The sequence below is a fragment of the Hippopotamus amphibius genome, chromosome 1, assembly GCF_030028045.1.
Source record: "Hippopotamus amphibius kiboko isolate mHipAmp2 chromosome 1, mHipAmp2.hap2, whole genome shotgun sequence".
In the NCBI taxonomy this organism is placed as follows: domain Eukaryota; kingdom Metazoa; phylum Chordata; class Mammalia; order Artiodactyla; family Hippopotamidae; genus Hippopotamus; species Hippopotamus amphibius.
The window spans coordinates 127,291,930-127,362,261 of record NC_080186.1 but is presented as its reverse complement, the minus strand read 5'-3'; the positions used below and the strand labels follow the sequence as shown (position 1 = coordinate 127,362,261).

The following is a 70,332-nucleotide window of genomic DNA, read 5'->3' as shown; positions in this document are numbered from 1 at the left end:
ACTGTTTTGAATAGTGACTGTACCAGTTTACATTTCTACCAACATTGCATAAGTTTCCTTTTTCTCCACATCCTCTTCAACACTTGTTATGTCTTATCTTTTTAATTATACTCATTCTAGCAGGTGTGCAGTAATATCTCATCACGGTTTTGATTTGCATTTCCATGATGATTAGTGACATTGAGCATCTTTCATGTACCTGTTGGTTATTTGTATGTCTTCTTTGGGAAAACGTCTTTTCAGGTCCTCTGCCCATATTTTAATCCATTTTTTTTCTATTGCATGATTTGAGTTCCTTATATAGTTTGAATGTTAACTCCTTATCAGATACATGGCTTACAAATACTTTCTCCCATTCCACAAGTTGCCTTTTCATTTTGTTGATTGGTTCTTTTGCTATGCAGGAGATTTTTAGTTTTGTGTACTCCCACTTATTTATTTTTGTTTTTGTTGCATGTGCTGTTGGTGTCAATGTTTAAAAAACTTGTTATTAAGACCATTGTCAAAAAGTTTTTCCCTATGTTTTCTTCTGGGGGTTTTACAGTTTCAGGTCTTGTGTTTAAATCTTTAATCCACATCAAATTAATTTTTGTGAGTGGTGTAAGACAGTGTTGCAATTTCATTCTTCTGCTTGTGACTGTCCAGTTTTTCTGTCACTATTTATTGAAAAGACTATCCTTTTCCCATTGAGTATTCTTGGCCCGCTTGTCAAATGTAGATGAATGTATATGTGAGGGTTTATTTCTGAGCTCTTGATTATGTTTCATTAGTCTATGTCAGTGCCATACTGTTTTGATTACTATAGCTTTGTAGTATAGTTTTAAACTCAGGCAGTGTGATGCCTCTAGCTTTGTTCTTCTTTCTCAGGATAGCTTGGATTATTCAGGGTCTTTTGTGGTTCAATATGGATTTTAGGATTTGTTTTTCCACTTCTGCAATTTCTTTGGAATTTTGATAGATGTTGTATTGAATCTATAGATAGCTTTGGGCAGTATGGAAATTTTAACAAAATTAGTTTTTCTGATCCATAAACTTGGGACATTTTCCCATTTATTTGTGTCTTCTTCAGTTTCTTTCATCAAAGTCTTATAGTTTTCAGTGTATAGATATTTAACTCCTTGCTTAAATTTATTCCTAAATATTTTATTTTCTTCATTTCTATTTAGATGGTTCATTGTTAGTGTATAGAAATGCAACTGAGGGCTTCCCTGGTGGCACAGTGGTTTAGAATCCGCCTGCCAATGCAGGGGACACAGGTTTGATCCCTGGGCTAGGAAGATCCCACATACTGTGGAGCAACTAAGCCCATGAGTCACAACTACTGAGCCTGTGCTCTAGAACCTGTGAGCCACAACAACTGAGCCCACGTGCCACAACTACTGAAGCCCGTGCACCTAGAGCCCGTGCTCTGCAACAGGAGAAGGCACACACCACAATGAAGAGTAGCCCTCACTCACCGAAACTAGAGAAAGCCCATGTGCAGCCACAAAGACCCAATGCAGTCAATAAATAAATAAATAAATAAATAAATTTATTAAAAAAAAGAAAAGAAATGCAACTGATTTCTGCATGTGGACTTTGTATCCTGCAACTGTACTGAAATCATTGATTACTTCTGTGTGTGTGTGTGTGTGTGTGTGTGTGTGTGAAATCTTTAGCATTTTCTATATGTAGGATCATATTATCTGCAAAGACAATTTTACTTCTTCCTTTTCAATTTGGATGCCTTTTATTTCTTTTTCTTGCCTAATTTCTCTGTCTAAGACTTCCAGTACTATGCTGAATAAGAGTAGTGAGGGGGGTACCCTTGTATTATTCCTGATCTTAGAGGAAAAGTTTTCAACCTTTTACCACTGAGTGTGATGTTGGCCATTGGCTTGTCCTATATGGCCTTTATTATGTTGACATATGTTCGTTCTACACCCAATTTATTGAGGGTTTTTATAATGAAAGAATGTTGTATTTTGTCAATTTTTCTGCATCTATTGAGGTAATCATACGATTTTTGTCACTCATTCTATTAATGTGGTGTATCATATTTATTGATTTGCATATGATGAACCATCCTTGCATCCCAGGGATAAATCCCACTGAACTTGATGCATGATCCTTTTAATGAGCTGTTGAATTTGATTTTTTAATATTTTTGTTGGGAATTTTTGCATCTATATTCACCAGGGATATTGGTCTGTACTTTTCTTGTAATGTCCTTATCTGGCTTTGGTATGAGGGTAATGCTGACCTCATAAAATGAGTTTGGGAGTGTTCTCTCCTCTTCAATTTTTTTGGAAGAGTTTGAGAAGAATTGGTGTCAATTCTTCCCTAAATGTTTGGTAGAATCCACCAGGGAAACCATCTGCACCTGAGATTTTCTTCGTTGGAAGGTTTTTGATTGCTGACTCAGTCTCCTTACCTGTTACTGGTCTGTCCAGATTTTCTATTTTTCCATGACATGATTCAATCTTGGTAAGTTGTATGTTTCTAGGTGTTTATCCATTTCTTTTAGATTGTCCAATTTTTTTGGCATATAATTATTCATAGTAGTCTCTTTGATCCTCTGTATTTCTGTGGTATCATTGGTAATGTCTTCTCTTTAATTACTGATTATTTATTTTTATTTTCTCTGTTTTTCTTAGTCTAGCTAAAAAGGTTCGTTAATTTTGTTCATCTTTTAAAAAACCAGCTCTTAGTTTTGTTGATCTTTTTTATTGTTGTTATGATCTCTATTTCATTTATTTCTGCTCTGATCTCTGCGATTTTCTAACTTCTGCTAACTTTGGGTTTAGCATTTTCTTTTTCTAGATCCTTGAGGTGTAAAGTTAGGTGGTTTATTTGAGATTTTTCTTTTTGAAAATATAGGTGTCTATCACTATAGACATCCTTCTTAGAATTGTTTTTGCTGCATCCCATAAGTTTCTGTATATTATTTTTCCATTTTTGTTTATTTCAAGATTTTTTAAAACTTTCCTTTTGATTTCTTCTTTGGTCCATTCATTATTCAGGAGTGTATTGTTTCCTTTTCACATATTTGTGTATTTTCCAGTTTTTCCCCTGTTATTGATTTCTAGTTTCTTGCCATTGTAGTAGGAAAAGATACTTGGTATAATTTCAATCTTTTTTACATTGCTAAGACTTGTTTTGTGATCTATCCTGATCTATCTTGAAAAAGGTTCTGTGTGCACTTGAGAAAATGTGTATTCCATTCTGTTGGATGGAATGTTCTGTATATGTCTGTTACTTTCATATGATCTAAAATGTAGTTCAAGTCCAATTTTTCTGTATTGATTTTCTGTCTGGATGATATATTCATTGTTGAAAGTGGGGTACTGAAGTAGCCTACTATAATTGTATTGTTGTCTATCTCTCCCTTCAGATCTGTTAGTGTTTGCTTAATATATTTAGGTGTTTCAGTGGTGGATGTTTATGTATTGATGATTGTCATATGTTCTTGATGAATTGACCCCTTTATCATTATATAACAACCTTCTTCATCTTTTGTTACAGTTTTCATTTTAAAGTGTATTTTGTCTGAAATAAGTATAGCTGGTTCTGTTCTCTTTTCTTTTCCACTTGCATGGAGTATCTTTTTCCATTCCTTGACTTTAAGCCTATGTATGTCCTTAAAGCTGACATGAGTCTCCTGTAGGCAGCATGTATTTGAATCTTGGGGTTTGTTTGTTTGTTTGTTTGTTTGTTTTAATCCACCCAGCCACTCCATGCCTTCTGATTGGAGAATTTAATCCATTTACACTTAGAGTAATTATTGATAGGTAAGGACATACTAATGTCATCTTATTGTTTTCTAGATGTTTTGTTGTTCCTTTATTCCTCTCTTGCTGCCTTCCTTTGTGAATTAAATTTCTGTACTGGTATGCTTTGATCCCTCCTGCTTATCTTTTTATATTTATTTATTTATTATTTAATTTTTAAATTTTTTAAATTTTTTGGCTGCATTGGGTCTTCATTGCTGTGCACAGGCTTTCTCTAGTTGTGGTGAATGGGGGCTACTCTTTGTTGCAGTGAGTGGGCTTCTCATTGCAGTGGCTTCTCTTGTTGTGGAGTACAGGTTCTAGGCACATGGGCCTCAGCAGCTGTAGCACGTGGGCTCAGTAGTTGTGGCTCATGGGCTCAGTAGTTGTGGCTCATGGGCTCCAGAGCACAGGCTCAGCAGTTGTAGTGCACAGACTTAGTTGCTCTGAGGCATGTGGGATCTTCCCAGATCAGGGCTTGAACCCATGTCCCCTTCATTGGCAGGCAGATTCTTAACCACTACACCACCAGGGAAGCCCTCTGCTTATCTTTCATATATCTGCTATAGGTTTTGCTTTGTGGTTACCATTAGCCTTACATAAAACATCTTACAGATATAATAGTCCATTTTATGTTGATAACAACTTAAGTCACATACAAAAATTCTACTCTTTTTTTCTCCCCTCCTTTTGTTTTTGATGTCATAATTTACCTGTTTTTATATTGTATATTCATCATCAATTATTATAGCTACAGTTATTTTAATACTTTTGTCCTTTAACCTATATAGTAAAGTGGTTAATATATCACATTATAGTATTAGAGTATTCTGAGTTTGACTATATACTTACCTTTATCAGTATGCTGTATATTTTCATGTTGCTAATTAGCATCCTTTCATTTTAGCTTGAAGAACTCCTGTCAGCATTCCTTTCAAGACAGGTCTATTGGTGATAAACTCCATTAGCTTTGTTTGTCTGGGAAAGTCTTTACCTCTCCTTCACCTCCAAAGGACAACTTTGCCATATAGCATATTCTCCCTTGACAGTTTCATCATTTCAGAACTTTGAAAATATCATCTCCCTCTCTCCTGACTGTTAGGTTTCTACTGAGAAATCCTCTGATAGTCTTTTTTTTTTTTTTTTGGAGGGTCCCTTTATAAGTTATAAACTTCTTTTTTCTTGTTCCTTATGAGATTTTCTCTTTGACAGTTTTACTATAATATGTCCTAGAGAAAATCTCTTTAAATTGTTTGGTGATCTATGAGATTCATGAACTTGAATAGCCAAACCCCTCCCCAGATTTGGGTAGTTCTCAGCCATTATTTCTCTAAGTAAGTTTTCTACTTCTCCCCCCTTCTCCTTCTGAGATTCCAACAATTTGCAGATTGTTTCTTTTGATATTATCCCAATGGATCACATAGGCTTTCTTCACTCTTCTTCATTATTTTTTTCCTTGTTCTCCCTGACTGGATGATTTCAAAGGTCCTGTCTTCTAATTCCAGATTCTTTCTTCTGCTTGATCCATTTTGATGTTGATGCTTTCTATCGCACTTTTCATTTCACTCACTGTATTCCTCAGCTCCAGAATTTTGATTTGGTTCTTTTATATGATTTCTCTTTGTTAAAGTTCTCATTTTGTTTGTATATCATTTTCCTGATTTTGTTCAATTGTCTTTCTATGTTTTCTTGCAGCTCATTGAGCTTCCTTAAGACAGCTATTTTGACTTCTTATCAGGTAAGTTATAGATCTTCATGTCTTTAGTATCAGTGACCAAAAGATTATTGTGATCCTTTGGTGGTGTGATAGTTCCTTGATTTTTCATGTTCCTTGAAGTCTTGTGATGCTTTCTTCATATTTGAAGTAGCAGTCACCTCCTCCAGTCTTTACTCATTGACTTCAGGAGAGAAATACCTTCTGTCAGCCCTGCTAGGGATTCTGAGGTTTCCAAGGGCCTAATATGGATATGTCTACTCTACATTCTTTGTTCCCTCTTGTGGAAGAATTCTTAAGCTAATATGCCTTCTCTCCATCCTGCAATGCACCAGACCAAGGCTGGCAGACTCCCTTTTGCTTTTGCAAGAGTAGAGCTAAAGCTTGAGTTTGTGGTCTCCCCCTGTTCAGCAGATTTAGGCCAGCTTTCTACACATGCTCACTACTGCCTGCCAGAGCTTGCTCTCTCCACCAGCAGGAGTGCATGCCACAGGGTGGAGGTGTGTAGATGAGGCACGTGGAGCATTGGCAGTGCCTGCAGGCCATTTAGGGGGATTCAAAGGTAAAGTGTCCCCAGCAGCTCATGGGCTGGCTTCTAAATGGACTTCGTGACAGTTAGTAGGATCCATGTCCCTTTAATGTCCTCTGAGAGTCCTCTCTGCTCTCTCCCAGTCTCTTCCCACCCTCCACCCCCAGTCATGTAGCTCACAACTCAGTACTCTGGATGGAGCAAGAGAGAAATGGCCTCTTTGACAGGATCCCACAATGCTGGAGAAGGTGGGTACTCACTCCCACACTCTCACTTTACCCTGCAGAGAAATCACTAGCCAAGAAAATGATTTCTTACCACTGAGCTGTTCCAGTTTGCAGGACAGGTGTTGCAGGTAAAGTCAAACTATTTCTCTTACCCTCTCCAATGTGTCCAAATGTGTATCTTTCTGTTTCAACTATGTGCTGGAATTTCTCTTCTGGAAACCTGGACTTCTGCAGTGGCCCTCTCATCTGTGAGTGATTGTCTAAGACAGTGTTCTCCAGAGAGAGAGGCTCACTCCTTCCTCATAATCTTTATCATGCCTCCAGGATATGCACAACTGTCATTTTCTCATATTTATGTCAAGTCAAATGTTGCATAACAGCTCCAAGCTCCTTTATCCAACCAGTTTGCCTATCCAATACATCCCCAAATTTATACTACAGAAACTGTAGCACTGTAACTGTTGTCAAATAATTAAAAAAAAAATTAAAAACCACACAAAAAGGGCAAACAACATACTTGCAGGTCACCAGTCTGCAGCCTCTGATAACAGCCTACCTTCCAGTTGTCCAACTTGCAATAAGTATATTCACATCTATCCATTGTTTGATCTAACTTTCCTCCTGTCTTCATCCTACTCATGCTACACTTATTTTCCTGATTCCTTTCTTTTCCAAAGTCTCTGTCTTAGTGTTATAAATTCATGGGTATTGGATTATATTTTGTGTTTTTTGTTGTTGTTTTCTGTTTTTTAATTAATCAATCTATTTTTGGCTGCATCAGGTCTTAGCTGCAGAATGTGGGATCTTCATTGAAGCATGTGAGATCTTTTATTGCAGCATGCGACGTCTCTCTAGTTGTGGTGTGCAGGTTCTTCTCTAGTTGTGGCGCATAGTCTCCAGGGTGCATGGGCTCTGTAGTTGCAGTGCATGGGTTCCAGAGTGCATGGACTCTGTAGTTTGCAGCATGCAGGCTCTCTAGTTGAGGTGCAAGAGCTCAGCAGTTGTGGCATGCAGGCTTAGTTGTGCCGCAGCATGTGTGATCTTAGTTCCCTGATCAGGGATCGAACCCATGTCCCCTGCATTGCAAGGTGGATTCTTTACCGCTGGACCACCAGGGAAGTCCCTGGATTATATTTTGAATTATATTGAAATCCTTTGTACAGTTGCATCTCTACAGGCTCCATTTCCCCAAACTGGAATTCCTTCCCTATTCTTCATATTCAAACCATTTCATCTTTCAATGTTCTACTCAGGTACTGTCTCCCTTATAAAGACCTCCTTGGCATCCCTTTTCCCATTCATCCACCCACCCACCCACCCACCCAGGTCTCACCCCATCCTGAATTCTGAGAGCTCTGAGTACCCACTTGTTAGATCACTTGGGACCTTATCATGTGTACACTTTTTTGTTCTCTGTCATGGGTTGAATGGTGGCTCCCCAGAAGATATGCCTATGTTCTAACCCCTGGACCCTGTGAATATGAGCTTATATGGAAAAAAGATCTTTGCCAATATAGTTAATTTAAGGACCTTGAGATGAGATCATCCTGGATTACCTGGGTAGGTCCTAAATCCAAACAACAAGTGTCCTTATAAGACACAGAAGAGGGGACACAAGAGGAGAAAATGGAGGCAGAGAAAATGGAGTGTTGTAGACACAAGCCAGGGAATACCTGGAGCTACCAGCGGCTAGAAGAGGATGAGGGGTTCTCTTCAAGAACCTTTGGAAGGAGTGTAGCCCTGCTGACACTTTGATTTTGTACTTCTAGCCCCCAGAACTGTGAGAGAACACACTTCTGTTGTTTTAATTTACCAAGTTTTATGATAATTTGTTATGGCAGCCACAAGAAACTAGAAATTCAAATGGCTAGCTCTTTAAAAATAGAGGCAGTGTGTCTTACTTCTTTGTATGAGGTCTTTCCTCTACCTGGAGAAAAGTAGCCAGAAAAGAGAAAAGAACACTAAGAGCTGAGTTGAATTGAATTGGCCAGGTTTCAGAATGGCCCGTCCCTTACTAGCTGGCTCTCTTCTCTAAATCAGGGACACATGGCATTTCCTCCACAGAGTGACTGTGAAGGTTTCGTGTGGAAACAGATGGGCAGGTTGACACAAAGGAACTCACTTCTACTGTGTGTGCAGCTCTCCCACGTACTCACTATTGCCCTTTCATGACTTGTTTCCCTATTGAAGGGTCAGGATAAGTCTCACCTCTGGGTAGAGGACAGGGTTCCTCTGAAAAGAGTGACCATTCTGGGGTTAATCATTGGGGAAGAGGCAAGTCCTAGACATGAAATCATAATCAAAATTCCAGCCTCTCTGGAGTTGGGATTTTGATATAGTGGCCTTCTTTCAGCTTCCCCAAATAGCCATGTTCTTTTTTTGTTTTAGGGACTCTGTATGTGCTATTTCCTCTAGCCAGAACATTCTTCCCCCAGCTAACTCCTATCCAGAGTCTCAGTTCTAGAAAGCAGCTTTCTATTACTACCTAGATTAGGCCAGGACCCCTGACATGTTGCCCTTAGGCCACGCCCTTCTCCTCAGAAGTGTGCATCACCCTTACGTCTTGTTCAACATTCTGCCTCATTTGGTGTCACACCACAGGTTCCGTGGGCAAGACTGTGCCCATCTGGGTCACTCTGCTTCCCCTGCAGCAGAGAGCAGAGCACTCTCCCCACCCCCACCGCCAGCTTCAGATGAGGGAAGTGACCCTAAGGTCACATTCTCTGGTCAGACGTTAGTCTGCAGTGGTCCCCGCCCCCAGCCTCCAGTTAGGTCTCACTCACACTTTCTGAGGCCAGCTGTGGCCAGACACACAAGTGAGCAGCACCGCCGAGGCTTGCAGTCATCCCTCAGGAGTATCCTGGGGCAGGGTGAGTCTATCTCAGGGGCCACGGCTATCACAGCTGCCCCTTCCCATGGGGAGTCCCCCTCACTGATATTCCTGGCCTTCACAATTCGGACTTGATTTTATTGAGGGTGCCAACCAGCGAATTCCCTTGTAACAGAAGATGTCAAATTCACATAAGAGATGGCCATAATCCAACAGGGCAACCGACAGCATAGGGCTTGGCAAAATGTGGACTAGATCAGGCAGAAGCAATGGGGGGGGGGGGGGGCAGGGATCTACACCCGTGTGCACTTGTGAAGGTTGAGTTACAGGAGATGCTGAATTTCATAATGGAAACATTGACTTGGAATCTTCAGGCATGTCCTGAAAAGATTAGCCAATGGCATCATAAAAAGAGACAAGGGTCAACTGAAAAATAGCAGGACGATGGAGGTGCCCATCAGACTCCTTGAAGAACCCAGCAGTCCAGGAATAACACATGAGCCTGACCAGAGCCCAGAGAGAGAGAGGGTGGGATGGGCACAGGATCACCACCAGCACTCAAGTTACCCAAAAGATGAGCCCAAACTGGACTTTTCTGGAAAAGGTTCCAAATGTTGCTAAGGCTTCTGGGATAAAAGCATTCTTCACCTCATCCATTTTGGGATCAGCCCCCCACCAATGCATGCAGGGACTCGAACATTAACATCTGATTGGACACACAGAATGAACTGCGGAGTAGGAGGTAATAAATGTTTAGGTCAGAGAATGTGACACCTATTATTTACATCTGCTCTTATTTCTCCATCTTGGGATAGTTCACCCATCCTGTTTAACATGGAGGTTGGGGTAACACTCACCCCCCCATCCTGCTCAGCATCACAGAGCAACAAAGGAGCCTATAGCTCCTCCCACCCTCGTGTCTCCAGCTGGAAACCCATCCTCTCCCAAGTCCTGGCTGAGAAACCAGTTTAAAGAGGTCTTCTGTTCCCCTGCCAGTAACAAGGAAGTCCCTCAGGGTTGGGAGGGATGGGAGAAGCCAGGAGACAGACCAGGCCAGGCCACTTCCCATTGTTCAGTGGAAAGGGAGCGAGTAGGGGCTAGGCCTCTGGTCTCTGGGGCTGATCTACACCAACTTCTTGGCTTTAAAGAAGCTCTTGAGGTGCTGCATCTGCCAGATGCCAGTGACCACAAGGATGAAGGTCTGCAGAATGGACCACCACAGCACCCGCTGGTTGGTGCTCTCACTGGTCTGCCGGAAGCGCTCCTCTCGCCACTGTGGGAGGGGAGAATGGGGAAGGGGTGGCTAGAACTGAACTGACCCCCAGGGAAAGAGCTGAAAAAGCCACTTCCTATGGGGTTACACATCCACTGTCCCAACTGGGCCATCCCAGCCCCTCACCCTCTGGTACTCCTGTTCCTTCTGGATCTTCTGCACCTGCTCCACCAGCTGCTGTATGCGCAGATGCAGCAGGGTCAGCTTGTCATTGGCCGCAAGTTCCGTATAATCATTGGTGTGTTCACCCAACTGCATGTCCAAGTGAATGGCCTGGGAGGCAGAGGAGCCAAGGGTGGTGGTCAGTGAGCTCAGTTCCATGCACCTGCCAGAAATCCAGCTTCTACACACCAGTATGGGCCTGACTGAACTGAGCACACTCAGTTTCTCACACTCACTGATGTGGGGACTAGCCCTGCTCCAGGTGCCAAAACACCAGATCAAGGCCCTGCTTGTGTGGAGTTCCATGTGCAAAAGACAGAAGGGACAGAACAAAATGTGCAGAGAAACAAAGGTATGACTCAGTGCTTGAGACAGGCAGCATCTAGGAGTTCTGTCTCGGTGGGAGGTGGCAATGAAGAGCCTGGGAGCATTCAGCTCCTAGACAGCTCTGCATTTCACATTCCGAAGCCTAGTCTTTATTCTAGGGATGGCAGGGAGCCAAAGGATGATTTTAAGTCAGAGTGACTCCCTCCTGGGTCCCCTCTCATTCTTCAGGACCTGTCCTCTGTACGCTTACTTCATGGAAAGCCCAGCCCTCCTCAAGAGGCACCACTACTGATCCCTTCTCACCCCGGGGACTGAGATGTTAGGGGTTGGTGATGCTCCCTTCCATACTCACCAACTTGCCATCATAGAAGAGGGCGAACCGCACGGACTGGAGGTGGAGGCAGATTTGGTGCTCTCCAGGAGACTGGGAGGTGAAGGTGAAGCTGCCCTGAGGGCCATACTGACGAGCAAGCAGATTCTGGAGGACACAGCCTCTGGTGAGCACAGAGAAGCTGACCACAAACTTGCTTCTAAGAGAGGAACTCGGGGGGTTTCCCAGGTTCTGAACCCCACAGGCCAGACCAGCAGGGAGGGTGTGAAAGAAATGGCATCAGTTTGGCTTGAAAATCTCAGATCCCAGCACTGCCAATACACAATACTCTACAGTCTGCAAAGAGCGTGAGGCCTTCCTTGAGGCCTCCTGCCTGTGAGGAGAGGGGCCCTCCTCTGAGAGATGGAGGACTACGAAGGACTAGGCATTGACGCTGGAGGCGTGGCGGGGGATGGGGCGGGAGGAGGAATGCTGCAGGGACTCAAGGCCTGCCTCACCTTGTTCTCGGGGTCCTTCACAAACACGAACAGATTGATCCACTGCGGGGAGGGCTGGTACTTCTCCATAGCAGGGTCGTATAGCTCCGTCTTGTAGTTACCTAACGAAGAGGCAGCCTGGGTGCATCCCCATCCACGCCCACGCCCAAGGGCCCGCCCGGGACCCCCGGGAGTCATGGGGGGAGGGGGATGGGAGTGGGAGGGAAGGGGAGGGGCGGGGGGAACAGGAAGATTCCATTGTCTGATTGCGGGGCTTGACCACAGCCCTCCGCCTCTCTCCTCCCCTCTCCAGCGCCGCTTTTCTGCTACCATCCGGATCTGGATCAGACGCCTCCTCGGCGGCCCCAACCCCGCCACGGGCAATGGAGAGGATGCTTTGGCCACAGTGCTGTCCACCCATTTCCCACCCATGCCCATCCCCGGCAGCAGAGGGGAGATGTGGGCCCGAGCTGATCCCGCGGAGCCCCATCTCCCATTCCCCCTCAGGACTCTGGGTGAGGGGAGGGCAAGGCCAGGACTGGTCGCGCGCGCACCTACGACCACGGTGCCATCGGGGATCTCCTGGATGAAGCACTTCTCCTCCAGCTCACGGACCTCGAGATAGAACGCGCCGCCGCCGCCCGGCAGCGCCAGCAGCTGCCCCAGTAGCAGCGGCAGGGCCAGTCCGGCCGCCCTCGCTCGGCCCCATCCCCACCAAGGGCCGGCCCCGGGCCCAGCGCCTCGCGTGTCGCAGGCCCCCGCCACCTTCCCAGGAGAGTCCGAGGGCTCCTGCGCGGGGGCTGCGGAGCCTGCGAACTCGGGCACGGACTACAAATCCCAGGAGCACCCGCGCGGGCCCGCCCCAGGCGCGTTCCCGCGAACCCGAGATGCGGAGGGGCCACGCGAGCCCCCACCCCACCCGCGAGGCGCTCTAGAGCGCTTTCCTTGCCCTGCAGCGCTTCACGCGCGCAGAAACCCCACGAGGCAGGTACCCTTAGCCCCATGTTGCTGATGTGGTAACTGAGCCTCAGAGAGAGAAGAAGGAAGGTGCTTGCCCTCTGAAACTTGCAGAGCGGTTGCCCGAGGTGGGCGTAGAAAATGGGGGGAGGTCCAGGCGTGACCTGGACGTGAACCTCGAGGAGCTTAAAAGCGATGGTAGACAGAATGGTGACACAGAATGAGAACAGCAGAGAAGCCCTGTGGGGTTCAGAGGCTGATGTAGGGGTTTAGGAAAGGGAGGGAGACGTGTCCCTTTTATGGAAGAGTTAAGTTTGACTCAAGCTCTGAAGGATGGGTAAAATCTCCGTGATCAGCGAGGGAGCAAGAACGATTTCTGTGCAGAGACCTAGAATTGCCTAGCAGCAGTAGGCCAGTGAAGGGACTAGGGGAAGAAGTTTATGGGCACATAGACGGAGGAGGTAAGTTGGGCCGACTCATTGAGGAGGCAGGAGCTGCCAGGCCCACTGCACAGGTGGGACGCTTCATCCAGTGGGACCAAAAGAAGAGGCTGTGGGTGAGCCTGGAGGGTGAAAGAAGGTGGCAGGAATGCAACTGGAAAAAGAAAGGGAATACATAACTGAAAGGCTTGGAAGGGTGAGGCTGACATGACAAGATGGGTACCCAGGCATAGCAAATCTCAGGAACTCCAAAACTCATGGTGCCCTGGGTAGGGCAGTGCAGACTCAAACGTCAATATAAAGCATTAGCCCTACCCAGGTGGTGGGATGAAGTCTTCCGCCGTCTAGTGCCTGGTGATGTTAGATGCTCATTGGTTTATTCAGCAATATAAAATAATGAAGATGAAAATAAAAATACTTTTTATTCATCTGTGCCTGCCACTGTTCTAAGCACTTTTGAATGTATTAACTAAATTAATATTTTTAAAACTCTATAAGGTAGACTCTAATGGGATTCCAATTTAACAGCTGGGGAAAAGCAGTGGCAAAGAGAAGCTGAGTAAATAACTTGCCCTAGGTCGTGCAGCTAAGTGGCAGGCATTTGCTCACTCAAACTCTGGGCAAGACCTTATGATACATATTGGACACGAAAATGAATAAAACCTGTCTCTTGCCCTCTAAGAACACACTGAAAAGCAAAGGAGAACGTCAATACAGTGTTTTAAGATTAATAATGTGTTTTAACTACCAGAAATTGTCCCCTCATTTTAGCAGTGTGGCTTGTTGATAATTCTAGGGGAACGCTTTTATTCCTTCTTTGGGGATGATCTTTAAACAAAAATGACAGATGCAGGTGTTACCAAAGGCAGACACTTTAGAAAGGTCAATTAAGACAACAGCTGAAAAGCATCTATTGGATTTGGGAACTAGCTGTTCACCGAGGGCGTTGACCAGGAAGTGGGGGCAGGGGCTGATGATTCAGAGTTTGGGCGGCAGAGTGAGGCGCTGTCCACGGTCCTGAATAGTGATTGCCAGTACCGCTGCTTGCCGTAAAGGGCTGGTTTTAGGGTTTTGTTGTTCTTGTTGTTATTTTATGTATAAATTTTCCAGTCCCTCATGGACCAATACTTTTGTAAAACAAAATAAAAAATGAAACTGATTATGTTCTTGGATGTCACATCAATGTTAAATTTCTATAAAGTTTCTAAACACTCAATTTCTGTACCTATTTCATTGCGGACCTACCAGCACTGGCCCACAGTGAGGAGCACTGTTTCATAGCCAGTGGTCAGACTGCCCACAGAAATCCCCTAAAGGGACAAAAGTGGAAAATCATTAGGGCCTGCAGTGACATGCATGTAAGCAGATAGTGCACCAATAACTTTACGCAAGAGTTCAGAGCCAAGAACCCAGATGTTGGGAAAGGTGCCATGGTTCCCAAGTAGCAAAACTATTGTGTTGATGATACAACCTGTTTCTGAGTGATGGCAGGGCTGAGAATATAAGAAGCAGTGAGCCCACCATTCTGGGATTCTCCCACTTGACAGTAATCTCATTCCACACTGCCAAGACCACTGAATCTGGGTGCCATTTGTGAGATTCAAAGGAGACATTGGGGAACTACATCTACTTGCCCTACCTGTGGTTCCCACAAGATCTAAGACTCTGGCAGGCCTCTACTATGTGCTGTGCCCTTTCTAAGGTGTCTCCTGAGCCCCCATTGCCACCCTCTTTTCCACTTGCCTAATTCCTATTCATTGTTTCAAGATTCAAGTGCAGCAGCACTCTCTTAGGTGTTTCCTGCCCTGGGCTCCTTGGGGCCTTGTATTACACATGTTGAATTATAATTGTCCGTTCACATGCAAGTCCCTAGGGGCTGATAGCTGGAAGAGATAAAGACAGGTTTCTGACACATATTTATCTCTGTGCTCCCCAAAGCCTAGCAAAAATCTAGGAATGGCATGATTGTGCAGTGAATGTTTGGTTAGAGAAATGGGAGAGAAAGGAAGGAGAGAAAGGAGAAGGGAAGTATGGAGGGAAAGGAGGAGCTAGAGAGAGAGGATAAAGAAAGAGAAGTTGGGGGAAGAAAGAGAGAGAAGAGGGAAAGGATGAAGGGGAAAGAAGAAAGCCAGGATGAAGGAGGTTGGAGAGAAAGAAGAGTAATGGTGTGTCATAAGCACTGGAAAAGCTAAAATCTCCATATCTTATGCCTGGCCTTTCTTGTGATGTCCCCTCCTCATATTTCTGTTAGGCATCTTGTGCTGGGGGTGGTAGGGGTGGAGGCAGGTCAGGGTTAAAATGTTCTGCACATAAAATCAGAGCTTCCATGTGCAATTCTGCTCTGGTGCTGGGTGGATTCTGTTGGTTTGCTGGTGACCTCCATACCATCCCCAGGACACCACCATGCCACTATCCCTTCCTCTGGTCCACTGGCCTCTGTATTCTTCTTCCTCCCTGACCTGTAGAAAAATATTTCCTGTGACCATCTCCACAAATGAATTTCCTATGAAAGTTCTTTTCCCTGTGCTGTCTGTCCCAGAACACCTAGGCATTGAAGGGTGTGTATGTGCTGAATCCAGGGACATCAAGAACAGTATCACACTGGACCTGGAACCAACCACTGTTCCTGCTTCATGCACCCCACCCCACCCCCTCAGGCTCACATTGATCCCTCTGACAGAATTCTTCCACGCCTGGTGAGTTTTCTCAGAGTTTTATCACTCTCTCCCTTTCCAGTCCATCTCTCCTCAGGGCTTCGGGCAGTCCACCTCACGGGTCTGTGCCTGGCTTTGTCGTCCCCCTCTCTTGCACTGCAGCGGTTCCCATAAGTAGAGCAAATCAAAGGGAGTGGCTGGGCTGTGCCTCAGTCCCTAAGAATCAGGAAGCCATTGATCCCAGGACTCAGAGGACTTCTAGGGTTAGTGTGGCCAAATGCAGCAAATCAGTGCACTTAAGTCTCAGCTCTACTCCAGCCAAAATACCATTACATTTTCCCACAGTAAAATATTTGCAGCATCCTCAAATGTCTCCACTGTCTTCCAAACATTTTTTCTCGACAAGTAAAGAAATGCACAGACTTGGCTGGGGCACCAGAACTCCTCTCTGGGCTCAGTTTTCACTAAGGGCAAATCCTCTCCCCTCATGCCTGAGGTTTTATAGATGAACCTGGACAAGGGATGAAGCTTTCTCAGATGTCTGTTTGACAAAAAATTACAAAATCCCGATGAAAGAAATAAAAGAAGACCCAAATAAACGTAGAGACATACTGTCTTTGTGTATTGGAACACTCAGCATAGTAAAGATGGCAATTCTTTCCAAATTAATATTCAGTTTTAACACAATTCCAATCTATAGCCCAGCAAGAATTTTTATAAATATAGGCAAGATGATTCTCAAACTTATATGGAGAGGCAAAGGAACTAGCATAACTAAAACATTTTTGAAGAATAAAGTGGCAGAAATCTGTCTACCCAGTTTCAAGACATTAGACATTGTACTCAAGTAATCAAGATTGTAGTAATCAAGGCCGCGTGGTATTGGTAGAAGGACAGACAAATAGCTCAATGGGGCAGAATAGAGAGCCCAGAAATATACCAACACAAGCCAATCTGATTTTTGACAAAGATGCAAAGCAATTCGATGGAAGAAAGATATCTTTTTTTTTCAAAGGACATCCTTTTTTAGAGCAGTTTTAGGTTCACAGCAAAACTGAACTGAAAATATAGAGAGTTCCTGTATACCCCTTGCCCAGCATGCAGTCTCCCCACTATCAACATCCTGCACAAAACTGGTACGTTTGTTACAATCCGTTAACCTGCATCATATACCATTATCACCCACAGTTGTAGTTTACAGTTAGGCATCACTACAGATGTTGTACATTCTATGGTTTTGGACAAATGTATCCACCATGGTCATATCATACAGAATAGTTTCAATGCCCTAAGAATCCTCTGTGCCTATGTATCCCTCCCTTCCCCACACACCCCAATCTCAATCTTAGCAACCGCTGACCTTTTTATTGTCTCCATAGTTTTCCTTTTTCCAGAGTGGTAAATAGTTAGAATCATACAGTATGTGGCCTTTTCAATTTGGCTTCTTTCACTTAGTAATATGCATTTAAGGTCCTTTATGTCTTTTCATGGCTTGATAGGTCATTTCCTTTTAGTGCTGAATAATATTCTATTGTCTGCATGTACCACACTTTATCCACTTATCTACTGAAGAACATCTTGGTTACTTCCAAGTTTGGGCAATTATGAATAAAGCCACTATAAACACCTGTGTGCATGTTTTGTGTGGACATAAGTTTTCAACTCCTTTGGGTAAATACCAAGGAACATGATTGCTGGATCATATGTTAAGAGTATGTTTAGTTTTGTAAGGCACTGCCAAGCTGTATTCCAAAGTGGCTGTACCACTTTGCATTCCCATAAGCAATGAATGAGAGTTCTTTTTTTTTTTTTAGTTTTGTCCTCTGTTCCTGTTTTTTTTTTTAAGCTCTTTATTGGAATATAATTGCTTTACACTCTTGTACCAGTTTTTGAGGTACACCAAAGTCAGTCAGCTGTATTTATACACATATCCCCGTATTCCATCCCTCCCGCGACTCTCCCCTACCCTTCCTGCCCGGCCCTCTAAGGCATCACCCATCATCCAGTTGATCTCCCTTTGTTATACAGCAACTTCCCACTGGCTATCTATTTTACAGTTGGTAGTATATATATGTCTATGCTACTCTCTCATGTCGTCCCAGCTTCCCCTTCGCCCTCCACCCCCCAAACCTTTTGTCCTCCAGTCCATTCTCTGCATCTGCATCCTTATTCTTGTCTTGTCACTGGGTTCATCAGTACCATTTTTTTTTTTTTTTTAGATTCCGTATATATGAGTTAGCATACAATATTTGTCTTTCTCTTTCTGGCTTACTTCACTCTGTATGACAGACTCTAGGTCTATCCACCTGAATGAGAGTTCTTGTTGCACAACATCCTCATCTGCATTTGCTGTTGTCAGTGTTCCAGATTTTGGCTGTTTTAATAAGTGTGTGGTGGTATTTCATTGCTGTTTTAATTTGAAATTCCCTAATGACTTATGACAATCAGTACGTTTTCATGTGCTTATTTGCCATCTGTATATCTTCTTTGTCAAAGTGCCTGTCCAGGTCTGTTGCCCATTTTTAAATTGGGTGATTCATTTTCTTATAATTAAATTTCAGGAGTTCTGTGTATATTTTGGATAACAGCCCTTCCTCAGATGTCTTTTGCAAACATTTTCTCCCAATATGTGGCTTGACTTCTCATTCTCTTGAAGGTAGAATTTTCAACAAGTGATGCTACAGCAATTTGCCATCCTTAGACCAAAAAAAAAAAAAAAAAAAGCCTTGACCTATCACACACCTTATACAAAAATTAACTTACAATAAATCACAGATTTAAATGTAAAATGTAAAACCATACACTTTTTAGAAAAAAAAATAGGAGAAAATCTTTGGGATCTAGAGTTAGGGGTAAAGAGTTCTTAGAGTTGACACCAAACCCATAAAAGGAAAAACTGATAATTTGAACTTCATCAAAATTTTAAAAGTTTGCTCTGTAAAAAACCTTGTTAACAGAATGGAAAGACAGGCTACAAACTGGCAGAAAATATTCGCAAACCACATATTTGACAAACATCTACTATATAGAATATGTAAAGAACTCCCATCACTCAAAAGTAAAAATTCAAATAGAAACTGGGCAAAAGACATAAAGAGACATCTAATTAAAGAGGATATAAAGATGCAAATGATTGCATGAAAAGAAGTTCAACATCAGCCATTAGGGAGATGCAAATTAAAACCACAATGAAGTTGAAACCACATTCCTCAGATGACACTTGAACCCAGCCGCACCTCAAATTGGGACTTGAACCCACGATCATTGACTTAGGACGGGACTCAAGCCCACCATCTTTTAAATGAAACTGCACATCTAGTCTGAGGACTAATTGAAGCTCAGGTTCTTTTGTCTCTGCACAGAAAGAATTCAGCAGCAGGCAAAGCAAGGCAAGGAGTGAGTTTATTAGCATAGAATGCTTGTGAGGGATACAAGCGGGCAGGCACGGGAGCACAGCTCTGAGAACAAAGAGGGCTACATTTTTATAATCAAAGAAAAAGTGGGAAGGGAAGAAGACCACTTTCTTCCTCATGTTTGGGTAGATATCAGTGCTTATATCATTAGTTCCTCCTTTAACCCTATATGGTCTAACTGGGACTGTCATGGTGCTATTTAAATCATATATATATCAGCAAAAGGGTGGTGACATATACTAAAATATGGTAATTCATCTCAGGTTTTGGTATAACATCCCCTTTCCCCCAGTTTTTTCACCTTTCACCTATATTGCTGTATTAGCTACATGCAGAAATGCTACTCTTCAAGGACCATAAACTCCCTGACTTCATGGGATTCAATAGACTCAGACCCCATATCTATTGTCTTGTATTTTAACTATCAATATTTGTGGCTTGAGTGTACTAGGGCTTGAACGCACCTGGTCTACCTTCAAGGTAGTGTCAATTGTTGCTAGATTACTAGATTCTTTTCTTGAGTGGTCATTAGCTTACAACAGTCTCCAAAACTCCCTTAAAATTCCTTTTCTGTCTTTAATCCCCTAGTGGAATTTCTAAACTATTTAAATATCCTACTCTATCCTTACCAAAGTATCGTTACACACATATCAGAATGGCTAAAGTAAAAAATAGTGATAACAACAAATGCTGGTGATAATGCAGAAAAACTGGATCACTTATACATTGCTGGTAGGAATGTGAAATATTGGGTTGGCTAAGAAGTTTGTTCAGGTCTATTTTTTCTTTTGTTTAATGTGCCTTTGGTGTCATATCTAAAAAAATCCATTGCCAAATCCAATGTTATGAAACTTTTGCCCTATGTTTTCTTCTGAGGTTTTATAGTTTTAGGCCTTATATTTAGATCATGAGTCCATTTTGAGTTAATTTTGTATATGGTGGTAAGGGTTAAACTTCTTTCTTTTGCATGTGGATAACCAATTTTCCCACCATTTTTTGAAAAGACTGTCTTTTTCCTATTGAATGATCTTGGCACCCTTGCTGAAAATCATTTGACCATACATGTTACAGTTTATTTCTGCACTCTCTATTCTGTTCCATTGACCTACATGTCTGTACTTTATGACAGTACCACACTGTTTTGATTACTGTAGCTTCATAGTAATTTTTTTATAGCTTCATAGTAAGTTTTGAAATCAAGAACTTGATTCTTCTTTTTCAAGATTGTTTTGCCTATTTTGGGTCCCTTGATATTCCATATGAATTCCATATGATGGGTTTCTCTATTTATGCAAAAAAAAATCATGGAATTTTGATAGGGATTGTATTACATCTGTAGCTTGCTTTGGATAGTACTGACATCATAAAAATATTAATTCTTCCAATCCACGAACATGGGATGTCTTTCTATTTACTTATGTTTTCTACAATTTCTTTCAGAAATTTTTTGCAGTTTTCATGGTACAAGTCTTTCACCTCCTTGGTTAAGTTGATTCCTAAGGTTTTTTTTTGTTTTTTTTTCTTTGACACTATTGTAAATGGAATTTAAAAATTAATTTTCCTTTTCAGGTTGTTCATGATTTCCTTTTCAGCTTGCCTATAGAAATAGAAACGCAACTGATTTTTTGTCTTGACTTTTTATCCTATTATTTTGCTGAATTTGTTTACCATTTCTAACAGTGTGTGTGTGTGTGTGTGTGTGTGTGTGTGTGTGTGTGTGTGTGTGTGTGTTTGGAATTTTTAGGACTTCTCCACAAACCATATTATCTGTAAACAAAGATAATTTTACTTTTTCCTTTCCAATTTAGATGACTTTTTTTTTCTCTTCCATAATTGTTTTGTCTAAGTCTTCTACTACTATGTGAAGTAGAAATGGCAAAGGTGGGCACCCTTGTCTTGTTCTTAGAGGAGAAGCTTTCAGTCTCACCATGAGTATGATGCTCATTGTGGATTTTTCATATGTGGTTTTTATTATGTTGAGGTCGTTTCCTTCTATGGCTAGTTTCTTTGAGTGTTTTTATCACGAAAAGGTGTTGAATTTTGTCAGTTTCTTTCCTGCATCAATTGAAATGATCATGTGTTTTTCTTTTTTCTTTATTCTCTTAATTCTCTTACATTGATGGATTTTTTTATGTTCAACCATACTTGCATTAGAGGAATAAATCCCCCTTGGTTATGGCATAAAATCCTTTTAATATGCTGCTGAATTTGGTTTGCTAGTATTTTGTTGAAGATTTTTGCATCAATTTTCATAAGAAATATTGGTTGTAGTTTCTTTTCTTGTAGTGTTTTTGCCTGGTTTTGGTATTAAGGTAATGCTGAATAACCCTGAATGAAATAATTAGAAATGAATTAGGAAATATTCCCTCTTCTTTACTTCTTTGGAAAAGTTTGAGAAAGACTGGTGTTAGTTTTTAAATGTTTGGTAGAATTCACCAGTGAAGCCATCAAGTGATGGCTTTTGTCTGTTGGGAGATTTTTAAATTACTGATTAAATCTCTCTATTTCTGCTTCTTTATGGCTTAGTCTTGGTAGGTTGTGTTTCTAGGAATTTGTCCATTTCATCTAGGTTATCCAATTTGTTGGCATACCATTGCTCATAGTACTGTCTTATTTTTCTTCAAACTTTGTGGACATATTTTATTATTTATTTATTTATTTATTGGCTGCATTGGGTCTTCGTTGCTGTGCGCGGGCTCTCTGTAGCTGTGAAGGGTGGTGGCTTCTCTTGTTGTGGAGCACGGGCTCTAGGTGCTCAGGCTTCAGTTGTGTGGCACATGGGCTCAATAGTTGTGGCTTGCAGGCTCTAAAGCACAGGCTCAGTAGTTGTGGCACACAGGTTTAGTTTGCTCTGCGACATGTGGGATCTTCCCGGCCCAGGGATCGAACCTGTGTCCCCTGCCTTGGGAGGCGGATTCTTAACCACTGTGCCACCTGGGAAGCCCAGTACTGTCATAATAATTTTTATTTCTCTAGAATTGTCCTCACTTTCATTTCTGATTTTAGTAATCTGTCTTTCCTTTCTTCTTAGTCCATCTAGCTAAAGATTTGTCAGTTTTGTTAATCCTTTTAGGGATCAATTTTTGATTTTATTTATTTTCTCTATTATTTTTCTATTCCTTATTTATCTCTGCTCTAATCTTTATTATTTTTGTCATTCTGCTAGTTTTGGGTTTAGTTTGTTCTTTATCTAGCTCTTTAAGCTGTAAAGTGAGGTTGTTGATTTGAGATCTTTCTTGTTTATTAACGTAAGCATTTATAGTTATAAATTGTTCCCCTTAGCACTGCTTTCTCTGTGTCCCATAAGTTTGAGTACTTTGTGTTTTTTTATGTCATCTCTAAGGATATTCTTAGCAATACCTTGTGATTTTTTCTTGATCCACTGGTTGTTTAAAAAGAAAAAAAAAGAGTTCATAATTATAATCATGCAGTCCCCTTTGCTAGACTGTAAGCACCATACAGCCAGAGAACGTGTCTGTTTTTGAATCACCAACATATACCTAACACCAAGCATGGGACTTGGCACAAAATATGTGCTCACTTTATAGTGGTTAAACAAATGAATAGCTCTAATCACACATACACAAAAATCTATTGTTTAATTTCCACAAATTTGTGAATTTTCCAGTTTTCCTTCTGTTACTGATTTGTAACTTTATTCCATTGTCATCAGAGAATGTACTTTGTATGCTATCTAGCTTTTAAAATCTATTAAGACAATTTTTCTCAATATATGCCTAATATTGTATCTATCCTGAGGAATGTTCCATGTGCACTTAAGAAGAATGTATATTCTGTTGTTACATTCTGTATATTCTGTAGTGTTTTGCATGTCTGTTAGGTCTGGTTGGCTTACTCGATTGTTCAAGTCCTCTATTTTCTTGCTCATCTGCTGATTGCTTTTTCTACCTATTATTGAGAGTTGGGTATTGAAATCTCCAGCTGTAGAACTCCAGCTGTAGAACTTCAGCCATTGAACTGTCAAGTTTTCCCTTCAGTTCTGTTGATTTTTTTTTTTAATTTTTAATTTTTTGGCTGCACGGCATGTGGGATCTCAGTTCCCTGAAAGGGGATGGAACCTGCACTCCCTGCATTGGAAGCGGTGCAGTCTTAACCACTGGACCGCCAGGGAAGCCCCCAATTCTGTCAATTTTTGCTTCATATATTTTGATGATCTGTTATTAGGTATGTAAATGTTTATTATCATTTTATCTTCTTGCTGTATTGAAGCTTTTAATATATAATGTCCTTTGTCTCGTAACTTTTTTTAACTTAAAGTCTATTTTGTCTGGTATTAGTTTAGCCACTCCTGTTCTTTTCTGGTCACTATTTGCATGGATTATCCTTTTCCATCCTTTCACTTTCAAACCTGTTTGTGTCTTTGTAGCTGAAATGAGTCTCTTGGGAATTCTCTGGGGTCGTTGGTTAACATTCAGCGCTTTCACAGCCGCGGGCCCCAGTTCCATCCCTGGTGGGGGAACTAAGATCCCACAAGCCCTGGCGGTGTGGAATAAAATATAAAATAAAGTAAAATAAAATAAAATAAAAGTCTCTTCAGCGAGGCTGGGGGAAGGCACCGGTGGGGCCCACGGGCAGGTTGAAGGAGGGAGGAGGTCAAGCGAAATCCCAGTGCAAGCACGGTGGCATGGATACTCTCCTGCCGCTCTGGGCATGAGGCGCTGTGAGGAAAAGTGAAGCGAGCGGACTCACCAGCAGGGAGATACTGGTACTGCCGCCCCAGCCCAGCCTCCCGGGCTCCTCAGCACACCCAGCTCCAGCAGTCCCAGAGCCTTTCCCCAGTCCTTCGAAAGCCCCAGCACCAGGCCAGGCCCTTGGCGAAGACAGCTGGTACAACTCAACAAAAATCCAGTGGAAGGCTTTTCAGCAGGCTTAACAGATGACAATGACCTCTACCAATTGGAAGTCCTTATTACTGTTCCTCAGATATGCTTTACGAGGGTGGTGTTTTTAAGGCTTATCTCACTTTCCCAAAAGATTATCCCCTCAGCCTCCTGAAATGAAATTCATTACAGAAATCTGGCACCCAAATGTTGATAAAAATGGTGATACATGCATTTCTATTCTTCAGGAGCCTGGGAAAGATACACATGGTTATAAAGAGTCAGAGGAATGCTGGTGCCATCCACACCATGGAAACCACCATGATTAGTGTCATGTCGATGCCGGCGGACCCTAACGGAGCCTCACCTGCCAACACTGATGCTGTGGAAGAATGAAGACAGAAATGGAGAATTCAAAAGGAAAGTTGCCTGCTGTGTAAGAAAAGGCCAAGAGACTGCTTTTGAGTGACATTTATTCAACAGCTGTGACTTCACTTATTTCGGGTCTGCACAGTTTTTCCTGCACTCTACCCACCTATTGCTGGACTTCCTGTTGTAACAAGTTGGCTAATGCTGGCTGGAACTGGCTGCAATAAAACCTGCCAGTATCAATGCTGACAAGAGCCTCATAAGTGCCAACTTACAGATGATTATGCATTTTGAATTCTAATGAACTGTTTTAACCTTGAGGAAGAATTGTAAAGAGCTGTACACAGCACAACATGATCCGGATAATATATATACTGTTTCATGTACATCCACAAATATAGTGACACCTTGTACCAAATGATGCTTGCTTGTAAAATAAGAATCATGTAAATTCTAAAAGATCTTAGCAGGTTTTCTTTCCCTACTCATTGTTTTTTATCAGTTTTAAAAGACTCCCTAAAGCATGTTAGATGAAAAGCAATTTGGATTAAAAGTTTCCATTTAATTTCCTTTACACCATTGAGGCTTCATTAAATGCTTTTCACTTACTAAACTTTTGTATCATCTTTCTTTCCACCCACTCCCCTTTGCTTTTATCTTTCCCCTCTGCCAGGAAGTTTTCAAATCCTTTAGTTCAAATACTGAAATACTCAATAAGCAACTACTTAATTTTTAGTGATGACCTCAGAGGAATGGTCAACACCAGGTGCTTTGTTTCTTTTGTATTATACTTGCACCCATCTCTTGGATTGGGTATAGCAATAACATTTTTTCATTGTTGAGAGCTCTTGAATTCAGTCATTATCCCTAAGAACCAAAAAGAGTTGGTTCTGAATTCAATTCAGATTTTAAATTATTGAAATTTACCCCAAACAATACAAAGTTTGGTTTTATTTTTGTCCTTCAGTTACGTAATGTGAAGGTTGGATGAATAAAGCATGCACAGCTACAGGTTTTCTACTTCCGGGTTTGCTATTAAAAATGCTGTTTACCCTCATGCCCTTCTCCTGAGGCTTCATATTTCTTTGCCTCTATTCTTCTACACTTCAGATTTTTCTCACCTATTGTACAAAGAAATTGCGATGTATATTTTCATGTAATTTGATTTTGGAATTCTGCCACCTTATGTAGTGAGTTCTTCCAAAATATAATTTTTTTCAATAAAATAAAAAAATAAAATAAAAAATAAAATAAAATGAGTGTCTTGCAGATAGCATACAGTTGGACTGTGTTTTTTACCCATTCTCCCAACCTTTGTCTTTTGACTGGACAGTTTAATCTATTTACGTTTAGTAAATTACATTTAAAGCAATTGCTTATAAGGAGGGACTTCTGTCATTTTGCTATTTTTTTCTATTTCTCTTATAGCTTTTTGTCCCTTATTTCCAGCATTTACTTCTTTTGCATTACTTTTTGTAGTGAAATATTTAAATTCCTTTCTCATTTCCTTTTGTGTATATTATTATTATTATTATTATTTGGCCACACTGCACAGCATGCTGGATCTTAATTCCTGGACCAGGGATTGAACCCGTGCCCCATGCAGTGGAAGCACAGTCTTAATCACTAGACTGCCAGGGAAGTCCCTTGTGTATATTCTTTAGCTATTTTCTTTGTGGTTACCATGGAGATTACATTTAACATCCTAAAGTAATAACACTCTAATTTGAATTTATACCAGCTTACCTTCAATAACACATAAAAATTCTGCTCCTTTAACAGCTCTGTTCTCACCCCTTTCAGTTGTTGATGTTACAAAATTATATCTTCATACATTGTGTGTAATGGTTATTCTTTTACTATAAAAAGAAACAAACAGTTGGTACACACAATAAACTGGATAAATTTCCAGAGAATTATGCTGAGTGAAAAATGCCAATTTCAGAAGGTTACATACTATATGATTCCATTTATATAGCATTCTTGAAATGACAAAGTTATAGAAATGGAAAACACAGATTAGTGGTTGTCTGGGGTTATGGAGTGGGTAAAGGAGTAGGAAAGTGAGTGTGGCTATGACAGGACAACAGGAAGTATCCTTGTGGTGATGGAAGTGTTCTGTGTCTTGACTGTATCATGTCAATATCCTGGCTGTGATATTGTATTATACTGGGCAAGATGGTATCACTGCGGGAAACTGAGTAATAGGCACTCTGGATCTCTCTTAGTTATTTCTTACAACTTCTTGTTAATCTATAATTATCTCAATATAAAAAGTTTAATTTTAAAAATACCTGAAAGTATTATCATGTTATTTATTAATTCTGTAATTATTTGTTAATTCTGCCTGGTGGTTACAAGAGCAGTAATATAGTATGTAGTTATAACAGCACAAAGAAAAACACAACCAGCAATTGATAGAAGAAAACAAATGACCTATAAATGCTCAGTCCTCAAGGAAATAGAAACTAAAAGGATAGTGAAATACTGTTTTTCATCCGCTGATATTGCAAATGTTTAAAAGGTTGAGAATATTTGACCAGGGGATGAGGAAGTGAGCACTCCAACACACTGCTGGTGAGGTTGTAAGATGGTACCTAGTTTTGGGGAGGACAATTTTGTGATTTCTTATCAACAAAACTATGTCCTACAGCGACGCTTTTTAGAAAAAGAACAAGAGTTTTTATTGCAGCATTATTTGTAAGAGCAAATAATTAGGGGGAAAGAAATCTTAACCACTTTCATCAAAGTTATGGTTAAAAAATAAAGTATATTCATTTTATGGAATTTTATTACTGTTAAGAAAAATAAAGACTTTCCAATGAGGGAAAGGTAAACACATTCCCACTAAAACCCCCCTCCCTGGGGACAAATGAGACAACAAAGAGAACTCAAGAGAAGGAGAAAACTCCAGCTTCTATGAAGTCTTGAGGTAACACAGTCATAAACTGCTAACTGCGAAGGAGGGCTGCCAAAATACACTGACACTTGGATACAATTCACTAAAGCCAGATCTCCGCTGACCTCACACTGAGCTCTCTAGACCGGCAGCTCCGCCCCAAGACCCCACAAAGGCCCCTGTACCTGCCGGCCCCTGGGGCACCGCACGCCGGCTGAGGCAAGCCCCCACGGCCGGAATCCGGCAGCAGAGCCGGCTGGGTGAGCGGCGGGCGGGGTGGAGGCTGGGGCAGGGGGCCTGGAAGCACACGGACTAGTGCACGGGGTCTGGCGGACGAACAAGCGGTAAAGGGCTCCGTGGAGGCGGCGGCCGTTTGTTTCTTCTTCGTCTTCGAATCATTTTCCAAGATAAATTCACGGATTGGTTGTGTCATTTTCTTCAGAGTCTTCTATTTTTAAAAACAGAAGCATACCCAGAGCGGCAGTTGCTATGCCGGGGGAAGTCAAGGATCCTACGTTCGAATCCTGTACCTGGTCATAATTCGCTTCGCGACTCAACACAACCTGCGCTGGTTTCATCATCTGCGAAAAACTGATCATCAACGCCAGCCGCTGGGCCGCCGCGAGGGTCAAAAGAAGGAATTTTTCAATTCCGCGGCCGCAACGCGAAGCTAGTGGAGGCGGCGCCCAATCAGGTGCCGCCGCGCCACGGCCTCGGGGCGTCTGGGACTTGTAGTCCAGCCGGCGGAGGGCGCCGTTCCGGCAGGCCCCGCGGAAGCGGCCGGCTACGTGGCGAGGCGGCCGCGGCTGCGCGCGCAGGCTGGCAAGATGGCGGCGGAGAGGACCTTGCGGGTCGGCGGGCCGTGTCCCGGAGTCCGGCTGGGTAGGGTTCTGCGGGCCCTTCTGCTGCTGCTGTGGTTTGCGGCTCGCGGAGGCGCGCTCTACTTCCACATCGGGGAGACGGAGAAGAAGTGCTTTATTGAGGAGATTCCGGATGAGACCATGGTTATAGGTACGGGGGAAGGGAGAGAGTTCTCAGCGAGCCCGCGGGCTTGGGGCGGGGGTGCGGGAGGGTGGTCTCTCCCGAGCTGCGAGCAGGCGGCCTCGCGGGGTCCTGGCGACCGCGCGCGCAGCGGCGCCTCGCACTCCTTCGACTGGGCTCGCCCCGCTTCTCTCCAGGAAACTACCGGACGCAGCTGTATGACAAGCAGCGGGAGGAGTACCAGCCGGCCACCCCCGGGCTTGGCATGTTCGTGGAGGTTAAGGACCCAGAGGACAAGGTGAGTCGCCCCTTAGCCCCGCTGTGCCCTCCGCTCTGCTCTCGAGCGCCGGACTGAGCAGGCGCTGGTACTTCCCTTCCTAGCTTCCGCATCTGCTAAACTGGTGAAGAACAGCTGGTGTTGTGGGTAGATCCTGGGTTTTCACTCCGGGCTCATCTTGGGCTGTTGCAGTGCCAACTTCTTCTCTCAACTTGTTACTGACCGCTGCGTGACTCCGCCGAGTCAGTTGCCTTCCCTGAGCCATTTCCTTGGTCTGTGACATAGAAACTCATCTATCTTATAGATGTGGTGGGTGGATTAGTTGTGGTGCTGGAAGCCAAAGAGATCTGTTGACTCTAAAGCTGTGACATAGAGACTTTAGGATTTCACGGAACAGGGTGCTTTCCAAAAAGAATAAGCAGTTTTTAATTTGATACATAAGGATGTGAAAACAAACAAACCAAAAAAACAAACAAAAAAAACCCCAAACCGTTCAACTCTCCACCTTTTACTTGAAAGAATCACAGCAAAAGAGTTGAAAGGGCATGAGCTATGAATAGAGTAAAGCCCTTTCCAGGAGTGGTCACATGCCAGCCTCATGTCAGACTCTTAATCCCTTCTTCAGATAGGTTGAAGGTGAGTTTTTGACAACTGCTGCTAAGCAGCATTGGAGCTTTTAGTGTTGCGGGATGCCTAGGGCTCTGCTTGTCAACTTTTGAGGCACTTAGAGCCTTAAGCACCATTCAGCCCTATCCCTAACACAATACTCACTGAAGGCTCTTCTTTCCAGGTCATCCTGGCCAGGCAGTATGGTTCTGAAGGCAGGTTCACCTTCACTTCCCATACCCCTGGTGAGCACCAGATATGTCTTCACTCCAATTCCACCAAGTTCTCCCTTTTTGCTGGAGGCATGCTGGTAAGTGGACTCACGTTGGACTCTTTCAGAAGCCTCTAGCTCCTGGTCAAGACTGGGAACTGGTGGTATTGTAGGTATGGGATGACTGGATTAGATTTTGTGTCTCTTAATACAGCTGTGTTTCCAGTGAACATTCAGGGTGTGATTGCAGGGCTCTTTGTATATGCTTTGGTCAGAGCATTAGCCAAGGCTTATTCTTGCCTTTGGGCCTAGAGCTCCGTAGGGCCAGACACTGAGGAGGCCTCAGTCAGTGTTGGCTAAATGAACAAATGAAGAAAGGTGGGAGGACCAGCTGTTAGGCCCTGGCAGGAAGACACAGCAGGGCTACCTGATTCTCCCTATCTTTCTTGTCTGTCTGTCTCCAGAGAGTTCATCTGGACATTCAGGTAGGTGAACACGCCAACGACTATGCAGAAATTGCTGCCAAAGACAAGTTGAGTGAGTTGCAGCTACGAGTGCGACAGCTGGTGGAGCAAGTGGAGCAGATCCAGAAAGAGCAGAACTACCAGCGGGTGAGTGGCTGGGCCAGGAGTAGTGGGCTTCCCAGAAGCTGCCCACTGGCTTATCCAGGAGTTGCATGTCAGATTCAGTATGAACCCAAGGGATTTACATGTCTGTGTTGCGTTATTGCAAGTCTAAAAGGTAGGATGGGTATTACTATACTTTGTAATTGAGAAGACAGTCTCTTAAGAGGCTGTCATCTTATTAGGAGACACACAAAGTGACAGCAGAAATTGATACCAACACCTTGGGTGTTATTTCCACGGTTCTCAGTGCTCCCAGGATCAGGGGTTTCAAACTCACCTGTGTCCAGGAGCCAGGCACGGTACCATGAATGGATCTGTGAGCATAAGAGCTGGTAGGATAGTGACATGTCTAAATGGGAACAGCTACTGTTGTCCAGCTGAGGATAGCATTGTAGAATTGCTAGCCCAGTGTTTTAAGAGGCACTTAGAGGTCCAGGTTTTTTATGTAGAAAATTCTGTGTTTTAAATGTTGTCAAAAAACTGTGTGAGCCACCAAAACACATGTATGGGTTCGATCTAGCCCCTGGACCACTGATTTGCAACCTGTGCACACAATATTCAAGGAGTAGTTTGGGAGACCTAGGCAGAGGGCTCAGAGCAAGTCCATTTCTGAGTGTTCCAGGACAGCTCTGTCTGATAGAGTGATACTGCAGCCACTTTACCACTCCCCCAGGCATCAGGGTACAACCAGGTGAGGGCTGTGCCTGACAGATGCGCAAATAGACCTAGGAGAAATGAGTGGGTTGCCTGAGGTCATCTGGCTGGTGAGGGTGAAGACAGTTCCCAGGTGGGGTGGCATTTTTCAGGCACTTGAGTGGAACCTGGGCAAAGTTAGTTGGCCGTGGGGCATCCTCTGTGTAGGGAATGCATCAGTTCTAGTGGCTCCAGATGGGCCCAGCCAACTAAGGCTCCTCTTCCTTTCTCCCCTCCCACAGTGGCGAGAGGAGCGCTTCCGGCAGACCAGCGAGAGCACCAACCAGAGGGTGCTGTGGTGGTCTATCCTGCAGACCCTCATCCTCGTAGCCATCGGCGTCTGGCAGATGCGACACCTCAAGAGCTTCTTTGAAGCCAAGAAGCTGGTGTAGCTGTCCCAGGCTTCCCAGGCCATCCTTCCTCCCTGGCTGGAGAAGAAAAGGCCTCCTGGACTGACTTCTCTCTGGCAGGAGGACTGGTTCCCAGCCATGGGTGTCTGGAGGGGAGAGGGGCCACAGCACAAGTTGAGGGCAGCAGCTTGGCTGGCTAATACTGAGCAGGTGGTGGGGTAAATGCCTGCCGCCTCCCCTGGGCCCTTTGCAGTAATCTGGTGAAGCCACTGGGAGCCCTACTGACACCTCAGAATCACAGTGTTACTGATCAGGGATGTGAGCCTGTTGTCTGGGGTGACTCGGGGGAGGGGAGTGGGTGGGCAAGCCAATCTTCCTTCTGTCTTCCTTTGCTAACTTGGAATTTTGACCAGGTTGGGGCATAGCTGTGATTCCCTGCCACCCAGGAAAACTCACGATTCCCTCCATAGGCCTAGACCCAGCCTGCTGATCCAGGGTGTGTGTGTCAGTTGAGGGTGGGGTAGAGGGAGTTGCAGTGTGGGATAGTAGCTCTGAGGTTGACCCCAGGGTCTTCACATGGTTGTCCTTTTGGGGACGAGTGAAACTGGGGTCAGGCCAAACAGAGGCCTTGGTGCTGGTTGGGGATGGGGTCTGCAGAGTCTTAGTTACTGATTTCATTTTCAATAAGTCTAGGTTTGTTACATTGGTTTCCCAATAAAAAAAATTGACTTCTTGTCCAGTGTAAAGTTACTCTACTGTCAGTGGGCATAGCACTGCAAGGTGCTTGACGGAGTGTCAGTTTTTCCAATGGACAAAGCACTTCACATTCTAAGATGAGCACCCACCTGTGAACTTCATAGTTTTCATCTTCTCCATACCTTCCAGTGGCAGTGGATGGTGGTTTTGCCCAAGACCATCCAACAAGTAAAAAGTAGGACAGAATTGTGTTTCAAGGAAGTGCCTAGTTTAGTGAAGGTACTGTGCATTGAACAGAGGAATGCTGCAGGTGTGGGAAGGACAGGAGGCCCTGGGTTGGGGGCAGGAGGAGGATACTGATGGGCTTAACCAATAGCATGGGATTTCAGCAATGACCTTGAAGGAGGGGAAGGATTCTGATGAAAGAAGGCAGGATGGGTGGTTGAGGGAAACAGAGGCAAACAGCTGGTATGGAAATAGATGGGCATTGTTTCAGCTGGCATTGGGGCAGGGTTGTGAGAAAGCTGGAAAGGAAAGTTGGTTAGAGGTGGAAGAGCCTTGAACCCCAGAGATTTGGACATTTCCAAGAGATTTGGATATTACCCAGTATTCAACAAAGTTTTGAGTATTAGAACCCCTGAATATAAATTTGAGGAAGGTTAATCCAACTGTGAGGGGACGGGGTGGGGAGGCAAGTTTGGCGACTACTGTCAGGAGAATGTAGTCTGAGCTCATATTGCCACCTAGACCTCCACATTTAAGGAAAAAAAAAAAAGCTTTTTTAAGAAAAGCTTTAGAATTACAGGAAAATTGTGAGGATAGTTTATTATTAACATCATGCAATAGTATGGTACCTTTGTTACAATGAATGAACCAATAGGAATAGTCAATACTTTATGCAGATTTCCTTCATTGTTACCTAGTGTCTGTTGTTCTTGTTTCAGGAGCCCATCTAGGAAATACCATTGAAACATTTAGTTGTCTCCTTGGGCTCCTCTTGGCTGTGACAGTTTCTCAGACTTCCCTCATTTATTACCTTGACAATTTACAGGAGTACTGGTCAGGTATTTTGTATGTTTTCCTCAATTGCAATCTGTCTGATGTTCTTCTCATGATTAGACTGGGGTCCTGGGTTTTTGAAAGAAAGACCACAGAAGGAAAGTGCCATTCTCATCCCATCATATTAAAGGTACTAGTTATAAACATGACTGTGGATCTTACAATTTAAAATTAGTTAATTTGGATTTTTACATGAAATCTGATTTCTTGAGATAAATCAGATCTGATACTAGGCTTCATCCTTGCGACAACAGTTAGCTGGACTGAATGGTAGCTGACCCCTTTAGATGGGCTTGTGCTTTCCAGGTCAGTTCCATCTCCCAGTTTGCACCACAGGCCTTACCTGGCTGGTGTCTGCAAGGGTCAGCCTTGCCTTTGTCGTCAGCCAAATCTAGGCTGGATTTGTCAAGGTTCTGGTATAAGGTATGGTGCCGTGGGAGAGCTCAGCAGGAAGGGGACTAGGGGGTTATATGCTAGGTTAAAGGGAGAAAGGGGGCTGCTGGAAATGATTAATTTCCTACCCAAAATGAAGTCCTCTCAGAAGCAAAGTGGTTGAGACCATAGAGTGTGCAACCAAAGTACCTGGGCATGCATCCTCAATCACCTCTCTGTGCCTCAGTTCCCTCATTTTTAAAATGGGCATAACAAATACAATACTCCTAAGGACAGACTGAGATGATAGTAAAGAATTTAGGAAAACGACTGGCACACAGTAAGAACTCAGTGGATGTTAGCTATTAATATTTATTAGGAAACTTACAATTTGCCTGGAAGAGCAGAGACGATCAAGTCTGATAACTTTGCCACTCTCTTTTCCCAGGTGGGAAGCTGGCCCAGCTGGGGGCTAAGTTCCCACTGTGACAGGGCAGATATGGGAAGTCAATCTTGTTCTGGTCTTCAGTTCTCACCGCAGCTCCACCAAAGTCCTCCTCCCCTGGATGACAGCTGTCATTTATGCAGCGTTAACTGTGGTGCCCACCGCTGCACCAAGTGTTCGCATTCCCCCTGTAATCCTCACAGCAGCCGTGTAGATCAGGAACCGCTTATATACTCGGGTGAGGAAACACACGCAGACTGTGCCTTGCCCCCAAACAGCCGAACTGGCAGAGTCGGAGTCCAAATCCAGCCAGTCTGTCCCAGTGCCTGTCTCCTAACTACTACTTGGGGTGTCACCTGGGGCGTCAGGCTGAACGCGAGACTGAGCCCTGAGCGTGGCCCTGCCCGCCTTCGAGCTGGCTGCGGAGAAAGAATGCACTTGGGTTGACGACAGGACTACGCAGACGCCTTCCCTTGGGAAGGAGAGGAAGATGCATATGATCCCAGGGCAATGGTCCAGTCCCCGTCCATTGACTTGAGCCCTCTTCGGGGACTCAGCTTCCCGGGACGCCCAGCGGCCCCCGGAAGGCGGTTGGAGCGCTCCCGGGCTCCTCCGGAGGCGGAACCTTCGGAGCCATAGCTCCGGGGAGCACACGGCGCGGCCGGAGCGGCGGACCCTGAGGACCGAGGGGCGGGGCGCCCGGCTTGGGCGGGGCGGGAGGCGGAGGCGCCGCGTAGGCCGGGGAAGCCGGGCCGGCCCGGCTGGTGGCTCGAGCCCCATGCACCGCCGCCTCCTCCCACGATGTTCCCCTCCCGGAGGAAAGCGGCACAGCTGCCCTGGGAGGACGGCAGGTGAGCGGCGGCGGCCGGCCCGGGCCCCGTCCTCCCGGGTGCCTATCCTTTCCGGGCCGCCCCGCGGAATCTAGGAGCCCGAGGCCGTCGCGTCTCCGTTTCTGCGGGGCTGTCTGAGGGTCTGTGGTTCTCCTCGTGGGTCTCTCTCTGACTGGGGTCTCTGTCTCTCTCTCTGCGGGTCTCTGTCTCTACCAGTCTCCGTCACTCAGCAGGTCTGTATTTCTCCGTTGAGTCCGCTTTGTGAGTTTCTGCTCCTCTGTGCAAGTGTCTGTCATTATGGGTCTCTGTGTTTTTCCACTGGCCTCTGTTTTCATGCGGGTCTCTGACTCCGTTGACCTCTCTCAGTGGATCTCTGTCTTTCTTTTTGTCCCTGGGTTCAGAGGGGCTGTATTCCATTTCTCTGGTCTCTGCCTCCCCCATCACATCCCTGTAGCCTCAGGCCCTACCTTCCCTCGTGCTTCCCCCTTCTTTGCGGACCGCCCAGAAGAATACACCAGACAGAAGCTCTGTGCTCTGCCTGGCTAGCCACTGCCTGGCCGGGAATAAGTACTCCTCAGACATAACATTAATTCATTTCCGGTGCAGCTGTACTTGAATGTCGCCTGCCCAATGTGTTAGGTGTGACCCAGACCTTAGCTAGTGATTACCACTAAAGCAGAACGGGGGTGGGGGAGAGCTATTTGGCCATTTAGATTTGGAAGGACTCCCACACTGCAGTCTTGAGATGTACCCCCAAAACTCTTCTCACCCAGAACACGATAGTGGATCTACCCCTAGTGAATGACACCTCTTTTCCTTTATGTCTGTTAAGTCTGCCAGCTGCCAAAAGACTTTGGGACATAGTGGGCACAACTCTTTACCTTCGGGAATTTTTCAGACTTGGTGTTGAAGTTAGAAGACAGGAATATAGTAGGAAACCAGGACTGTGGATTTAGGCCTGGACAGGAATCCTCTTTGATAGCCATGTGACCGGAAGCAGACTTAATCTGTCTCCTCAGCTTTTCCATCTCTGAAACAGGGATCATAATATCTACTCTGCAGGTCTATATGAGCATTAAAGGAGATCATATGTATATAACTCTTGACACTGTGCTTGGCACAGAGAAGGTGCCGGTTGTCTTACAGTTACTTTTGCAGTTTGGAGGTGCTGTAACCAGAGCAGCTGAGTATTCAAACCTGTATCACTAAGATTTGTGTGAGGGATGAAAGGAAAGGTTATGGAGGAGAATTTCCATTTCCTAATTCCTTTCCATATACTTTTGGAACACAACCATGGTCCCACAAAACTTTACTGGTATCAGTTTGTGCTTTTGACACAGGGGTACAAAGATCCATGCAACAGAGGCAGAGTAATGTAGCAGTTAAGAGTACTGGCTCTGGAAACAGCCTCTCTGGGTTTGGATCTACCTCTTACTAGCCTTGGACACAGATTGATGCAGGAGACAAAATCCCATTTGGTCTGAAACGGTGGCCTGGGCTGGTAGCTACTGAGGTTGCAGATCTGGAGCTTGCCACCAGGTGGCACCAGGAGTAGCTGTTCTCAGTGTCCACTGTCCTGAGGAATTGGGATTCAGCTCTGAATTCTGTTGTTCAGTGATTTGGGCCCTTGCAGCACAGGAAGAGAGTACCCATGGGGACGTGATCCTGGTAGGAGGGGGAAGCTGGACCGAGGAAACAGCATGTGAAAGTGCGTGGAGTGCCCAGTCCATGCCATACCCCTGGGTAATGGTCACTGCTTCTTCCCCTGAAGGTGCAATGTTTCCCTGTGTCCATCTCCCCGGTCTCTACCCCACCCCCAGAAAGAGCCCAGAGGGAGAATCTGTAGAGGTTCCAGCCTTCCCGGGCCGCTAGGAGGATTGGCCTGTCCTCAGCGGAAACCCCCACCACAGGACACTGGGGGGTAAGTCAGAAGCCCTGCGGGGGTGTCCTACCAGGCTCCCTCTCTGCTGTGTGTGGAACCCGGGCCTGGCTTCAGTGCTGCTGGCTTCCAGCTTGGCAGTTGTGCCTCTAGAGAGAGGCAGGAGTTGGTCTGGCTTTAGTGTGTGACAAGCATGCCCTCAATGCTCAACCCCTTCCCCTAATTCACGGAGCAAGCCCTCTGCTGTATGACTCGTGCCAGGGCCACAGCTGTGGGTCTGAATACCTGTGAGGATGACAAGCACGGATGCAGGTGATTTCAAAACTCTTAAGGGCTTCAAAGGGGGCGGTACCAGATAGCACAGGAACACAAAGGAGGAAGCATACATCTCAGTCTGTGCACGTGAGGTGGGGGGGGGGGTGGCAGTGCTGGCAGGTAAAATAAGGAAAGGCATTTTAGGCAGAAGCAGTGGACTGTGTGAGGGCTAGAGCAGCGAGAAATACGAGAAGTGGAGAAACTCTGAGTTGCCAAATATATAGCACTGGGGGAGCAGCAGGGGACAACTGGAGATAGGACCAGATCACAGAGGAGTTTGACTGTCAGGCCAAGGAATTTAGCCATTATCTTGTAAACAGGAGGACCATCCATGAGATTGAAGGGGTCTGAACCGGGCAAGGACCAGATGAGACTTGAGCTAAAACATAGGCACTGCGTGAGGAAGGATCAAAGGGCACTTAGGAGGTAGAATCTGTATGGCCTGGTAGCTCATTGGTGACTCCCAGAGGCTGTAAAGTAGATTGCTGATTATTTCAGAACAGAGGAAGCTTCCCTTTTCTTGGATTCCTTAGCTCCTCCTTAACTGCCTTCAGGAACTTCCAGAGAGAGGGGCAAAGAAACCAGGTGAAGTCCATCCATGTCTTTGTATCTCATAACCTAAAGAGCAGTCTCTCCCAGCACTACCCCTAAGTCTAAGATATTCTGCTGTTTTTACAGCTTCTGAAATGAGCCTGGGTGCTGTTCCCAACCCCCATCTTTCTTTCCCTCTTCTGTCTCTCATCTCTTGTCACATGGGCTGCCTTGGACTGAAGCTTTGAGATGCATTCAGTGAACTGCCTTTGTGGGTTTGGGCCTCGCGATGCCCTGGGGACAGACCTGATCTTCCCAGAGTAAACAGTGGTCTTTTCACTGGGGCTAAAACAGGCACATGCCCCTCTTTGGGGGAGCTTTCTGGTCTGGGAAGCAGGATGAAGCCAAGCTTTCTGAAGAGGGTGAAACTGCAGGGGAGCAGGTGGAAGGCAGTGGGTGGGGTCTCAAAGGGGGGCCTCTGCCATCAACTCTGGACATTACCCATTGTCTTGGGGAGGGGAAGTGCAGGGGCTAAGGAGTCTTGTTTCTGCCCTTAAGCAGCTCTTGGTATGGCTGGGACTCAGGCACAGAAAGTAAGAAAGCATCAAGGAAGTGGGGCAGCTCTGGGACCTGGGAGTGCCTGGAGGGCCTCCTGGAGGTGGGGTGGCGCAGGCTGAGCCTAGAGCTGTCAGCAGGATTCGGATGCACGGTAGCAGCATGAACGAAAGCACTAAAGTTGCTTCTGCACTAATTCCTGGGCGCTTGGGGCAGACCAGTCACGTGCGCCTTACTTGTGGGAAGCCAGAGAAGGGGTTTGTCACAGGACCTCGGCTCAGCCTTGCCCTCTGACCTGCTCCCTGTTCTTGTCCCAGGTCCAGGTTGATCCCTGGCGGCCTCCCCCGGAAATGCTCCGTCTTCCACCTTTTTGTTGCCTGTCTCCTTCTGGGCTGCCTCTCCCTGCTCTGGCTGCAGCTCAGTTGCTCTGGGGACGCGGCCTGGGCAGCCAGGGGAAAAGGACAGGAGACCCCTGGCCCATCCCGGGCCTGCCCGCCAGAGCTCCCCCCTGAGCACTGGGAAGAAGATGAGTCATGGGGCCCCCACCGCCTGGCAGTGCTGGTGCCTTTCCGAGAGCGCTTCGAGGAGCTGCTGGTCTTTGTGCCCCATATGCACCGCTTCCTGAGCAGGAAGAAAATCCCGCACCACATCTACGTGCTCAACCAGGTGGATCATTTCAGGTAGGGACCACCTCCTGAGCCAGCACCCGCCCACCTGGGCCTCATCTTGCCCTGGCCTCTTGGGGCCTGTTCCCTTTGCTGACAGCAGTCCAGTACCAGGTGGCCCAGGCCTGTGAAAGGCCACCTGGGGCAGCAGCAGGAGGGTGGGAGGTGCTAGACCCCTCTCACTGGGTGTGACAGGAATCTGGGGGGAGGGTTTGGGGCTGGGGAGGCCCCTGATCTGGTTTCCGTTTTACAGAGATCCCTGTAGTCGCTGTGGGTGTCTAGGCCATACCAGGACAAGAGGGGGAGTGAGGAGACCTGTTGGGCAGTCATTGCGGTCACCTGAGCTGATGGGGGCAGCATGGCAGAAGGGGTGGGGAGAAGTGATGTGGAGGAAGTGCAGACAGGGCTTGCTGGTGGATTGCCTGTGGGGATTAGGGAAAGGGAGGGTCAAGGCCGTGGCTCTAAAGTTGTTCACAGTCTGGCATTATCCTAATATTCTTGCTCTCACCAAAAACTGTTCCCCTCCCTGGTCACAGTCCAAGCCTCTCACACTCCACCCCCACCTCCTTTCCCCTCACCTTGCTCCCGCTGAGAGACAGACTCCAGCAATTCTTGGACCCCACCAGGCCCTTTAGTCCACCATCCTCCCAGTGTTCTCCGCCCTCCTCATCCTCACTTTCTCCTGACCTGACGTGGATTCCATGGTCCAGGGTAAAGGTCACTCCCTCACATACACCTCAGCTCCCTTCCACTTTCTCCTTGGCACAACTCCCACCAGATGAAACCTGACTCTACCTGCTACACACCTGCACCTGGCAGCTGGATGTAGCTGGAGACACTGCGCGTCTCCCTGACAGTGAGCCCTGGCCCAGGAAGGCTCTCATTCCTCTGGTCACTGCCTCTCCCCTCCCCTCCCAACAGCCTTGCACACCTGCTCCTCTCCTCACTCCTCCCCATCTTCACGCTCAGCCAATGACTTTGCTTCCTATTTGAGAAAACAGAATCAGTTGGAAGAGAAGTAACCAGGTCCCCACCCCTGAACACCTTTCACAGCTTCTGCACAGGTGTCCTTGGCTTCCTGCTGTCTCTCTGAGGTTGCCCTCCAGGGCCAGCTCTCCTACTCAAGGACATCACTCCAGCCATTGACTCTCTTCTCTCCTGCGTGATCAATCTCCCCCCCTCCTGGAGTATTCTAATCAACAAACATACTGAAATAGCTCCCATCTAAAAAGAAAAAAGATACCCCCTGCCTTGATTCCATATCACCCCCATCTATGGCCTCTTTTCTTTGCTCCCCTTTCTGGTAAAACCTCCTTCTCTCTCTCCCCTCCTGCCGTCTCTTGAGCCTGTCCCACTCAGATGTTTACCCTCATCATGACGTCGAAACAGCTCTCGTTAACATCACCAATGGGCCCACCTCCACCGTCCAAAGCCCAGTTCCCAACCTTCGTCCTGTCAACTTCCTGGCACCAATTGCCAAGTGGGTTATTTCTTCCTTCTTAAAACACCTCCGTTTAACCTTTGGGACAGCGCTCTGCTTCTCCTTCCTCACTGCCCACCTCTTCCCACCTCCTTTGCTGGTTCTGCCTCATCCCCCGATCTCTCAGGCTTGGTGTTCCTTGGGGGTCACTGCTTGGTCACCCTCTTTTCTGGCTCCAGTCCCTTCCCAGGAGAACCTCATCTAGTCTCAAGGCTTCAAATCTCATTTCTACCCTGATGACTCCCAAGTCTGTATTCCCAGCCCAGACCTCTCTCCTGAACTTCAGGCCCACATACCCAGCCAGCTGCCTGTGCAGCCCTCTGTTTGGTGGTCTCAGAGGCATCTCAAGCTTAACATGATTAAAGTGAATTCCTGATTTCCCACCCACCCCTGACCTGCTTCTCCTGCCCCCTTCCTCATTTCAGGAGGTGGAAACTCCACACTCCCAGCTGCTCAGGCCAGAAAGCCTTGGGGTCATCCTCAACTCCTGCTCCCTCACACAGTACATCTAATCCCTCAGCAGAATGCGTCTAGAATCTGCCCTTTTCTCACCATCCCCACTGCCACCTGCCTGAGTGAAGGCATCATCATCTCATGTCTACATTATTGTAACAGCCTCCCGACCTGTCTCCCTTCTTCCACCCCTTACCTTCCAGTCTCTTCTCAACACCCCAGCTAGAGTGATCCTGTTAAACAGCACGTCACAGCACAGGAGAGCTCCGCCCTGAGCCCTTCAGTGGCTCCCCAGCTCATCCAGAGTCAAAGCCCAAGTCCTTCAGGGGCCTGTCACCCTCTGACCTCATTACCTACGACCTCTCACTCACTCTGCTTGACCGCAGTGCTGTCTGCCCCTTCCTCGGGCCCTGGGAGTTGCTCTTCCCTCTGCTCAGAGCCCCATTGCCCGGATTTCCAAAGGACTCGTTCTCTCAGGCCCCCAGGTTTCTGCTCACATGTCACTCTGTTACGCTGGCCCTCCCCGACCACCTCATCTAAAAGGACAACCCCCACCCCCCAGCATGCTTTATGGTCTTCAGCCTCCTTTACTCTTCTTCTCAGCACTTACCACTCCCTGGTTACATATTTACTTATTTGTTTATTTTTGTCCCTTATTAGAATGTCGGCTCCTTGAGGGCAGGGTTTTGATTTCTCACTGCTGTATCTCCAGTGCTCTGAATGGTTTCTGGCACGTAGTAGATGATCAGTAAACATTTGTGAGACGAGTGGAGGGCAGATGTACAGCTGGGCAGCCCCACGATGAAGTCAGTGTCAGGCTGGAGGGAGCCATGGGCACTGGGGGTGGGTGTTGTGGAGGACGGGCTCTCATGCGGAGACTGGGGGAGCGCACGCTCACTGCCCCCCTGCCCAGCCTTGGCGCACTGCACAGGTTCAACCGGGCAGCACTTATCAACGCGGGCTTCCTGGAGAGCGGCAACAGCACAGACTACATCGCCATGCACGACGTGGACCTGCTCCCTCTCAATGAGGAACTGGACTATGGCTTTCCAGAGGCCGGGCCCTTCCACGTGGCCTCCCCGGAGCTCCACCCACTCTACCACTACAAGACCTACGTCGGTGGCATCCTGCTGCTTTCCAAGCAGCACTACCAGCTGGTGAGGCCTGGTGCACCCACCTGATGGGGGCAGCGGCAAGAGGAGCAGCATTTCTAGGGCCCAGCAGATGCAGGATCCTGCCTGGGGCCAGCAGGGGAGCCCAGGAGCAGCCAGAGGTCTGAGAGAGGAGCAGGACCAAGAAGCCAGTTAGGGAGGATTCCGCCACAGTTACAGAACCCCTGTGCAAGCTGGCTTCAGAAGCCCTGGGGTTCGTGGCCTAAAAATGGAAAAGTCTGGGTGGGGCTGTCTTGCCCATCCTCTCAGACGGTATCACCAGGACACCCTTTCACCTTCCATCTCTCAGCTCTGCCTTCTCTAGGCTGGATCTATTTTCAGACATTCAGGATGCAGGGTGGTGATTGTAGCAGTAACCTGCATCCGTCTAGGCCCAAGTCCAATGGAAAATGGAGCCCCTTTTCCAACAGGCCAGACAGGAGTCCCATAGCTGCTCCACGCTGGCTCTTGATTGGCCTGGCTTGAGTCACAAGTCTATCACTGAATCAGTTACTGTGGTAGAGGGTGGGGGTGGGGGGTGGAGTGGGAAGAACTGAGTGGCTTAGACCCCCATTTCTTGCTCCTCTCTTCAAGCTGTGGCTGAAGCCAGCTTAATGTAAACGAAACCTGAAGTCGGATGGCAAAAATAGATGTCTGCTGTAGAGCTCACTGTCCGTCTCCCGCATGGAGGAAGAGACCAGGGCAGAGCCCCTTGAGGAGAAATGGAAGTGTGGGGCCAGGCAGAAGTAGAGCAGGAGTGGGCCCTTGTGCCTGTCATCAGCTCTCCAGAGGTCCCCTCCTGCCTGTCAGGCATTTTTGAGAAACGAATCATCTCACACAAATCCAAGGCCCCATTAGAACAGGCGAAGGGGTTGCGTGTGTGCTGACCATTCCTCCAACACAGTAGAGACGGGGAGCTGCAAGCGTCTGAGTATGCATTCAGAACTGCTGGCGAGGAGGGGGAAAGGGGGCCTGGCCTGGCCCGGCTTGGGCTGGGGACTCCCACGTGGTAGGAGACCAAAGAGCATCCTGGGAAGATGGGGCAAGTAACATTGCCCGTCTTTGTGTCAGTGCAATGGGATGTCCAACCGCTTCTGGGGCTGGGGCCGTGAGGATGACGAGTTCTACCGGCGCATCAGAGGAGCCGGGCTCCAGGTAATGCTCCCCGCACTGCCCCCACCCCCACCCCCACCTCCTCAGCCATCGTGGCTGTCCCGGGGCTCCTTTCTGCCCTCAGATGAAGTTCGTGGGGCTGGGAGATGGCACCCCTGGTTCGGATGCCAGCCCTGCCCCGACTAGCACACCCCTCCTGAAGAATGGGAATGCAGGCCCCCGCCTGTGGGCTCTGGAGGCAGTGGGACCCCAGAGGACTACTGATGAGGGCCAGGGCTCCGGGAGAGGCAGCCTGATCCAACTTCCTTTGGCCTCCTTAGCTTTTCCGCCCCTCAGGAATCACAACTGGGTACAAGACATTTCGCCACCTGCATGACCCAGCCTGGAGGAAGAGGGACCAGAAGCGCATCGCAGCTCAAAAACAGGTGCTGGCTGGTCCCTTGATCGGGGTGGATAGGTGGTATATGGGGACCAGCAGGCCCAAGAATTTCACCAAGCTCTCCTTGGGCCCAAATGGCCCCATCCTCCCCTGCTTGGCCCAGGTCAGTTGTGGGCATTCTGCTTGGGCACCATGCCCTCCTCTGGTGGCTACTGCGGCCCCTGGGCACTGTGGGCCAGCCGAGACCAGAGCCTACGCAGGCTGTGTGTGTGTTGGTTGGGGTGGGGAGGGGGACGGGACTCAACTGAAGATGCCAGAATCCCAGGCAGACCTGGGACTTCATCCCAGGAGTGTGCATCCCTCAAATAGTCTCTTCGCTAGGAGCCAGGTTAGTTCAGCTGGAAAACGGCTGTTCTCCTACTATGAGGATGTGTAGCCATGGGCGAGAAACTTCCCATCTCTGAGCTTCCTGTTCCCCTCTCTTCTGTGGGGATCACAGGACCTCTGATGACAGGGTCGTGGGGGATCAGTGGATGCTGGCACTCACGAAGCCCTGAGTACACGCTCTCTCCCCTTTTCCTTCCCAGGAGCAGTTCAAGGTGGACCGGGAGGGAGGCCTGAGCACCGTAAAGTACCGCGTGGATTCCCGCACAGCCCTGTCTGTGGGCGGGGCCCCCTGCACTGTCCTCAACATCATGTTGGACTGTGACAAGGCTGCCACCCCCTGGTGCACATTTAGCTGAGTTGGCTGGACAGTAAGGAAGCCTGTGCCTACAGGCCATACTGCTATTCATGCCCAGGACAAAGCCTCAGGCCCCGGGCCCAGCTCCAATAGGACATGGAGTGGCCTGAAGCAGTGGACCGCAAGCCATGTGTTTGCAGCAGCCCGGCCCCCAGAGGCAGGCTTGAGCCAGGACAGGACACACACAGGGTGCCTGGGACGCTGCCGGCAATAAAGAGTGATGGAGAGAGGCTGGGGCATGGCTCCCCGCTGAGACTCTCCACCCTGCCTTCCTGCTTGCCCTGCCCTACCCTCCTTTGTGTGCTGAGATCTGCAAGCTTTTGTTCCTTCCCTGGACTGCCTCGTGCAGAGAAACAGTTTAGAAGCTGGGCCACTGACATGGGTGGCCAGGGCCATCAGGAGGGTTAAAACTGCAGAGACCAGCGTGCAAGCCCCACAGAAAGGGGCAGCTGAGACCAGCTCTAGCTGGTTGTCATCATGTAGGAGTGTGGGCCTGGTGTTGCCAGATCTGATTTTTCAAAAGATACTAGAGTTCTGGATTCTTGAGTGAAATTGGTTAATTTTTAAGTGATGGCAACTAATTCAAACTTTTAAAAAGTATGGCGGGCCAAACCAAATGTGTTTTGAATCACCAGTGTGTTGCCTGTGGCTGAGGAGAAGGGGATGGGGAAAAAGATGACACTTCTCTTACTTATAAGCTGGCAAGGAGTTGGGGCAGGGCTGGGGATAACAGGGCCAGAGGAAGCGCAGGTGGGAGAAAAGCCCAAAGCACAAGGTCCCTGCTCCCTCCCTCAGCCCTCCAGGCTTCGCTGCCCTTCTGGGCAGTCTGACCACTGCCAGGCTCTGGTGGGCTCTGACTGAAAGGGGTGCTTCATCCTGCCTCACTGAGATGGAGAGAAGTAGATCACAGGACTAGACTGAGCGTGGTCAGGCTGCATCCGCAGACTCACTTGGTCATGGCTTGTGGAGGGAAGACCATGTTTCTGAAGCGGGAGGATGATGACAAGTAGGAGAACCCCAGAGTGTTCCCACAGCACGAGGGGAGATTACCAGTGGTTAGATTACCAGTGGTCGCAAAATGCCACGGAGAGGTAAGGGAGGGGAGCCGAGGGAGATGGTGGAGCTGGGGGGGGTCATCTTGGAGGAACTGTCTGGAGGGAAGCCCAGGGCCAATGAGGAAGGGAAGTGAGGGGCCCTCCAAGGTAATCACTCCTTCAAGGCATTTGGCTGCCAAAGATTTCGGGCAGAAGTCAGGGCAGAAGGTTAGTTTGTTTAACAATGAATAGAACAGCTGTAGTGCAAGAGGAAGGATTGAGGTCCCCAAATTCAGGAGGGTAGATTCAGCAGCTCTGCTCCAAAAAGACTCCTCCTCCAAGGACGATCTTAGGGCTGCTGTGTACAGTTGTGTGAGTTGTGCACTGTACAACCTGAGCAGAAACTGAGAGATTTAAGCAGAGATGAGTAGAGGGAGTGAAGAGCTTCGGGGGTCCATATAACTGTTCAGACTTATAATAAGAGAGGGTCCTTGGGATCCTAAGTTGAACTTGCCCAGCAATTCAGCTTTACTCTTTACCATGAAGGGCAAACAGGCCTTGATTACAGTGCAGGGGTAATCAGGGGACTTTCTCAACTTCAGGCCCAGGTGAGGGGGGAATGGTGCGCTTCCTGTATGCTGGTCTCGTGGACAACTGACTGCGTCATCTTGGACTTAGGTAACACAAACCTCTTGGAGTTGGTGGGAATAGATGTGATAGTGCCCCCAGCTCTGTACTCACCTGGCAGGTAGGAAGACCAAAAAGATGGGGGATCCCTTCCTTTCCACCTGCTCTGGGGGTTGGGATGAGCAGGAGAAAAGCAGGATCAGCCTGGGCTGGGGTGCATCTCTAACCCTGCGCTCCCACATGCCCCCATGGCTGCTGCCATCGCCTCCTCCATCCAAACACCAGACGGCACCCCAGGCCAGGCCTGATGCAGCTTGAATCTTCAGCCCCTCTCACTCCCCAGCTGGGGCCTCCCCCGAGCCACTCTGGGAGAGCAGGAGAAGGCTGAGAGGTGGTCAGTAATGGGAGGAAGCAGACAGCTCTTCTGCCTCCTGAGCACCTTGGCTGCTCCTCTGTGGAGTGGAACACGTGTCCCTGCCTTGCTGGTCAGCGTTAGATGGTAGGAACCCAGGATACAGGAGCACTTGGCACGCGCTTGACCCGTGTGGTTGTACTGATGGCAACTAGCACTTGTTGAGCATTCACGTATACAAACTTCAGTGTGTTGTGTTATCTCACGTAGCCCTTCACCTAAGAGGTAGGCCCTATTTATTAACCTGTTTTGTAGATGAGGACGCTGAAGCACAGAGAGGTAAGAAACGTGTCCAAGGTCACAAAGCTAATAAGTAGTGGAGCTTGGGATTTGGACCCCTGGAATCTGCCTTCTGAGCAGAAGAAAACAGGAGAAAATATAGGTGATGTTTGTGAGCATCTAAAAATCTAGTGAGTTTTTAGGTACAATACCAAAAATATGATCCATGAAAGACATAATTGATGTTAGACTTTATTAAAACTTACAACTTCTGCTCCGTGAAAGCAACTGTTAAGAGAATGAAAAGACAAGCCACAGACTAACTAGGAAAACAAACTTTGTAAAACCTATATCTGATAAAGGACTTGTACCCCAAGTATACAAAGAATCTTAAAATTCAACAAGACAATAAAAACCCAAGTGAAAAAATGCACAAAAGAGCTGAACAGACACTTCATCAACAAAGATATACAGATACAAATAAGCATACGAAAAGTTGCTCAACATAGTTTGTCATTAGGGAACTGCAAATTAAAACAACAATGAGACATCACTGCATACCTGTTAGAATGGCTAAAATCCAAAAAACTGACAATACCAAATGCTGGTGAGGATACAGGGCGAGGGAAACATTCTCACCGTTGGTGAGAATGCAAAATCATACACCCACTTTGGAAGGTGGTGTGGTAGTTTCATACAGAGCTGAACATAATCTTACCATATGATTCAGCAGTCTCACTCCGAGGTATTTACCCAACCGATTTGAAAATTTATGTCCTCACAAAAACTGCATATGAATGTTTATAGCAGATTTATTCATAATCACCAAGTATAGGGAGTGACCAGGAGGGACTTCCCTGGTGGTGCAGTGGTTGACTCCGAGCTCCCAATGCAGGGGCCCTGAGTTCGATCCCTGGTAAGGGAACTAGATCCCACATGCCGCAACTAAGAGTTCACATGCCGCAAATAAGGAGCCCGCCTGCCACAACTAAGACAGGGCACAACCAAATAAATTAATAAATTAATAAAAAAAAGACTAAGATTTCCTTCAATAGGTGAATGGATAAACAAACTAGTGGCACATTTATACAATGGAATATTATTCAGCACTAAAAAGAAATGAGCTACCAAGTCATAAAAAGACATGGAAGAATCTTAAATACATGTTGCTGAGTGAAAGAAGCCAGTCTAAAAAAGCTATATAGGGAATTCCCTGGTGGTCCAGAGGTTGAGAACCCTGCACTTTCACTGCCAAGGACCCAGGTTCAATCCCTCTTCAGGGAACTAAAATCCCATAAGATGTACGATGCAGCCAAAAAAATTAAAAAAACTGAAAAAGCTATATAGTGTATGATTCCAATTATAGGACATCCTGGAAAAGGCAAAACTATAGAGATAGTGGTTGCCAGAGGTCTGGGGAGAGGGAAGGAAGATTGAATAGATGAAGTGCAAGAGACATTTAAGGTGGTGAAACTGCTCAGTTGGTAATGATGGATACATGACATTATGCATTTGTCGAAACCCACTGAATCTTTAGCATAAAGAGTGAGCCTTGGGAATTCCCTGGCTGTCCAGCGGAATTGTCCGGCAGTCCAGCTGTCCTGCACTTCCACTGCAGGGGGCATGGGTTTGATCCCTGGTGGGGGAACTAAGATCCTGCAAGCCGCATGGTGCAGCCAGAAAAAAAGAAAAAAAATTAACCTTAATGTATACAAATTTTAAAAAGTCATTTAGGAGGTAAGAGGATCCCAGGCAGGAATGCAGACTATGAGAAGAAAATCTAACTGCACTACAATGTACAAAACAGCCTCACTGAAGGGGATGGGGGAGAAGGTGCTGACCTAAGTAGCACTGGAAACGAGTGGGATCTGTAAGACTGAAGTCAAGAAGAAGCGCACATATGCATTATCCTCTAGTTGTTTCCCATGGGGTTGGGGGGTATGGTATAACAATTCTGTATATTAGGATTGAGCATTAGGTGAATGGGTGATGCGAGCCAGGTGTCTTACGTTGGAGTAGGAGTTTATGAATAAGCAAAGGGCAGAAGGCTAGAACGATCCATGTGATGATGGATTAGAGTTGGATAAACTAGTATGAGTTTACATTAAGCTTAATTACATATAGAAATATTTATAGATATGTGTATATACACAGGTATCACACACACATCTATTTCCTTGTTTGTCAGCTGAGAGGGCCTAGAAGCAATGACACTCCAGTAGCAGTGAGCACAGCTAGTGCCCAGATCTTGGTTTTAAATACCATCCTCCAATGGAAGGAACCACGGCTCCTTGGACAAATGGTTGAGTCAAGTACTGGGGTGGAAAATATACAAGATGAGCCTGGAGCATCTTTTAGTTCCAGAAAGTAAGGAAATGTTTTTTAAAAATTGATGGGGGGCAATTATATTCCAATAAAGAGCTTAAAAAAATAAAAATTAAAAAAAAAATTTGATGGGTGTATTGTCAAAGGAACACAGGAGCCAACTTAAAGAGCTCTCAATGGCCAAAACCAGGACGATTTGAGAAAAAAAAGGTAATACTGAGTTATAACCCAATGTATAAAATAAATAGACACACACCATGCTAATGAACACCAGTAAATACATGGGGGAGAAGAGACAAATGTCTTATGCCGAACTACTCTAGGTAATTTGTGTAGATACTCTGCCCTCAAGGAAGGGAAGCACAACCCCCACTCCTTACCTGTCAACTGCGCCCGCATAGTGACTTCCTTCCAAAGAGGCCAGTGTGGAAAGGGGGTGGGGGAGGGGAGAGTCACTCTACAATGGAAAAGCGGGACACAGACCATACCCTGGCCAGGTGATCAAGGGCAGCATCAGCAGTGATGCGTCACCTTGACAGTGCGTACCCTTGATATTTTGTGATGGAAATGACACTTTATGTCTGTGGTCTTCCTCCCCCAAATCCATAACCCCAGTCTAATCATAAGAAAAACAGCAGACAAATTCCAATGGGGGGCGTCTTACAAAACATCTGACCAGTGCTTCTTAAAACTGTCGAGGGGGCTTCCTAGGTGGCGCAGTGGTTAAGAATCCGCCTGCCAATGCAGGGGACACGGGTTCAAGCCCTGCTCCAGGAAGATCCCACATGCTGCGGAGCAACTAAGCCCGTGCGCCAAGAAAAAAAAAAAAAAAAAAAACTGTCGAGGTCATTGCATACAAGGGAGGTCGGAGAAACTGTCACAGCCAAGAGGAGCCTAAGAGACGTGACAATAAATACAATACAGTATCTTCAATGAGCTTTTGGAGCAGAGAAAGGACATTAGCTAAAAACAAAGGAAATCTGAATAAAATGTAGTTTTATTTTAGTTGAAAAATACTGTATTATTCCTGGTATCGGTTCATTAATTGTAGTAAATGTACTATGCTAATTGAAGTTGTTGATAGGCAGATGGGTACTCTGAGTAATATTTTTGCAATCTTCCTGTAAATCTAAAAATGTTCTTAAAAATAGTTTAATTTTTAAAAAAATATTTATTTATGTATTTGGTTCTGCTGGGTCTTATCTGCGGCATGAGGGATCTTCGTTGCCATGTGCAAGACCTTCCTTGTGGCATGCGGGATCTTTTTTTAGTCGCAGCATGCAGGATCGTCATTGTGGCATGTGGGATCTTTAGTTGCAGCATGTGGGATCTTTAGTTGTGGCATGCAGGATCTAGTTCCCTGACCAGGGACTGAACTCAGGCCCCCTGCATTGGGAGTTCAGAGTGTTAATCACAGGACCACAAGGGAAGTCCCAAACACAGTCTATTTTTTTTAAAAGGGGGAAACAAAAGTGTGTGGTGGGAGCCAAGAGGAGACAGCTTTTGAAAAGCTTGGGTCGAAGAGGCCCTGCTTCATGGAGGTTGGGGCAGGGGTGGTCTTGAAGGCACACGCTTTCCTCCCACTGTTTCCTCTGCTTGTCTGCTTACCCCCAGCCCAGGTTCTACTGTGGCTCTAGAGTTCAAGCAGAGAGACTTTAGGTTAGGGCAGAGGATGTTTGGCAGTGTCTAAAGACATTTTTGGTCATCACAACTGAGGCATCTAGTTGGGAAGAGGCCAGCAATTTTGTCAAACATCCCACAGGACAACCCCCCACAACAAATAATTACCGAGCCTCAAGTTCAACAATGCCACTGTTGAAAACCCTGAGTTGAAGAAAGGCCTTCCGAAGATGCTGGGATGCAGGCGAGGCAGTGGCAGGATGAGTGTGAGGAGGCCTTTACTTAGCAGGTGACTGGGAAGGCTGGGCTCCCTCAGTGCAGGTACTTTTGAATCAGAGGGGTCCTCCCTGGGCTGAGGGTGGAAGGGAACGTGGCTAAGAAAGAGATTATCTAATTGGATGACTCATGTGGGTGAATGTTTTCTTCCAGAATTTCAGGACCAAGCACAGAAGGCTTCTAGAAAGAAGCTGCAGAAAGAGAGTCCAGAAGCTTCAGACAAGGCACGAAGCACGGGGTCCTGGGGGCCAGCAGGAATGGCTGCCCTGTGGACACAGATAGGTCATCCAAGGGCTCCCCAGCTACAAGACAGGTCTGCTCCACTTTGGGAAGAAATCTTGTTACTTTCAGTCTGGAGCAGGGCCAGTACCAGCCCTCAGAGGTTAAGGAATCTTTAGGAAGAGCAGCCAAGCAAGTTTAAGAGGGCGAGTCCCCCAGAACCCACAAACCGTACAGAGATGAGAGGGTGTGTCTATTCTTGAGTATTTGTTGGGTTTGTCACTTTCACTAGAGAGCCAGCTGCCAGCCGGAGGGCTCCCTGATGGCATGTCACAGGTCTCATCACCTCAGGCCATGGCTGGGAGAGAGCAGTTCTCCTGCACACCCAGACGTAAGTTGGAGGCTTAGTCCTGGACTGAACTGGTTCTTCTGGAACTTACCATGCTCTTCTGGGAACATTTCTCCATCCAGCCTACAGTTCAAGTGTATAGTGGAGTTTGATGGCAGAAGAGGAAAAGGTGGTCATGAGATACGGTGGTCAGCCCTGACATTGAGTAAATCAGGTATAATAACCAGGTGTAATGTCTGGGTTAGTCCAGAGAAACAGAACCAATAGGAGCTATATTAGATACATGTGGAATTGACTCATGTCAACTGGAGGCAGGAGAGTCCCAAGATCTGAAGGGTGAGTCAGCAAGCTGGGGACCCAGGAGGGCCAAGTCTTTTGCTTCATTCTGAGTTGGAAGGCCTGAGAACCAGCAGAGCCAACGTTGGAGTTTCAGACCAAAGGCTGGCAGGCTCAAGACCCAGGAAGAGCCAATGTTTCAGTTTGAGTCTGCAGGCAGGAAAAAGCAGGTGTCCCAATTCAAAAGCAGCCAAGCAGGAGGAATTCTCTCTTACTAGGGGGAGAAGTTTTTGTTAGATTCAGGCCTTCAATGGATTGGATGCGGCCCACCCATATTAGGGAGGGCAATCTGTTTGACTCAGTCTACCAATACAAGTGTTCATCTCATTGAAAAACACTCTCACACAAATGCCCAGAATAATGTTTGACCAGAATGTCGGGGGTCCCTGTGGCCTAGGCCAGGGCGACACATAAAATTAACCATCATTTTGGGATTCCTGAGCTATCAGCTCTGCCAGGTGGCTGGTGGATCCAGTAAGGCAAGGATCCTTCACTTGCCCACCTCCTTGGATCTCACCCTTCTGATCAGCAATCTCTTCCATGAGCAGACCTGAAAGGAAATACAAAATTTCTCTGCATTTCTGACTGTGGCAGCCATGAAACTGCACTTTGCTCAGACTCCTACTACCAGAGCTTTAATTGGCTGAGGGCCCCAGCTGCCACACTTAAAATCCATCACACGCTTTACTGAGAGTCCACTTCCCACGGGTTGCTCTGGTCGTCCACTCAGAAAGGACTCCTTTGTTGGCACCCAAATGTCTCTCTCCCTTGCACTCAGGGTCAGACTTTCATGGAAATCTGACAACTCCCCCTACCTCTTCTGGTTGCCTCCCTATTTTGGGCATTTCCCCCAATAAAATAATTGCGTGGTTACTCACGTCTTGGCATCCACTTCTCCAAGTACCTAAACTAACACACTGATTTCTCATCCTTCAAAGAGACAGCATTATCTGGAAAGTCATTTCAGAGTCAGACAGACCTGAATTGCAACCTGAATTTCCCCCACTTACTTGCTGTTTCATCTTATTGAAGTCACAATGTCTCCGAACTTCAGTTTGGCCAGAGTTGTTGGACGATTAAATAACATATTAAAAGATAAGTAACGTGAAATCCAAATTTCTGTCTATAATTTAGTATCTTTGTCTGTTTGGACTGCTTTAACAAAAGTAACATAAACTAGGTAGCCTGATCGACAAACGTTTATGTCTCACAGTTCTAGTGGCTGGGAAGATCAAGATCAAGGTGCCAGCAGAGTTTGTGCCTGGTGAGGGCCCTCTTCTTGGTTCATAGATGACGGTCTTCTTGCTGTCAGAAGGGGCAAGGGAGCTTTCTGGAACCTCTTTTATAAGGTCACTAATCCCATTATTCAGGGCTCCACCCTCATGACCTATTCACCTCCCAAAGGCCCTCATCTCCTAAGACCATCACACTGGGGATTAGGATTTCAACGCATGAATCTGGGGAGAGAGGGACACAAACATTCAGTCTACAGCATTTAGTTACAAGTATTGTACTGCCGTCAACTTCTTAGTTTTGAGAAATGCACCATGGTTATGTAAGATGTTAACCTTAGGGGAAGGTGGGTGAGGGGTATATAGGAACTTTCTGTAATATCTTTATGATTTTCCTGTGAATCTAAAATATTCCCAAAGGGGAAAAATTTAAAGGTAAGTTACAAATGAGCACTGTAGTAGTTGCTCAATAAGTGACAGAATCTTCCCCTCCTCTTCAGGCTGACAGCATTGAGAACCGCTCATACAGAACTGCATCTGTATGAGCCGTGCCCCCCACCCACAAATAAGGTTTAGTGGTGGACTCCCCAGGCTACGATACTGGATTAGAAAGAAGCATAGTTTTTTTTTTTTTTTTTTTTTTTTTGGCACACGGGCTTAGTTGCTCCGTGGCATGTGGGATCTTCCTGGAGCTGGGATCGAACCCGTGACCTCTGCATTGTCAGGCAGATTCTTAACCACTGCGCCACCTAGGAAGCCCCGCATAGTTTTATTTAATAGAAAAGTAAGTGTTTTGTTGTCTGATGATGCAGCACTGAGTATCTCCTCACCTAGGAAGGGGGGAAGAAGTTTGTCCTTGATGACCACCCCGGGTCCCCCGCTTCATAGGGGCCTCCCTGACTACCCGTTCTAGAGAGCACACATGCACACACACACCCCACCCTGATTTACTGCTTTTACATCTGTCACCATTAACTGAAACCGTATTTACTATCTCTCCCTTCCTGCCGCATCCCTCTAGAACATTGGCCCCCCAGGCTCAGAGCCGGGGTATCACTGCTATAGCCTCTGTGCCTAGGATGGTGCCTGCTGCCTCGTAGGCACTCAGATTTTGTGGCATTGAATCAAAGTTCCCTGGTGCGGGTTCCAGCCCCCAGCTTCAGCCACTGTTGCTCAGGCCTCCCCTGCCCTAAAGGTCGATGTCCTGCTGTCCTGTCCTGCCCTGAAGATGTGGCACCAGGCCTCCCCCACACCTGAGCTCCATCTTTGTTCACTGACCCTTTCCACCCTGTGTACCTGTCTGCCAGCAGCTGCCATGCTCCCTGCCAGCCTTAATTCTGCTTCATTTAAGCTCATTTGTACCAGTTTCCTTTTTAAGAACAACCATCGCAGTCCCCTGAAGAGCAGTACTTGTGTAGGGCTGCCCGGTTCCCTATTCCTAATTAGCCCAGAGCCTCGCAGAGAAGGCACTCCTGATGGCAGTTCCCTCCCCTCTGGGGACTCACTGGAGCAGAGCCCAGTTCACAGGCCCCACAGCAGGAGTTTCCTGGGAAGCCCCTCTGCCAGGACAGGAGGAAGCCTAGAGAGACTCAGAGAGAGACTCAGAGAGAGACTCAGAGACTCAGTTCCTCCTGGGCTGGTGGTCAGTGGAAACTTCTGTGAAAATTCTGAAATTTAAGGAGCTGGGAAGTCCGAAGTGCTTTGGGGGCTGACCAGGCTCCTGAGGTGACTTTTCCTCCCTCACAGCTGTGACCCACCCTATGTCCTCACCGCAGGGGCTTTAGACCTCAGACAGTCCTGGGGGCTGCAACCCAGGAGGAGGGTCTGTTCTACTCTCGGGAAATTGGAGAAGGAGGTTTGGGAACAGTGTCCCTGCCCCAGGGAATATTTTCTTTTCACGGCGACAGCTGGCAAGACCAGAAAGCCTCACTGACATAAATTTTCGCCCAACCAGAACTGCCCTTTCTGGGCAGTGTTCTGGAATCTCACCTCGGCATGGGGAGACCAGACTCTCCTAGCACACTGTCACCTCCCCCCTCACTTTCTGCTGCACATAAGTTATTCATCTTGCATTTCATGGAAATAAAGCCAAAGAGGGAAGTGGGGGAGGCAGGAACAGAAGGGCCCAGGAGAACTCACCTGGAAGAGGAGAAATTCCTGGGGCTGGGTTGGCAAGGGTCACAGGACTGGAACTTTGGCCTCAGCCAGATGAGGTGTGAGCCCCACCTCCATCGTTAATTCGCTGCAACCACAGGCAAGTCACTGAGCCTTGGTTTGCACATCTCTAAGACAGAACTTTTTATACCTGCCTACCTTCCATGGCTGGTGAGAATAAACAAGGTAACGGCAGTATCTGGTATAGTATATAGTATTGATATTTGATACATAAGGAGTACTCAATAAATAGTAGCTTTTATTATCATCGAAAGGCTTCAAAACGAGAATGAGGCCTCTTTATCTTATTTCAGAGAGCATCGCATTACCTCATCATGTCATCAGTTCTATCCTAAAAATCCACTGGAGTTTGGATTTGGAGGGCCTCACAGGTATGCCTTGCAGAGAGGTGCAGGCCATTTCCACAACCACACATGAGGGACTTAAGCTCAGACCTTGAACTCACTGACTTTTAAAACTAATTGCTGTTAGCTAGATTGTATTCCCTATAACATTTGTAGTGGCCTAGATTAAAAAGCAAAACAAAAGCAAACCCACCCACAACAAAAAAAGAAAGAAATGTGTATTTTCTGGGGTCTGCAAGTGGGGCGCAGAGAATGGGGGCTGTGTTCCAACCATACGGGTTTCAGGGTCTGTCTCCTCCTATGTAGTCTCCGTATGGGGGTGGATATGGGGGTGACTTTCTGCTGCAAATGCAAGTTGATGGCAAGATTTGAACAAAAGCAAAATGTAGGGCTTAAAATTAAATAGTGCATGAAGAAAAGAAGCTCTGTTTGAGGAGAACAAGTTCAAATATGACCTGGGGTCTGCAGGTTCACCAGCCAGTGGTTCTCCACCTTGGCTGTGCATCTGAATCTACTGGAGAACTCTAAAAAACAGCGATTTTCTGCACTCTTCCCCAGCCAGCTAAATTAGCAGGGGTAAAGTCTGAGCATGTTTTTGTTGTAAAAGTTGAGAACCACCGCTCCTGGAGGGTCAGTGTACTTACCTGCTCCCCAGTTCCTCCTGTCACAGTCTGAGCTCTGAAGGCCTAGTCAATGGCCCTGCTGGTTCTTCTGGGAAGTATGAAAATTCAGAGTCAAAATCACACTAAGTGGAGAAATCACATGAGACTAGTATCCAAGAAACATCATCACAGGGGAGCTGGAGGCCTAGAAGGACACATTCTAGATTCCCGAACTAGAACAGTGGTTCTCACCCTGACCACCCACGAGAATCACCTATAGAGCACCGAAAACGGTAGTGTCTGGTTCCACCTCCAGAGGTTCTGATTGAGTTAGTTTGGCCTGGTGCCTGGGCCAGCAGGATTTAAAAGCTCCCCAGGTAATTCCAGTAAGCAGCATGTTTGAGAACCCAGGTCTAGAATGTCCTCAGGCTCTGTTTCTTTGGCCCAGGAACAGATTTACAAAGGACTGCGGTAGGTGGGGCCAGGAAAGAACGAGCTTCCTCCTCTATGGAAGTAGCGTGCATTCCAGAAGACAGGAGGTTAGTTGTGGTTGTAAGGGCCAGTCTTTACCAGGAATGTGAGTGACCAAGTTCAGTTAAAATGGAGACTGTCACAGCTCCAGACAAAAGTCCTAAACAGTGAGGGCAAGACTGGTAGCAATCGTGGAGGGCCCTGCCATCGCTTAGCGGCTTTCATGCCCCGCTATACATCCCAGAGGGTGTTCTGGAGAAGGGGACCCTGGGGGGAGGGAGGAGGGGCACTGGGCAGCACGCTCTGCTGGACTACCTTCTGGCCTTGGTCTCAGAAAAGCTCCAGTCCTGGGCTTCCCTCTCTCTTGGACACTTTAGGGTCCTTGTGGGGGATGGGATCACTCCCCTCACCAAGTCTGGGGGTTCCACGGGAGTTGGCAGGGCAAAGAGGGAAGGTTCAGTTGGATTTTGAAAGCCAAGTCGTCTGGCAGAAGTCATCAGGGTGTTGGTTTAAACCTTGGAATATCTCTTGGCTGGGTGTTGGAAATCCAAGGAGCTCTTCTCTGGTATTCCAGTATCTCTTTCAGAATCCTCTATGACCAATGAAGCTGATTGGTTAAAGGAAAGGAAAAAAATTCAAGTCAGAAATCAGTGGATTGGGCTAGAACAAAGATCTCATAAAAGCTCAGGAAATGATCACTGGTCAGATACAGCCAAATGCGCTACGAGCTAAGTCATAATTTGGATTGAAGGTGGCCACAGGGACAGGCTGATTTGTTTCCAGGTACTCTTTTCTGCTGTGACAAGTAAAGAAGAAAATGGGCAGCAACAGCTGCAACTCAGAGAAGTCAAAGATGGCCTTCCTGGGACTTCTTAGGTGGTGCAGTGGTTAAGAATCCGCCTGCCAATGCAGGGGACACGGGTTCGAGCCCTGGTCTGGGAAGATCCCACATGCTGCCCATGCACCACAACTACTAAGCCTGTGCTCTAGAGCTGTGAGCCACAACTATTGAAGCCCACGTGCCTGAGCCCATGCTCCACAACAAGAGAAGCCACCGCAATGAGGGGCCTGTGCACCACAATGAAGAGTAGCCCCCACTTGCATCAACTAGAGAAAGCCTGTGTGCAGCAACGAAGACTCAACACAGCCAATAAATAAATAATAAATCTTTTAAAAAATTAAAAAGATACTATTCTGTTTCAATACAGTTTATTTAATAAATAAATAAATAAATAAATAAATAAATAAGTAAATAAGTAAATAAGAAATAAAAGACCACGGGTTCGGGACTTTCCTGGTGGTCCAGTGGGTAAGAATCTGCAGGGGGCCTGAGTTTGATCCATGGTTGGGGAGCTAGATCCCACACACATGTCGCAGCTAAGAGTCTGCATACTGCAACTAAGACTCCACATGCCACAACTAAGAGCCTGTGTGACACAACAAAGATCCCGCGTGCCACAACTAAGACGTGAGGCAGCCTAAATAAATAAATATTAAAAAAAAAAAAAGCCCATGGGTTCAAGCCCAATCCGAGTTGTGCAGTTTCAAAATGCTGGCTTTAAAAACCCCTCCCTGAAAGCCATTGGGGAGTTCGGGTCTTTTGACATGAGCTGCCTGTTCTCCTTGTGAGGTGTTGGGACATTTCTTATTCATAGTTTCAGGGGTCAGGATGTCTCTGGTTTGTGATTCTCTGGCTATGTGGTTCATGGCTCAGGAGCCTGGTAGCTCATCTTGCTCTGGAGAAACAACCTGAGTTAGTACATTAAAGGTGATATCTATAACAGCAATTTTAGTATATCAAAGATGTTATTGACCACAGCAATCTTAGTCACCTGACTCCGGTTGATTAGTGTTCAGTTAGCACAGGATTGAGATCAGAGGGGACAAGAAAGGGATTAAGGTCACTTCTAGAAGTAGGAGTGACAACCCGAACTTTAATAAACTTTGGAAAATAGATCTCATTCCCTGAGGAATTCAGGAGCATAAGCCTGAAAACCAGTTCGGACACGGCAGTTCTGGGGAAACTTGTAGCCAGGTAGCCAGTTGCCTAGTTTTATCTGAGTAGGTTTTAACTTCTGATGTGCTGTTAATATATACATAACAGGAGCCAATGGGCCTACATAGAAGTCTCTTTTTTTTTTTCTGCTAAATTGTAATTAAAGCAACTTTATTGCCTTACCATTCTGACCAAAGAATCTAGTGCCTTCTGCTGGGAAGCTATGGCTTGTTTGTTACTGTTTGTTACTGTCTTGTTTGTTACCACTATTCCTAAAGTAGGAGAAAGATTTCATAGTTACCTTGAGACCAAAAAGCAGTTGGCAGCTGCTAGCAGATATTGTTTTGAAAATGGCTGGTGGTGTCCTTGGGTCTGATATAGTTCAGAAAATTCAAGTCCTCAGTAATACAGGAACATGTCCGAAACCACGTCCACAATGACCACCCAGCTCTATTTTGAATGCTTGAAACACAGTTACTCTGTTTTGATTTCTAAATGCATTTTTTCCTTAATGATTAAAGCAGATGTGCAAAGCATGTTCAACAGGCCACAAAACAAGCTGTTCTAGTTTCAGTTAAATTATGTGTAAACCAGAATGACTTCTCTATACCTCAACATGGAAAACTTTCATCTATCATTTCCCCTTGTTGTTTGCATTCCTTTGTTTTGTTTCATTTTTGTTTGCATTCTTTTGATAGGTCAAAATATCTGTCCCATGGTGCCAGGGTGGGTGCTGTGTGTCCTGAGTCCATCATGTCCCTTGGTGCTAGGCCTCCTTTTTGCTTGTATGTATTTGCCTAGTTATCCATGTTGGGGGAAAACTAACCAGACAAAGTGAACCAGCTCAGGAGTATGCTAATGGAGCACATTTTATAGGCTATACATTTGATCAGTTATACCAAATTGTCACATAACCATTGTACCTGTGCTTTTAACAATAGACTTAAAGCAAGCAGTGATACATGTCATGAGTAGTTATACCTTGTGACAACTTCACCAGAGAATTTTCTTTCCATCCTTATCCTTGGGGGCAACAATATGGTTATAAGTAAAACAATGACTTTCAATGTTGTTAGGGAGACAAACATTTGGTACACAGGTCAATTAAATTAGTTGGATGGGTCTTATAAGGCCTGGTCTGGATTCTTGGGTCAGCTGCCTACCACTGCTATCATCTTCTTCTCATCCTAGTGTGGATGTTGTTTGGGGTCAGCAGTCCTTTTTAGAGACCAGTCCAATGCAGAAGCACTTCTGATAAGGGTCCTTTTATCTGGGTTGGAGACAGTCCTTTAATGATGCCTTATCTCCTGATTACACATCACAGGGAATCTGATCTTCATCCAAAGATAGAGTGCTGGGATAAGCTTCAGAAACAAATGGAGTGTCCTTTTAATAATTAAATTTTACGATAATATAGCATAACAAGGAGCTCTCTGGGAAGTGAGTCTTAGGCAGTAAATATAAATCTCAATTAACAAAACTAGAATTTAATATCCATTTAAACATAATCTTTTTCTCTCTAAAATTACCCTCACTTCTACAAAATATAGCCAAATTAAGAATAATTTGTTTGCAAAACAAATCTGGTTAATTGATCACACAGGCTTTTTAGAATTGGCTGGGCTGGAACTTTTCATTATCTCAGAGTGAACTTTTAAAAGGTTGCTCAAGGCCAGGAAAGCCACACCAAGTACTTGCCACAGATTCTGCCTGTGATATCTATAGATATTGGGTGAATTTCTCTCTTCTCAAGGTGCTCAAAGTAACTTGAAATTCCTGCACCTGTCAGGAAGTGACCTTCCTTATTCACCTGATAGCGTTGCTAGGAACCTAAGAGCTTCTAATTTCTGGAGGGATCAGGTAGAGAGAAAAGATAAATGTTTGAATTCTGCTTACAAAGGTATACTTTTATGAGGTCACTGTAAGTCATAATTACCTTGAGGGGAAAGGTTTCTCTCTTTCTGAAAAACAAAGATTAAAAGCCAGTAATGTTTCAGACAAAAAAACATAAAAATTTTAACTATATTCACGGGTTCACTCAGTCCTATGTAACTAATCCTTTTTTTTTTAACATATAAATTTCTTTTTCTTTCTTCCTTCCTTCCTTCCTCCCTTCCTTCCTTCCTTTCTTTCTTTCTTTTTCTTTCTTTCCCTTTCTTTCTTTCTTTCTTTCTTTCTTTCTTTCTTTCTTTCTTTCTTTCTTTCTTTCTTTCTTTCTTTCTTTCTCTCTCTCTCTCTTTCTTTCCCCCTCTCTCTCTCTCTTTCTTTCTTTCTTTCTTTCTTTCTTTCTTTCTTTCTTTCTTTCTTTCTCTCTCTCTCTCTTTCTTTCCCTCTCTCTCTCTCTTTCTTTCTTTCTTTCTTTCTTTCTTTCTTTCTTTCTTTCTTTCTTTTTCTTTCCCTTCCTTCCTTCCTTCCTTCTTTCTTTTTTTCTTTCTTTCTTGGCTGCATTGGGTCTTCATTGCTGCACATGGGCTTTTTCTAGTTGCGGCGAGCAGGAGCTACTCTTCATTGTGGTGTGCGGGTTCCTCATTGCGGTGGCTTCTCTTGTTGTGGAACATGGGCTCTAGGTGTGTGGGCTTCAGTAGTTTCAGCACACAGGCTCAATAGTTGTGGCTCACGGGCTTAGTTGCTCCGCTGCATGTGGAATCTTCCTGGAGCATGGATCAAACCTGTGTCCCCTGCATTGGCAGGCAGATTCTTAACCACTGTGCCAGCAAGGAAATCCAAACTAATCCTTTTTGTAACAGTTGTATGAAGCCACCAGGTTTTTCATTAAGATTCTTTGATTTGTTACCCAGTTCAGCAGTATGATATGAAAGTTATCAGAAACCTGTACTTGTCATAAAGTCCTTTCTATGAATCATCTTGAAGATGAAGCATCAGAATACAACAATAACCATATGTAAATGACAAAAGACTTTAAAAGTCATGGTTAAAGATCTGATAACAATGCAATTGACAAAGAAACTTGGTTATTGCTATGATATAAAACAATTTAATATAACAACAATTATGACTGACAACACTTTATATATATACCAGATCTTAAAATTTTTCATATAATTTCTAGAAAATTTATATTAATAACAATTACCCATATAGTATAATCTAAGAAGGTTTAAAATGCTTCCCATGTAATTTAACATATCAACTAATCCCAGTTAGTTGACTATCTCTCTCTGAGATGCTTTAGGGGTTCTTTGAATGGTCTCAAAGTTAGCCAGAGGTCAAAAGACCTTCATGAAGAATTTGATTTGAGGAAATTTGTCAAAAATATTTTTTTAAAAGTTTTTACAAACCTGGTCAAATAGGATCACAGGTCAGTGTGAAATAATACTCATTCACTTAAGCAAAGTGACAGTAAAAGATTTAATAGGCAAATACAATACAGATCACTTAAAAGGTAAAGAAACTCACAATCTGTTATCAAAATAAGCTGAATATTCCAAGAAAATGTTGTTTTCTTTACAGAGGGAGAAAAACAAATTCTAGTCTTGCATAAATAACAAAATTAATTTACTTAACAAAATTCAATCTACTCTTAGCCAATCCTGACCATGCACAGAACTCTTTTCACTAGGTTCCTTTTCTACAGACTTTCCATAACTTTCTGTTTTCATGTTAGTTTGTCCCTTATTTTCTTTCCCATCCAGAAACAACCAGCTCTAGGACAAAATTACTTTCTTTTCCCTTAACAAAATGTATTACCATTCCTCATCTCTTCTATTTCCTTACATACAAAGGTGTTTGCCTTACTAATTTTGTTTTAATTGTATATATTCATTATAATTCTTAACTCTAAAAACCTTAATTTCCAGTGAAAACTAAGAAGTAAGCAATTATAAACTGTCTTTTACATTAGCATTCTGTAGATTGGGAAACTTATAAATACTATTTATAATTTCTAAAAACATATGCCTCGTAGAAAATGTCTCAGTGTGGTACCAAACATATTTATTAATAATCCTAAATATCTTTAGTTTCTCTGTAAAAGGAAGTCTAGGTTCAGCAATTAGTGTTCTAATATTTTATTTGGGAATGATCTAGATAGTCAATAAACTTCCATCAATTAATTTAACAAAACTCTAAAGTTTCAGTTACTTACTATTTTAAGTAGACATTACTAAAACATAATTATTCCTAAAAAGTTCACCTAAAAAGACCCCTCTTATCTCATTTATTTCTATTTCATTACTTATGAGAATGTCATCATAACAAGTTAAAGTTTTCTTGCTGACAAATTTTACAACAGAAATACTATCTTGGACTTCCCTGGTGGCACAGTGGTTAAGAATCTGCCTGCCAGTGCAGGGGACATGGGTTTGATCCCTGGTCCAGGAAGATCCCATGTGCTGTGAATCAACTAAGCCCATGTGCCACAACTACTGAGCCTGTGCTCTAGAGCCCATGAGCCACAACTACTGAGCCCAAGTGCCACAACTACTGAAGCCTGCTCACCTAGAGTCTGTGCTCTGCAGCGAGAAAAGCCACCGCAATGAGAAGCCCATGCATCAAAACAAAGAGAGTAGCCTCCACTCACCACAACTTGAGAAAGCCCCCACACACAACAAAGACCCAACACAACCAATAAATAAATAAATTTGTTTTTTAAAAAAAGCAATAAATAATACCTTACTTGACTTTTAGTAGTAAATCTAGGTACAATAAAAGTACTATACTTACTGACTCTAAAGACATGTCTATATTAAATCAACAAACTTACTTTAATATCAAATATTAATTAAAAAAATTTTTTGGAGTTTATTTGCTTTACAATGTTGTGTTAGTTTTAGGTGTACAGCAAAGTGAATCACTTATACATAAACATATATCCACTCTTTTTTAGATTCTTTTCCCATATAGGCCATTGCAGAGTATTGAGTAGAGTTCCCTGTGCTATACAGTATGTCCTTATTAGTTATTTATTTCATATATTGTAGTGTGTACGTGTCAATCCCAATCTCCCAATTTATCCCTCCCCCACCTTACCTCCGGTAACCATAGTTTGTTTTCTACCTCTGTAACTCTATTTCTGTTTTGTAGATAAGTTTGTACCTTTTTTTTTTAGATTCCACATATAAGTGGAATCATATGATATTTGTCTTTCTCTTTCTGACTTACTTCACTCAGTATAACAGTGCTACAAATGTCATTATTTCATTCTTTTTTATGGCTGAGTAATATTCTATAGTAGGTATGTACCACATTTTCTTTATCCATTCCTCTGTTGATGGACATTTAGATTTCATCCGTGTCCTGGCTACTGTAAATAGTGCTGCAATGAACACTGGGGTGCATGTATCTTTTGGAATTATGGTTTTCTCCAAATGTATGCCCTGGAGTAGGATTGTTGGATCATATGGTAGCTCTATCTTCAGTTTTTTAAGGAACCTCCATATTGTTCTCCATAGTGGCTGTACCAGTTTACATTCCCACCAACAGGGTAGGAAGGTTCCGTTTTCTTGACACCCTCTCCAGCATTTAATGTTTGTAGATTTTTTGATGATGGCCATTCTGACCAGTGTGAGCTGATGCCTCATTGTGGTTTTGATTTGCATTTCTCTAGTAATTAGTGATGTTGAACATCTTTTCCTGTGCCTATTGGCCATGTGCATGTCCGCTTTGGAGAAATGTCTGTTTAGATCTTCTGCCCATTTCTTGATTGGGTTGTTTGCTTTTTTGATATTAAGCTGCATGAGATGTTTGTGTATTTTGGAGATTAATCCCTTGTCAGTTGCTTCATTTGCAAATATTTTCTCTCATTCTGAGGGTTGTCTTTTTGTCTTGTAAATGGTTTCCTTTGCTGTGCAAAAGCTTTTAAGTTTAATTAGGTCCCATTCATTTATTTTTGTTTTTATTTTCATTCATCTAGGAGGTAGATTGAAAAGATCTTGCTGCAATTTATGTCAAAGAGTGTTCTGCCAAATATTAATTTAACACTAAATATTTCCTAGATGATGTGAAACAGAAATTCATTTGGGTTAGTTTCTTTTATATTTCTGAGAATTACATAAGTGCTTAATTTCCTTTAAGCCAATTAAATAGAGCTCATTTACAAGTTACTTTTGGTAAGACCACCCAAAGGTGAAGACATATATTTATAATGCACACGTAAACATACATATACCCTGACAGGGATCTCAGTAGCTTCATTTTAAAAGTTAGCTATGGATGGCAGCGAAGTAGAGGGATGTGGAATGCATCCCTCTCCACAGATGCATTGGGAATGCACCGAAAGACGCAATAATTCCCACAGAGAACCAGCTGAACACCAGCAAACGGCCTCAGACACCAGAAAGGACCCCAAGGAGCCCGACATAACCGGTAGGAAGGCATCTACGAGGGCTCAAAGAGGGTGAAGTGGCAGAGCTGTGGCAGATGGGAGGGAGTGAGAAACATACAGAGGGTCTGCAGCGCAGCACAGCACAGCTTTCCCAGACCGAGACGTCGATTCACAGCTGAACAGAGGGTCCGGGAGCAGGAGCGTGGGAACCGGAGAGCTGGTTCAGGGTGAGAAACATTGTTGCCAGTAAGGTGATGGACTGAGAGGACAGGAGGGAAGAGGTCGGCGGCGAGGAGTGCCTGCCCCTGAGAGCTGCCCAGCCATGATGGTGGCTGGAGGCTGCAGGCTCACGGGCCGGGGGGAGGAGCTGCGCTCATAGCCTCTCTCTATCTTTCGGTGCCTCTGCAACAGGCAGTGGAGAGACGCCCGTGGGCCACCTAAGGCGCTCAGGGATAACAAGCACCCTCAGGCACTCGGGCGGGGCTAGATTAAAACCCCTTGGAATGCCGGCAGCAGGGAGGCTGCCAAGAGAAAAAACAACAACAACAACAACAACAACAACAACAAAAACCCGAGAGAGGCCCAACTCTAAGACTTTCTGTTTACATCTGAGCAACCGGCATCCCTCTGCAACAGGCACCTCCAAGCCTGACTGAAATAGCAGTGCGCCACTGCTCACTCACTCCCAGGGAAAGGAGCCACTATTGTACCCTCTCCCTCCCCACACACTGACGCTTACAGACGAACAATAAAGGAACCTCTGCTGGTCACAGAATAATGCAAAAAAACCCAAGGCGAGGAGAAGGACACTTATAGCTGAGACTCTAAGGAAACAGAAATATTAGTATCAATTCCTATTGAACTGGTCCATTCTGGGATCAGTTCTGGATTTTTTTTTTTTTTCTTTTTTTTATCTTTTTCTCTTTCTCTCTTTTTTTTTTTTTTTATTAAATACAATCTTAGCCCTAAGGGATCTACAAGTTTTATAACATAATTTTTTAATGATATTTTTTATTCTTTTTTTTTTGCCTTTTTATATACTTCTTTTTATTTTTTTTATTTTTTTTATTTTTTGGGGATACACCAGGTTCAATCAACTGTTTTTATACACATATCCCCATATTCCCTCCCTTCCTTGACTCCCCCCCCCCTCGAGTCCCCCCCACCCTCCCTGCCCCAGTCCTCTAAGGCATCTTCCATCCTCGAGTTGGACTCCCTTTGTTATACATCAACTTCCCATATACTTCTATATCTAGCTAAGTTTCTGGTAGTACGGACAATATATCTCTCATACTTTCCTTTCATCCCTATCTTTTATACATTTCTATTCCTTTCTTTTTATTTGCATATTTCCAACCACACTATGCTCTTCTGTTCCCCTTTCTTCCAGCCATTTTAAGTTTATTTTATCTTAACATACTTATAAGCAACACTATCGATCTGCTCAGACTCCTTGCTCAATTCTCCAGATGATGCACTGCCTTGGTACTTAATATTAGGTTTTTGTCTTTATCTTAGTTCTTAGTACAATTGTCTAATTACATTCTGAGAATCTCCATTCTCTCTGGTGGTACTCTGGCTCTTTTCTATATTTGATCCTAGCTTACAAAATCTCCCTGGATTAATGTTTGTATGTGTAAGGTGTTATTTGTTTGTTTGTTTGCTTTTGCTTTTGTCTCTGATTTGTTCTGTTTCAGTTGTCAATTTCTGTTGGGTTTCTCTTTGAATATCTGATAGCACACTGGGGTTCTGTCAGGTCTTTCCAGAGCCTTATGTCCTAATGGATTCAGTAATCGTGTGTCTTATACATGTATGTGTTTCCTAGACTTAATATTTGTTTAATCCAATACTTGGACATTAGTCTGAGGCTTGGACAGTCTTCTATAAACACCTCTATCACCAGGACAAGCAACCCCAAAAGTTTGGACAACCATGAGGAAACAAAGAAACACCGTGCAGGCAAAGGAGCAGGAAAAAAACCCACAAGACCAAATAAATGAGGAGGAAATAGGAAAAATGCCTGAAAAAGAATTTAGAGTAATGATAGTAAAAATGATACAAAATCTCAATAACAAAATAGAGAAAGTACAAGAAACAGTTCATAAGAACTCAGAAAAACAAACAGCAATGGATAACAAAATAACTGAAATTAAAAATACTCTAGATGCTATAACCAGCAGAATGACTGAGGCAGAAGAATGAATAAGTGAGTTGGAAGATAGAATGGGGGAAATAAATGCCACAGAGCAGGAAAAAGAAAAAAGAATAAAAAGAATAGAAGACAGTCTCAGAGACCTCAGTGATAACATTAAGCATACCAACATTCGAATTATAGGCATCCCAGAAGAAGAAGAAAAACAGAAAGGGTCTGAGAAAATATTTGAAGAGGTTCTAGTGGAATACTTCCCCAACATGGGAAAGGAAATAATTAACCAAGTCCAAGAAGCACAGAGAGTCCCATACAGAATAAACCCAAAGAAAAATACACCAAGACACATATTAATCAAACTAACAACAATTAAACACAAAGAAAAAATATTAAAAGCAGCAAGAGAAAAGCAACAAATAACATATAAGGGAAAACCCATAAGGATAAGAGCTGACCTTTCTACAGAAACTCTGCAGGCCAGAAGGGAATGGCAGGATATACTGAAAGTCCTGAAAGAGAGAAACCTACAGCCAAGAATACTCTACCCAGCAAGAATCTCATTCAGATTTGAGGGAGAAATCAAAAGCTTTCCAGACAAGCAAAAATTAAGAGAATTCAGCACCACTAAACCAGCCTTACAACAAATGCTAAAGGAACTTCTCTAAGTAGGACACACAAGAAAAGGAAAACACCTACAAATACAAACCCAAAACAATTAAGAAAATGGTAATTGGAACACACATGTCAATAATCACTTTAAATGTAAATGGATTAAATGCTCCAACCAAAAGACACAGACTGGCTGAATGGATACAAAAACAAGACCCTTCTATATGCTGCCTACAAGAAACCCACTTCAGACCAAGGGATATGTATAGACTGAAAGTAAAGGGATGGAAAAAGATATTCCATGCAAATGGAAGTCAAAAGAAAGCTGGAGTAGCAATACTCATATCAGACAAATTAGACTTGAAAGTAAAGACTATCAAAAGAGACAAGGAAGGACACTACATAATGATCAAGGGATCCATTCAAGAAGAACATATCACAATGGTAAATATCTACGCCCCCAACATAGGAGCACCTCAATACATAAGGCAAATGCTAACAGCTATAAAAGGGGATATCGACAGTAACACAATAACAGTGGGAGACTTGAACACCCCACTTACACCAATGGACAGATCATCCAAACAGAAAATAAATAAAGACACACAAGCTTTAAATGACACATTGGACCATCTCGACTTCATTGATATTTATAGGACATTCCATCCAAAAACAACAGACTACACTTTCTTCTCAAGTGCACATGGAACATTTTCCAGGATAGATCACATCTTGAGTCACAAATCAAACTTCACCAAATTCAAGAAAATTGAAATCATATCAAGCATCTTCTCAGACCACAATGCCATGAGACTAGATATCAATTACAGGAAAAAAACTGCAAAAAATACAAACACATGGAGGCTAAACAATTCACTCTTAAACAACCAAGAAATCACTAAAGAAATCAAAGAGGAAATCAAAAAATATCTAGAAACAAACAACAACAAAAACACAACAACCCAAAACCTATGGGACGCAGCAAAAGCAGTTCTAAGAGGGAAGTTTATAGCAATACAGTCCTACCTTAAGAAACAAGAAAATTATCAAATAAACAACCTAACCTTATACCTAAAACAACTAGAGAAAGAAGAACAAAGAAACCCCAAAGTGAGCAGAAGGAAAGAAATCATAAAGATCAGAGCAGAAATAAATGAAAAAGAAAGGAAGGAAACCATAGCAAAAATAAATAAAACTAAAAGCTGGTTCTTTGAGATTAACAAAATTGATAAACCATTAGCCAGACTCATCAAGAAAAAAAGGGAGAAGATGCAAATCAACAGAATTAGAAATGAAAAAGGAGAAGTAACAACGGACACCTCAGAAATACAAAAGATCATGAGAGACTACTACAAGCAACTATATGCCAATAAATTGGATAACCTGGAAGAAATGGATAAATTCTTAGAAAAATACAATCTTCCAAGACGGAACCAGGAAGAAATAGAACATATGAACAGACCAATCACAAGTATGGAAATTGAGGCAATGATTAAAAATCTCCCAACACACAAAAGCCCAGGACCAGATGGGTTCACGGGCGAATTCTATCAAACATTTCGAGAAGAGTTAACACCTATCCTTCTCAAACTCTTCCAAAGTATTGCAGAAGGAGGAACACTCCCAAACTCATTCTACGAGGCTACCATCACCCTGATACCAAAACCAGGCAAAGATGTCACAAAAAAAAGAAAATTATAGACCAATATCACTGATGAATATAGATGCAAAAATCCTCAACAAAATACTAGCTAACAGATTCCAACAGCACATTAAAAAAATCATACACCGTGATCAAGTGGGGTTTATCCCTGGGATGCAAGGATTCTTCAATATACGCAAATCAATCAACGTGATACATCATATCAACAAATTGAAGGATAAAAACCATACGATCATCTCAATAGATGCAGAAAAAGCTTTTGACAAAGTTCAACATCCATTTTTGATAAAAGCTCTCCAGAAAATGGGCATAGAAGGAAATTACCTCAACATAATCAAAGCCATATATGAAAAACCAAAAGCCAACATCGTTCTCAATGGGGAAAAACTGGAAGAATTCCCTCTAAGAACAGGAACAAGACAAGGGTGTCCACTCTCACCATTATTATTCAACATAGTTTTGGAAGTTTTAGCCACAGCAATCAGAGAAGAAAAAGAAATAAAAGGAATCCAAATTGGAAAAGAAGAAGTAAAATTGTCCCTCTTTACAGATGACATGATATTATATATAGAAAAACCTAAAGACTCTACCAGAAAACTGCTAGCACTAATTCATGAGTTTAGTAAAGTAGCAGGATACAAAATTAATGCACAGAAATCTCTTGCATTCCTAAACACTAACAATGGAAGAGCAGAAAGAGAAATTAAGGAAACTCTCCCATTCACCATTGCAACAAAAAGAATAAAATACCTAGGAATAAACCTGCCTAAGGAGGCAAAAGATCTGTATGCAGAAAACTTTAAGACACTGCTGAAAGAAATCAAAGATGACAGAAACAGATGGAGAGACATACCACGTTCTTGAATTGGAAGAATCAACATCGTGAAAATGTCTGTACTACCCAAAGCAATTTACAGATTCAATGCAATCCCGATCAAATCACCAATGGCATTTTTCACAGAACTAGAGCAAGAAATCTTACCATTTATATGGAAACACAAAAGACCCCAAATAGCCAAAGCAATCTTGAGAAGGAAAAATGGAGTTGGTGGAATCAGGCTTCCTGACTTCAAACTATACTACAAGGCCATAGTGATCAAGACAGTATGGTACTGGCACAAAAATAGAAAGGAAGATCAATGGAATAGAATAGAGAACTCAGAAGTAAGCCCAAACACATATGGGTACCTTATCTTTGACAAAGGAGGCATGAATGTACAATGGAAAAAAGACAGCCTCTTCAATAAGTGGTGCTGGGAAAACTGGACAGCAACATGTAAAAGAATGAAATTAGAACACTTCCTAACACCATACACAAAAACAAACTCCAAATGGATTAAAGACCTACATATAAGGCCAGACACTATCAAACTCCTAGAGGAAAACATAGCCAGAACACTCTTTGACATACATCAAAGCAAGATCCTTTTTGACCCACCTCCTAGAATCATGGAAATAAAATCAAGAATAAACAAATGGGACCTCATGAAACTTAAAAGCTTTTGCACAGCGAAAGAAACCATAAACAAGACTAAAAGGCAACCCTCAGAATGGGAAAAAATAATTGCCTATGAAACAACGGACAAAGGATTAACCTCCAAAATAGACAAGCAGCTCATGAAGCTTAATACCAAAAAAGCAAATAACCCAATCCACAAATGGGCGGAAGACCTAAAAAGACATTTCTCCAAAGAAGACATGCAGATGGCAAATAAACACATGAAAAGATGTTCAACATCACTAATCATCAGAGAAATGCAAGTCAAAGCCACAATGAGGTATCACCTCACA

At 44.8% G+C, this 70,332-nt stretch overlaps 3 protein-coding genes and 1 pseudogene across 8 annotated transcripts; 3 read left to right on the top strand and 1 right to left on the bottom strand.

Moving 5' to 3' along the window:
• Window positions 1-9,799: 9,799 nt before the first annotated feature.
• LOC130860166 (transmembrane emp24 domain-containing protein 9-like) lies at window positions 9,800-12,431 on the bottom strand. Its single transcript, XM_057748029.1, has 5 exons — window positions 12,173-12,431; window positions 11,640-11,740; window positions 11,164-11,289; window positions 10,449-10,595; window positions 9,800-10,322 (listed from the first exon to the last, which is right to left on the bottom strand). The coding sequence occupies exons 2-5, from the start codon at window positions 11,706-11,708 to the stop codon at window positions 10,173-10,175; spliced, it is 492 nt and encodes a 163-aa protein (XP_057604012.1). The 5' UTR covers window positions 11,709-11,740; window positions 12,173-12,431; the 3' UTR covers window positions 9,800-10,172.
• Window positions 12,432-12,620: 189 nt separating this feature from the next.
• LOC130839730 (ubiquitin-conjugating enzyme E2 G1-like) lies at window positions 12,621-24,392 on the top strand (annotated as a pseudogene).
• A 3,604-nt stretch (window positions 24,393-27,996) lies between these two features.
• TMED9 (transmembrane p24 trafficking protein 9) lies at window positions 27,997-31,668 on the top strand. Its single transcript, XM_057727794.1, has 5 exons — window positions 27,997-28,202; window positions 28,370-28,470; window positions 29,240-29,365; window positions 29,731-29,877; window positions 30,828-31,668. The coding sequence occupies exons 1-5, from the start codon at window positions 28,019-28,021 to the stop codon at window positions 30,975-30,977; spliced, it is 708 nt and encodes a 235-aa protein (XP_057583777.1). The 5' UTR covers window positions 27,997-28,018; the 3' UTR covers window positions 30,978-31,668.
• Window positions 31,669-34,226: 2,558 nt separating this feature from the next.
• Window positions 34,227-44,152, top strand: B4GALT7 (beta-1,4-galactosyltransferase 7). 6 transcript variants are annotated; one of them, XM_057727770.1, is made up of 7 exons: window positions 34,227-34,358; window positions 36,109-36,258; window positions 37,935-38,297; window positions 41,129-41,372; window positions 42,438-42,521; window positions 42,816-42,904; window positions 43,446-44,152. In XM_057727770.1, exons 1-7 carry the CDS (start codon window positions 34,309-34,311, stop codon window positions 43,477-43,479), a joined length of 1,014 nt encoding a protein of 337 aa, XP_057583753.1. In that variant the 5' UTR covers window positions 34,227-34,308; the 3' UTR covers window positions 43,480-44,152. The 6 variants fall into 6 exon arrangements, with proteins under 6 accessions (XP_057583753.1, XP_057583767.1, XP_057583760.1 ...); XM_057727743.1 differs by having other exon boundaries at window positions 34,228-34,358; window positions 42,800-42,904; XM_057727753.1 differs by having other exon boundaries at window positions 34,229-34,358; window positions 41,147-41,372; window positions 42,800-42,904.
• Window positions 44,153-70,332: the final 26,180 nt, after the last annotated feature.

Excerpts from the sequence above, each read along its gene's own strand:
- LOC130860166 (XM_057748029.1), bottom strand. The coding sequence starts at position 11,708 with ATGGAGAAGTACCAGCCCTCCCCGCAGTGGATCAATCTGTTCGTGTTT. Across the intron at positions 11,290-11,639 it reads TGAAGGACCCCGAGAACAAG|AATCTGCTTGCTCGTCAGTA; the intron begins GTGAGGCAGGCC and ends TGTGTCCTCCAG. Across the intron at positions 10,596-11,163 it reads TCTTCTATGATGGCAAGTTG|GCCATTCACTTGGACATGCA; the intron begins GTGAGTATGGAA and ends TCTGCCTCCCAG.
- TMED9 (XM_057727794.1), top strand. The coding sequence starts at position 28,019 with ATGGCGGCGGAGAGGACCTTGCGGGTCGGCGGGCCGTGTCCCGGAGTC. Across the intron at positions 28,203-28,369 it reads GGATGAGACCATGGTTATAG|GAAACTACCGGACGCAGCTG; the intron begins GTACGGGGGAAG and ends GCTTCTCTCCAG. Across the intron at positions 29,878-30,827 it reads AAGAGCAGAACTACCAGCGG|TGGCGAGAGGAGCGCTTCCG; the intron begins GTGAGTGGCTGG and ends CCCCTCCCACAG.
- B4GALT7 (XM_057727743.1), top strand. The coding sequence starts at position 34,309 with ATGTTCCCCTCCCGGAGGAAAGCGGCACAGCTGCCCTGGGAGGACGGC. Across the intron at positions 38,298-41,128 it reads AACCAGGTGGATCATTTCAG|CCTTGGCGCACTGCACAGGT; the intron begins GTAGGGACCACC and ends CCCCCTGCCCAG. Across the intron at positions 42,522-42,799 it reads TCAGAGGAGCCGGGCTCCAG|CTTTTCCGCCCCTCAGGAAT; the intron begins GTAATGCTCCCC and ends TGGCCTCCTTAG.